Below are 72089 nucleotides of genomic sequence, written 5' to 3'. Positions count from 1 at the left end.
TCCCACAACAGGGCTCGAACCCGTGCCCCCTGCATTGGCAGGCAGATTCTTAACCACTGCACCACCAGGGAAGCCCGATCATATGGGTTTTATTCTTCAATTTGTTAATATGGTGTATCACATTGATTGATTTGCATATATTGAAGAATCCTTGCATCCCTGGGATAAATCCCACTTGATCATGGTGTATGATCCTTTTAATATGTTGCTGGATTCTGTTTGCTAGTATTTTGTTGAGGATTTTTGCATCTGTGTTCATCAGTGATATTGGTCTGTAATTTTCTTTTTTTGTAGTATCTTTGTCTGGTTTGGGTATCAGGGTGATGGTGGCCTCATAGCATGAGTTTGGGAGTGTTTCTTCCTCTGCAATTTTTGGAAGAGTTTGAGAAGGATGGGTGTTAGCTCTTCTCTAAATGTTTGTTAGAATTCACCTGTGAAGCCATCTGGTCCTGGACTTCCATTTTTTGGAAGATTTTTAATCACAGTTTCAATTCCATTACTTGTGATTGGTCTGTTCATATTGTCTATTTCTCCCTGGTTCAGTCTTGGGAGGTTACACCTTTCTAAAAATTTGTCCATTTCTTCCAGGTTGTCCATTTTATTGGCTTAGTGTTGCTTGTAGTAGTCTCTTAGGATGCTTTGTATTTCTGCGGTGTCTGTTGTAACTTCCCCTTTTTCATTTCTAATTTTATTGATTTGAGTCCTCTCCCTCTTTTTCTTGATGAGACTGGCTAATGGTTTATCAATTTTGTTTATCTTCTCAAAGAACCAGCTTTTAGTTTTATTGATCTTTGCTATTGTTTTCTTTGTTTCTATTTCATTTATTTCTGCTCTGATCTTTATGATTTCTTTCCTTCTGCTAACTTTCGCTTTTGTTTGTTCTTCTTTCTCTAGTTCCTTTAGGTGTAAGGTTAGATTGTTTATTTGAGATTTTTCTTGTTTGTTGAGGTAGGCTTGTATAGCTATAAACTTCCCTCTTGGAACTGCTTTTGCTGCATCTCATAGGTTTTGGATCATTGTGTTTTCATTGTCATTTATCTTTAGGTATTTTTTGATTTCCTCTTTGATTTCTTCAGTGATTACTTGGTTATTTAGTAACGTATTGTTTAGCCTCCATGTGTTTTTGTTTTTTACGTTTTTTTCCCTGTAATTGATTTCTAATCTCATAGCGTTGTGGTCAGAAAAGATGCTTGATATGATTTTAATTTTCTTAAATTTACTGATGCTTGATTTGTGACCCAAGATGTGATCTATCCTGGAGAATGTTCCATGCGCACTTGAGAAGAAAGTGTAATCTGCTGTTTTTGGATGGAATGTCCTATAAATATCAACTAAATCTCTCTGGTCTATTGTGTCATTTAAAGCTTGTGTTTCCTTCTTTTATTTTCTGTTTGGATGATCTGTCCATTGGTGTAAGTGAGGTGTTAAAGTCCCCCACTATTATTGTGTCACTGTCGATTTCCTCTTTTATAGCTGCTAGCGGTTGCCTTATGTATTGAGGTGCTCCTATGTTGGGTGCATATATATTTATAATTGTTATATCTTCTTCTTGGATTGATCCCTTCATCAGTATGTACTGTCCTTCCTTGTCTCTTGTAACATTCTTTATTTTAAAGTCTATTTTATCTGATATGAGTGTTGCTACTCCAGCTTTCTCTTTTTTTTTTTTTTTTTTTTTGTGGTACGCGGGCCTCTCACTGTTGTGGCCTCTCCCGTTGCGGAGCACAGGCTCCGGACGCGCAGACTCAGCGGCCATGGCTCACGGGCCCAGCCGCTCCGCAGCATGTGGGATCCTCCCGGACCAGGGCACGAACCCGTGTCCCCTGCATCGGCAGGCGGACTCTTAACCACCGCGCCACCAGGGAAGCCCCTCCAGCTTTCTTTTGATTGCCATTTGCATGGAATATCTTTTTCCATCCCCTCACTTTCAGTCTGTATGTGTCCCTAGGTCTGAAGTGGGTCTCTTGTAGACAGCATATATATATGTGTCTTGTTTTTGTATCCATTCAGCAAGCCTGTGTCTTTTGGTTGGAGCATTTAATCCATTCACGTTTAAGGTAATTATCGATATGTATGTTCCTGTGACCATTTTCTTAATCGTTTTGGGTTTATTTTTGTAGGTCCTTTTCTTCTCTTGTCTCTTGTGTTTCCCACTTAGAGAAGTTCCTTTAGCGTTTGTTGTAGAGCTGGTTTGGTGGTGCTGAATTCTCTTAGCTTTTGCTTATCTGTAAAGCTTCTGATTTCTCCATCAAATCTGAGTGAGATCCTTGCTGGGTAGAGTAATGTTGGTTGTAGGTTTTTCCCTTTCATCACTTTAAGTATATCATGCCACTCCCTTCTGGCTTGTAGAATTTCTGCTGAGAAATCAGCTGTTAACCTTATGGGAGTTCCCTTGTATGTTATTTGTCATTTTCCCTTGCTGCTTTCAATAATTTTTCTTTGTCTTTAATTTTTGCCAATTTGATTGCTATATGTTTCGGTGTGTTTCTCCTTGGGTTTATCCTGTATGGACTCTCTGTGCTTCCTGGACTTGGGTGGCTATTTCCTTTCCCATGTTAGGGAAGTTTTCGATTATAATCTCTTCAAATATTTTCTCGGGTCCTTTCTCTCTCTCTTCTCCTTCTGGGACCCCTATAATGCGAACGTTGTTGCGTTTAATGCTGTCCCAGAGGTCTCTTAGGCTGTCTTCATTTCTTTTCATTCTTTTTTTCTTTATTCTGTTCCTCAGCAGTGAATTCCACCATTCTGTCTTCCAGGTCACTTATCCATTCTTCTGCCTCTGTTATTCTGCTATTGATTCCTTCTAGTGTAGTTTTCATTTCAATTATTATATTGTTCATCTGTTTGTTTGTTCTTTAATTCTTCTAGGTCTTTGTTAAACATTTCTTGCATCTTCTCGATCTTTGCCTCCATTCTTTTTCTGAGGTCCTGGATCATCTTCACTATCATTATTCTGAATTCTTTTTCTGGAAGGTGCCTATCTCCACTTCATTTAGTTGTTTTTCTGGAATTTTATCTTGTTCCTTCATCTGGTATATAGCTCTCTGCCTTTTCATCTTGTCTGTCTTTCTGTGAATGTGGTTTTTGTTCCACAGGCTGCAGGATTGTAGTTCTTCTTGCTTCTGCTGGCTGCCCTGTGGTGGATGCGGCTATCTGAGAGGCTTGTGCACATTTACTGATGGGAGGGACTGGTGGTGGGTAGAGCTGGGTGTTGCTCTGGTGGGCAGAGCTCAGTAAAACTTTAATCCGCTTGTCTGCTGATGGGTGGGGCTGTGTCCCCTCCCTGTTGGTTGTTTGGCCTGAGATGACCCAACACTGAAGCCTACCCAGGCTCTTTGGTGGGGCTAATGGCGGACTCTGGGAGCGCTCACGCCAAGGAGTACTTCCCAGAACTTCTGCTACCAGTGTCCTTGTCCTCACGGTGAGACAGAGCCACCCCCCGCCTCTCCAGGAGACCCCCCCGAACACTAGCAGGTACGTCTGGTTCAGTCTCTATGGGGTCACTGCTCCTTCCCCTGGGTCCCGATGCGCACACTACTTTGTGTGTGCCCTCCAAGAGTGGAGTCTCTGTTTCCCCCAGTCCTGTCAAAGTCCTGCAGTCAAATCCTGCTAGTCTTCAAAGTCTGATTCTCTAGGAACTCTTCCTCCCATTGCCGGACCCCCAGGTTCAGAAGCCTGACATGGGGCTCAGAACCTTCACTCCAGTGGGTGGACTACTGTGGTATAAGTGTCCTCCAGTTTGTGGGTCACCCACCCAGCAGTTATGGGATTAGATTTTATTGTGATTGCGCCCCTCCTACCATCTCACTGTGGCTTCTCCTTTGTCTTTGGATGTGGGGTATCTTTTTTGGTGAGTTCCAGTGTCTTCCTGTCGATGATTGTCCAGCAGTTAGTTGTGATTCCAGTGTTCTCGCAAGAGGGAGTGGATTTCTGCATTTTAACTGTTCCCTGTGTATTCAAAAGGAGGCAAGCAGTGGGTAAGTTTCTGAAATATTTTTCTAGACCCCTCAGTAGTGTCCTCAATCCTTAGCTGAATAAAGAACCATGATTCTGGAAAAGCCACAGCAAACCATGTTTCTTTTTTCTCAGGTATAGGAATTTCTGTTTATCATCTGAGTCTTTTACCCATATTGTAGCAAGAGGCAGAATGCTGGGCTGTGGAGAGTGACATGAATGCAGCTTGGGGATGTATCAAAGTGTGAACACAGGTCTGATCTCAGAAAGGCAGAAGGGAAGCCGCATTATTAATAGTGTTTGGGAACTCTGCCCTAGTCAGACAGTTATAGGGCTCTGTCCTTCAACACGTAAAATGTATTCTTGCACCCTCCAGTGGGTCTGCCGCTCAAACAGACACAGAAGCACAATTTTTATCATGATCTACGACACTCGCCCTCTGGCTCCTGTGAACTTGCTGTTGCTTGTCATTGAGGAGCATGAGGCAGGCTGTTTTATGGAGGCCCCTTGCCCTTTCGTCTCTCCTTCAGGCATGATTCCACTGTATGCTCAGTTGTCAGTCCAGTTGCCAATCCCTGAACATTTCCTGTTTCCGTCCCCGTTTGATATTTTTAGGAAGCCTCATCAGAAGATGGGAAAACACTGGCTGGTCTTTGATTCCATCTGGCACCTCAGAACCTGCATTGATCTCTCTCAATCCCTGTCTTCTTCTTTAGATCCCTGAGCCATTTCTTTTTTTAAAAAAATTTGAAATTTGTTTTTGGCTGTGTTGGATCTTCATTGCTATGCATGGGCTTTTCTCTAGTTGCGGCAAGCGGGGGCTACTCTTTGTTGTGGCGTGTGGGCTTCTCGTTGTGGTGGCTTCTCTTGTTGTGGAGCACAGGCTCTAGGTGCACAGGCTTCAGTAGTTGTGGCGCGCAGGCTTCAGTAGTTGTGGCATGCGGGCTCGGTAGTTGTGGCTCACGGGCTCTAGAGTGCAGCCTCAGTAGTTGTGGCACACGGGCTTAGTTGCTCCGTGGCATGAAGAATCTTCCCAGGCCAGAGCTTGAACCTGTGTCCCCTGCATTGGCAGGTGGATCCTTAACCACTGCGCCACCAGGGGAGCCCTGTAATATTTTTCTGCTACGTGCAAATCACTTCAAGCTATGTAGTGGAGTGATCATCATGGATGTGAGAAAGTATCAACAGAGCCTGACTGATAAGTCTTTCCAGGTTTTTTTTCTGATTTTTGAGGAATGCCACAAACCCATGTCTCAAAGTTACTAGAATTCCATTTTATCCCCATTCTCAATAACAATTGTCACCTCTGGTTTTTTTTGTTTTTTTTTTTTTGTGGTACGTGGGCCTCTCACTGTTGTGGCCTCTCCCGCTGCGGAGCACAGGCTCCGGACGTGCAGGCTCAGCGGCCATGGCTCATGGGCCCAGCCGCTCCGCAGCATGTGGGATCTTCCCGGACCGGGGCATGAACCCGTGTCCCCTGCATTGACAGGCAGACTCTCAACCACTGCGCCACCAGGGAAGCCCTACCTCTGGTCTTTTTAATGAGAGCTATTCAAAGAGGCATGATGTAATTTCTCATTGTGGTTTTTATTATCATTCCTCCTGAAGGCACCTCTGAAGATTGGGAGACTTCCTCCAGTTCAGTCTCAATGCAATTTAAGAAAGAACTGGGGAGTCAAAGGCTAGCACATTGTCATGAACTTTCCTACACTTTTCGGTTTAGTGTTTTCGGGATAGGCAATTGCTTGGGTGGTATGGCTTATTAACTCGTTTTCAGAGTTTTCCCAAAGGCTTGTATGTTTATATATTGTTTTAAACTTGGGTTCCTCATGTGTTAATGAGTGCCTGTTGTTTACTTTTCTGCTATCCGGCTGATATCACTCTTCATTGGTTTCATTTTTCTCCTTGCAAAGCTAATGTTAAGAAATATAATGGTATGATTTCTAGTAATTTGAGAGGTAGGCTAATTTTAATGTTTGATCACATGGAGTGTTAGCATGAACTTTTGATATTCTAAAGCCAATACATTTCTTTGTTTAAAGTATATTTATAGTTAATATTTTAGTAGCATTCTTTCTTGTGTTCACATTCTTAACTAATGTAATCATATCCTTAAAATGCTCAGACTTTGCTGTTAATATAACTGGAGAATATTGCATTTATTAATATTTAATTTTGATTTACAGATGATATAACATTTCAGAATGTTTTCTACTTCAAGGGCACATAGTTTTATAGGAGTTATTTAGAAAAATATTTTCATTATATCATGGACATTTTATAGCAATTACTCTTTTACCACGAAAATAGTGTCAGGGCTCTTTTATGTCAGGCAAATTAGATTTAAAGTTATAGATAAATTTAATATCATATTACATGCTTCATAGATAACCACCATCCACAACCACCATCAGTGAACTTTACGTTAAATTATAGTAATACCAGTCAGGGATTGTTGTGGTCCTCAGGAACTGTAATTTTTCTCCACAAACTCCGTTCATTTTTCACAATTATTCTTCCTTCCTCTGTGTCTTTGCCACTGGATTAGTTTCTGCCCTAGAGCATTGCATGTTTGAGATGTGAGCATGTACTGCTTTTCCCCTTACATACTCTTTTGCCTCAGCAAATTACTTTGCTGATGCCTTCCTGCTGCTGGAACTGTGGGCTTAGTGTAGTGTAAGAGTGTTGGGTGGGAAGGACACAGCCAGTCTCTAAGATGTGTTTTTTATTCTGACATACCATCTCCTAGAACCGCAACATCAATTCAGCCGTGTTTCAATGACAGTGCACACTTGGTGAGCTGAGAATGTTTCTGAAAAACCTTGTTCCCATTTACCAATTCCCACAGACAATTACAAGTTCCTAATGAACGTCACTAGAGTGTAGTAGAGACTTCCCCTTTTTTATGACCCCTGAAGGCAGTCGGGGGTTCACATGGAGGAAACAGAAAACTCCAAGGTCTCACACTGGTTACTGATGTTAAATATATTTTCTTTTTCCTACTTTTATTCTGTATATTGATTTTAGTGCAACATCTCGTACTCTTTTTGCCCATTATCTAATTTTGCAGCCCCGTTCCATCAAGGCAAGCCAAGGGACCAGTTTTGGCAAATAAGCTGTGAGTAGAAGTAATGAATTTCTCATCTGAATCACCGAGTCCGTATTTTTAATAAATCACAATATCACACCTAAGAATTCTGATTTTACAGATATACCCAAAATGTATGTAAACATTTATCCACATTATCGTGCTGTAAAAAATTGTCAATAGAAGCATTTTTTCCTAACAGCCAGAACTTTTAGCTAATTTCTGTACACCTGTAGAGTTCAGATGGAGATCCTTTTTTTCCCCCCACTATAAATATTCTTTTGAGTTGCACCAGTTTTTCAGTTATTCTTTCATTAAATTGTCTTGGTACTTTAGTCTGTTGGGCTGCTTGGGTTGAGGGTCATCTTAAGAATATGTTGTCTCACACTGTAAGTCCAGATGCACATCCTGGTTCTCTCACTAGTTTCTTTGTCTATTGAGTTCATGTACATAATCCTCTGAGTCTACTTCCTTTCCTTGAAAAATCTTGATAATTTTCCTCAAGCCTTTTCAAAGGAATAAGTACTGTTAGATGGCTTTGAATAGTGTATTTTTTATAGTAAAAACTCAAAAGTTATTTTGGCTGAAAAGATATATTATTATTCTGTTATTTTTATTATTTGTCTGCATTATATCTTGTATACCTTACTTTTGCAATTTGTTCCCGACAATATTGTATCTGACCATAATTAAATAAATTTACAAGTTGCTCATTTCATTACATGTATGCCAGAGCCAATGAACTGGATGTTTAAGGTCCCTGCATATGTAGGGAGTTGCTTATTTATTGGCTGTTCATATAAATGGAGAATGTTTCATTTATTGATAATTAATTTATTTAATTTTGATTTCCAGATGGTGATCTTACAGATGTTTTATGCTTCTTCATGGGTACATAGTTTTATAGGAGGTTTTTAGAAATATTTAGTTGTTTTTTTTTTTTTTGTGGTACGCGGGCCTCTCACTGTTGTGGCCTCTCCCGTTGCGGAGCACAGGCTCCGGACGCACAGGCTCAGCGGCCATGGCTCACGGGCCCAGCCGCTCCGCGGCATGTGGGATCTTCCCGGACTGGGGCACGAACCCGCGTCCCCTGCACTGGCAGGCGGACTCTCAACCACTGCGCCACCAGGGAAGCCCCCTATTTAGTTGTTTTAAAAAATGTTTTATTGGGACTTCTCTGGTGTCTAACAGTTAAGACATCTTGTTCCCAATTCGGGGGGCACTGGTTCGATCCCTGGTCGGGGAACTATGATCCCGCATGCCACATGGGCCTGGTCAAAAAAAAATTTTTTTTATCATATTCTTCATTTTTTCTGTTATATTTGTTTCCCAGTTCTAAAGTGGCAGTCATTTAGATTATTCATTAGATAAGCTAGTTTTGGTTTATTTATTGTTACAATATATTTTTGGTTCTTTAGCATTTATTCATGTGTAATAAGTATTCTGAAAATATATATACATATACACACACACACACATACACACGCACGTATATATAGTTTAATATCCTTTTCTTCTCGAGTAAAGATTACCAGTATGTTTACTGATAATTGGTATGTGCTTTGGTTGGCATCATGGGTGAAAACTACACTTTGATAGCTAACAGCAGTTTTTCCAATGTGAGTATTTTTGTCATAGGTTGTTTAAAAGTGTGCCATAAAATTACTGGAATTACTTCTGATGAGACTTTAGCTTTAGTAAAGAATCATTCCTATTGTGTTTCTACAAATTGTAATATCATGGTTGGTGAGGTTCATAACTTTGCTTGATAGAAGTATTATTTGGTTTAGTATGGTTTATTTAACCTGAAACATTTATTCATGAATTGTAATGAATGGGATACTTACGGTTCTTTATATCTTGTAGATATCTCTTACATGCATGTGATCAAGATATTACAACTGAAAGCAAATACTGATAGAGGAGAAGTATTCCAAACAGTGATGTCAGAAAGACATGAAAGGAATGAAATGAAACATTTTTACCTCAGCGATGTTCAAGAAAATATGTATGACTTAGTGTCTCAGAAGAGAGATGAGGAAAGTAATTACAAACAAATACCTATAACCCATAACGAAAATCTCACTGAGAAGGGAGATCAACATGTTAGAAGTGTTGCAGGAATCAAGCCTATTGAAAATAGGCTGGCATTAAGCTTTTGGGTTGAACTGCATATATTTAAAAGTGAAGAGAAGATTGATGAATTTATTCAAGTGGACAAAGATATCAGGAGTAGTGCCTCATTTTCACCACTTGAAGGAACTTCTTCTAGTGTGAAAACCAACATTTCTAATACATATGCGAGTGGTTTTATGCATCCTTCAGTAGTGACACAAGAACAGGAAGCACACAGGGAAAGATCTTACAAATATGATCTGTGTGGCAAAACCTTCCTTCAGGGATCGTACCTCAAAAGACATCAGATCTTCCATACAGGAGGGAAAGTACATAAATGTGATGTATGTGAAAAAGTCTTTACTCACAATTCATACCTTGCAAGTCATCAGAGAACTCATACTGGAGAGGAACCTTACAAATGTAATGTGTGTGGGAAAATCTTTCATTACAGCTCAGAACTTGGAAGACATCAGTTTCTCCGTACAGAAGAGAAATTACATAAATGTGATGTATGTGAAAATGTCTTTATTCGAAATTCATTCCTTGTAAGATATCGGAGAAATCATAATGGGGAGAAACCTTATAAATGTAATGAGTGTGGCAAATTCTTTAATCAAAAGGCATACCTTACAAAGCATCAGAGAGTTCATAATGAAGAGAAGTCTTACAAATGTAATGTGTGTAGCAGGGTCTTCAATCGAAATTCAAATCTTGAAAGTCATCGGAGAATTCATACTGGAGAGAAACCTTACAAATGTAATGACTGTGGCAGGTTCTTTTCTCAAAAGCCAAACCTTGGAAAGCATCAGAGAGTTCATACTGGAGAGAAGCCTTACAAATGTAATGAGTGTGGGAAAATATTTCATTACAGCTCAAAACCTGGCAGACATCAATTTCTCCATACAGAAGAGAAATTACATAAATGTGATGTGTGTGAAAATGTCTTTCCTCAAAATTCATTACTTGCAAGATATCAGAGAAATTATACTGGGGAGAAACCTTATAAATGTATTGAGTGTGGTAAGTTTTTTAGTCGAAAAGCACACCTTAAAAGTCATAAGGGAACTCATACTGGAGAGAAACCTTACAAATGTATTAAGTGTGGCAAGCTCTTTAGTCGAAAAAGTAACCTAACAAGACATCAGAGAATTCATACGGGAGAGAAACCTTACAAGTGTATTGGGTGTGGTAAGTTCTTTAGTCGAAAAGCACACCTTATAAGACACCAGACAATTCATACTGGAGAGAATCCTTACAAACGTAATGAGTGTGCCAAGGTCTTTAGTGAAAAATCACACCTTGTAAGTCATCAAAAAGTTCATACCGAGAGAACTGATACAAATGTAATGAGTTTGGCAAAACCTTTTATCACATCTCAGCCCTCACTCAACACCTGAGAATCCATACAGGACAGAAATTATATTGGGCTGCCCAGAAGGTTCAGTTTTTTCTGTAAGATGGCTCTAGGAGCACTTAGTTGTCTTTAACTTCATTCAAACAATTTTGTTAGATTTTATGTGACAGCTGCGATATCAGCGTGCATTTTTAAAAAAGACATCAAAATTGGTGAATTTTTGTGTAGCCATTTTAATATTGAAGATGGAAGGAAAAAAGCAACATTTTCAGCATATTACTCTTCATTATTTCAAGAAAGGTAAAAATGCACCCGAAACGCAAAAAAAGATTTGTGCAGTGTATGGAGAAGGTGCTGTGACTGATCGAACGTGTCAAAAGTAGTTTGCGAAATTTCGTGCTGGAGATTCCTCACTGGGTGATGCTCCACAGTCAGGTAGACCATTTGAAGTTGATAGCAATCAAATTGAGACATTAATTGAGAACAATCAACGGTATACCATGTGGGAGATAGCCGACATACTCAAAATATCCAAATCAAGTGTTGAAAATCATTTGCACTAGCTTGGTTATGTGAATTGCTTTGATGCTTGGGTTCCACATAAGTTAAGCGAAAAAAAAAACCTTCTTGACCGTATATCTGCATGCGATTCTCTACTTAAACATAATAAAAAGTTCTGTTCTTAAAACAAATTGTGACGGGTGATGAAAAGTGGATACTGTACAATCATGTGGAATGGAAGTGATCATGGAGCATGTGAAGTGCACCACGACCAACCACACGGACGGCTAGTCTTCATGCAAAGAAGGTGATGTTGCGTCTACAGTGGGATTGGAAGTCCTCTATTTTGAGCTCCTTCCAGAAAACCAAACGATTAATTCCAACAAGTACTGCTCCCAGTTAGACCAACTGAAAGCAGCACTCCATGAATAGCATCCAGAATTAGTCAACAGAAAACGCATAATCCATCAGGATAACGCAAGACCACATGTTTCTTTGATGACCAGGCAAAAACTGCTACAGCTTGGCTGGGAAGTTCTAATTCATCCGCCATATTCACCAGACATTGCACCTGTGGATTTCTGTTTATTTTGGTCTTTACAAAATTCTCTTAATGGAAAAAATTTCAATTCCCTGGAAGACTGTAAAAGGCACCTGGCACAGTTCTTTGCTCAAAAAGATGAAAAGCTTTGGGAAGTTGGAATTATGAAGTTTCCTGAAAAATGGCAGAAGGTAGTGGAACAAAAGGGTGAATATGTTGTTTAATAAAGTTCTTGGTGAAAATGAAAAAAATGTGTCTTTTATTTTTTCTTAAAAACAGAAGGCACTTTTTGGCCAACTCAATATAAATGTGATGAATTTGGCAAAGTCTATAGTTGAAATTCAGACCTTGCAATTCATCAGAGAATTCATAATGCAGAAAAATCTTTAAAAGGTAATGAGTGTTGGAAAGCCTTTAGTGAGATCTCAACCCATACTACAAATTAGGTAATAAATACAGAGGGGAAATCATACTAATGTGATATATGTGGAAAGGTCTTCATTCAAAATTGACACTTTAGGGACATCCCTGGCGATCCAGTAGTTAAGACACAAATGTAATGTGTGTGGCAAGGCTTTTACCCAGAGATCACAAGGTGGGACATACTGGAGTGATACCTTATAAATGAAATGAGTGTGACAAAACCTTTTCTTGACTTCAAGTATTAGTTAACAGCAGACAGTCCATTGAAAAGAAACCCTTCAAATGTATGAGCAGAGGCTTTATCCAGGGCTCACAATGCACTGGATTTCTCAATATATATCTTTGAGAGAAACCACACAAAGCAGTATGTGTGCTAAGGCTTGTACCTGGAGATCAATGCTCTGAAACATAGAGAATGTATTTTGAAGAGCAACGTTTCAAATGTCATGAATGTTGTAAAAATTTTCATCAGGTATCCACACCTTTGTTGTAATTAGAGCATTCATACAGGTCAGAAACTATAGATATTTACTGAACATGGAAAGAAATTGACACAACGGTGCATCCTCAGGGTTCACCAAAGAACTCATATTGGGGGAGAATCCTCACGTTAGGTAAATTTTTTGAATTAAGTAAATTTTTTGAGCAATTCTTACAACGTGACATATCAGAGAATCCATACTAGGAATAATGTCTTATTTGTCCAAGGTTAATGTGAGATACTGGATGCTGCAGAATCATTGCAAATGACAATACGTTAAAACGTATGACATGATGTTTATAGTACCAGAAGAAAGACATATGTAGAAGTATGCCAATATCTTCTCTGTATAAGTATGTAATTATTGGAGTTCTTTTGAAAAGACTACATTATATTTATACCTTTCAACCTGAAGTTTGAAGTCTTGATCTTATGCCTGCGTTACAGGTCTTCCATGATAGTCTCTGGGAAGGAATCTATAAAATGAGGGGTCCAATTTGATTAGGTGTGGGTCAGTCACAACCATGTTTCCTGAGAAAATGACCTTGAATGATCAAATTCAATATTGTTTGAATTATCAACAAGGGGGGACAAAAAATAATGTAAAACTGTGACATGATTTATCATGTTAATTCATGTGTCTTTTTTAAAAAAATTAATTAATTAATTTTTGGCTGTGTTAGGTCTTCGTTTCTGTGCAAGGGCTTTCTCCAGTTGCGGCGAGTGGGGGCCACTCTTCATCACGGTGCGCGGACCTCTCACTGTCGCGGCCTCTCCCGTTGCGGAGCACAGGCTCCAGACACGCAGGCTCAGTAGTCGTGGCTCACGGGCTTAGTTGCTCTGTGGCATGTGGGATCTTCCCAGACCAAGGCTCGAACCCGTGTCCCCTGCATTGGCAGGCAGATTCTCAACCACTGCAGTACCACGGAAGCCCCATGTGTCCTTTTGTAGATAGGTCATAGCGGGTTATAGGACAGAATGCTTTACTAACTGACCATGAATAGGTCAGGCAGGACATTAAGGGAATGGGCTTTTCATGGGAGGAGAGTGACAGGTTAACAGGGACTGATTATGTGGTAGGCAAAATGCATGGGAAAATTTGGTCACTTCCTCCATTGCATGGGAATAGCTGTTGTATAGATCTATGATTAATGAAAAACTAGTCTTATTCTTCGAAATTAAAGGGAGAGCAGTTATCACAAGAGGAAAATTTAATCAAAAGTCCCAGAATTCTAGGGCTTCCCTGGTGGCACAATGGTTAAGAATCTACCTGCCAATGCAGGGGACACGGGTTCGAGCCCTGGAGTGGGAAGATCTCACATGCCGCGGAGCAACTAAGCCTGTGCGCCACAACTACTGAGCCTGCGCTCTAGAGCCCGGGAGCCACAACTACTGAGGCCATGTGCTACAACTACTGAAGCTCGCATGCCTAGAGCTTGTGCTCTGCAACAAGAGAAGCCACCGCAATGAGAAGCCTGCACACTGCAACAAGGAGTGGCCCCCGCTTGCTGCAACTAGAGAAAAGCCCGCGTGCAGCAATGAAGACCCGACATAGCCAAAGATAAATAAATAAATAAATGTACAAAAAAGCGCCCCAGAATTCTATGTGTATATGTATGTTTGACATTTAACTGCTGTCGTTGCCTTTTGATACTGTTTTATTAAGAATGTATCACAGGTCTCTTGTTTTAATTAATAAAGTTTAATTATTTTTCATGATCCTAATGAATCATGTTCCTTTCACCACCACAGTTTTCTTCCACCTAGGTACTTTATACCAGAAGGTAACAGTGCATCTGTAGGTTCTCGGCCTTTAGAGAATCTAACAATTTCTTTCCATGATGGGTTCGAAAAACTTATAAGTAGATTATTTATCCTTGTGTTGTTGTCTCCAGACTTTTCTCCAGAATATTTTTGTGGCTATAATGAAATGCAGTTCTATGGCAGTTTCTGATTCTCATGTCATTCTGATGAATTTCTGTCTTTATGATTATAAAATAGATTTCCTTATTCTTGACACATCATTTACTCTTTAATTTACTTTGTATTATGTTAGCCACTCTATTTTGAATGGTGTTGAAATGGTGTATTTTTTCATGCTTTTTTACTGTGTATATTTTAATTTTTGGAGTGTATTTCTTGTGGGAGACATATTGTTGTCTGTGTTCAAAAAAGTCCAGTTGAAAATATTTGCTTTTCAATTGGAATCTTTAGGTCACTTTGTTTTAAAGAGTTTATTGTTTAGGTATTTTAAATTCTTACCTTGCTTTTGGTTTTATATTGTCTCCTTTGTTTTTTCTACTGTTTTCCTATTTTTCCCTGTTCTTTAGAGTAAATAATTATTTATGATTTTTTTTATAGTGAAAACTTTTATATGTGAAACTGTCCAGCTGGACTCAGTTTAGATGATCCCAGTTTTGCTGGCAACATCCAAAGCATCATAATCAGTAGGCAGTTAAACATAGGCCTTCTTCTCTCCATCAGGCCTGATCATGGTGTTTACCTTAGCCACGTCAGTGTCATAGAGCTTCTTCACAGCCTGTTTAGTCTGGTGCTTGTTGGTGGTGATATCCACAATGAACACAGGTGTGTTTTTGTCTTCTGCTTTCTTCATGGCTGACTTGGTGGTGAGGGGGGTCTTGATGATGGCATAGTGTTCAAGTTGTTTCTCCCAGGGTGCTCTTCTGAGGATATTTGAGCTGTCTCCTGAGCTGCAGTGTTTCAGGCAGTTGGAAGGTGGGTGACATCTGGATACTTTTTTTTTTTTTTTTTTTTGGTGGCTCTGGACACCTTTCAACATTGCTTTCTTGACGTTCAGGTTGTGAGTGCTGTCTTTCCACTACTTCATTATCCCACCTCACCTTCACGTCCTCTTGGTAGTAGTGAGGATGCCATGACGAGACACATCTGTGCATTCTCCAAACAGGTCTTCGTGGTTTGGAATCTTATTACTTACACTGTAAGGCCTCTAGGTAAACAATTGTTTTTAAAAAGAAGAATCAACATGCAAAAGATACACAGCCATTTTATGTTTATCCTTTAAGTTTGCATTTTAAATCCTCAACAACAAAAAATTCTAATTAATAGAAGTTCACAATTCTAATTGTCTCCAATAGAAATTTAATAGCACACTTCACCAAGCCACATACCAGTTGTGGCTAGTCCTTAATCTTGTAAATATGTTCCAATTTTGGAAATTTTCTCCTACTTTTTTCCACCAAGTTGCCCTTCCTGGTCTGTATTTTCATGACGAACTCAATTAATTAATGATATTATGCAAATATCCCTTATATGGGCATTTCCTGAACACACTGTTTAAATTAGAATGACCTGTCACTCTATCATTGTACATATGAACTTCACTGTACTAAACACCATCATAATCTTATTTAATTTTTACTGACTTCCCCTTTTAGAATATAAGCTACTTGAAGGCAGGATATTGATTTCATTTCCTGCTAGCTATTCAGTGATTGGAATCATTTCTGAATGATAGATGCATGAATGCGCTTTATCAGTGCAAAGGAGGTTGCTGTAATGCATGATTTAATGGATCAGTAGGTCAGATTTTCAAGTAAACATGTAATTATATTTGTGGCCCCAATTTCCTTGTTACCATACTTTACAGCCTAATGTTCTGAATATTTGTTATAAATTCTCCCAGTATAATTTGTTCACACACTGAATTTTCTACAACGTAGGCTGAACAGATCTAACTCATCCGTGAAGGGATGTCTTCATGACTTTTTTTCAAGCCACAACATTTAAAATTCAAGATTCGATCGGAAATACTCCATTCTACACCCATGAAAAATAATAATCCTATTTCTTGGGTAGGACAGTTTTTATTTCTGAGTGATAGGCTGCCTGGAAAACAGTGACTGAAAAAAGTAGGAGGTTTATCGTTCCCACCTAACATGAAGTCCAGAAGGTGCAGGGGTGGGTGTGATGGATCCGCTGCTCCTTCTTCCCCCTTGACCACTTGATCTTCAGTGTCCTCAAAGCAACTTTCGTATTGTGCATTTTTTTTTAGTCAATACTCTCATAAAAAGAAAAAATTTTTTTGATTTCTCTTTTTATGGTATCTATATGAGACGATGGATCCTTACTAAATTTATTGCACTATCTCAATATATAAGTCAGAACATTATGCTGTACACCTTAACCTCATAACGTCATGTTTGTCAAGTACATCTCAATAAAACTGAGGGGGAAAGGCAAATAAAACACTTCAGGCAAAAGGAAAGAATGAACAATGCAGTTTATAGGAATTAAAAGCAATGTATTGCTCTTTATAAAGCAATGGTGAGGGAAATTATCAAACGGCTTAGCCTTTCAGCCTCAAACCCCAGGTTTTGTCCCCGTCTCTGGAACTGACAGCGTGTTGAGCTGGCCTGGCTGAATGAGAAATAGAAAGGAAAACTCTTTGGTAGGGTGTCAGGGTGAAATGGGCCAGCCTACGTGGGGGGAGTTTTGTATTTCTTATTCTAGTTCGTAATACAGTGGCAAGTCCAGGTCTTGTTTGCTTAAACCGCTTAATTCTAATTGCAAACATGTTCCCGGATCCAACTAGCGCCCCACAGCTACCACTTGGAGACCCAAGTTCCCAACCACTGACTTGGCTTGAGCTGCAGGAGCGGGACGCGGGAGAAACCAGCTGGCAAATATGAGCTTTTTATTGAAACCGTTTTCAACTTGTTAGGAGGAAACATCTTACTTTCAGACAGAAGTAGTCCACACAATTGCAAGCGTTTACCTTAAACTGTTTCAGACAGGAGCGTAAAATGAGAAGAATTCATGGTACTGGAAGGCACCAACCTAAGCCCCGCCTGCCGGCGTTCCATGAGAAGATCTGGGCTCTCCTCGCCCCGCCCCTCGCCAGTAGCGCTCCGCCCAGGCCCCGCCCCGTGAACTCCGCCTCTAAACTGCGCTTGCGCATTTTTTTAATGGAAACGGAAGCGTGGAGCTCGGAGCACAGGTCACACTGGAAAGTGTTAAGTTTCTCCTTTCTAAGTCAGTGCTGCGTGGTCCACCTTTCTCCACCTTCTGGTGTGGACGTCACTACGAACCTTAAATCCCAGCAGCCGGCCCTCCGCCCCACGTAAATCCAGACGTCGCCGTTACAGGTAGGTATGGTTTCCTTGAGTTTGAAATCGCTGAGGCCGGTCCACGTGTCCTTGGCTTTTCTACCTTCGGTCCAGGTAGACACCTCCATTCGCGACATTTTTCTGCTTAAAACCCTTTACTACCTCCGCCTTCCCATTTAAAATCTTTTTCGCCGAGTTGTATTCGCGCCCCGCAGCCTCGCCCTCTCGGCCCCTGGAGGGCAGCGCCGGCCACCCCGCTCCCGGAGAGGCCGCGTCCTCCCCCCGGTCCTGGGGTTCTGGAGAGCCCGCCCCTCTCCGGAGACCCCCTCCCTCCCTCCCAGCCCCCTTGTCCTCGCGTCTCCTCAGGCCGGTCCTTCTGCTCCTCTGGCCTCCCCTTCCTGGTCAGCCCTTCCCTTCACTCCGCGAAGGGGGACTTGACCTGGGCCAGCCTTGTGACACCAGGTGGTCTTCGGTATCAAATTCACCTCCATTGGAAAGTTGGCGGGCATCTTATTCCGCCGCCATCTTTCTGAGTATGTGCGGGAGGGGAATCAGGGGAAGCTGAGACAGAGCGACTGCGGGAAAGGAAAGAATGTGTGCTAACCGATGGGAACGTAGAGGATGGCTGAGGGAGCTGTAAAGAGACAGTAAAATGAAAGCGATTATGCCTCGAAAGGAGCTGGTGAATACAATAGAGGAGTAATTAAAAAGGCCGGATCTCCAGGGATTGGAGAGCAACATAGAGGGGCTCTAGATCAGCGGTAGGGGGCGGCTAACAGCGGTGAGGCCCTTCACCCAGAGAGTCCAGGATAGGATGAAAGGTGGAGCAATGGCCTTCAGAGCATCATGGTTCTGGAAGAGAAATGGAGGACGAACGGTGACAGGAAGAGCAGAGGAAGCAAAAAGAGAAGGCTTTTTGCTTTTTCCCCGTTGTCTCATGTTCGCCTGGAGGAGAGATAGCGAAATGGGCAAATTGGAGGGGAGCCTGTAGGGGTCTGCAGCAGGGACATGGCAGCCAGTGTGGGCTTCAAGATGAGCCCCATGAATGGTGTGTGCACCTCTCTTGTGGGCTCAAGGGGTGTCAGGAACTGCTGCAGGTTATGTCTCAGTTCTGGCTGGAGCACCTGGAATTGGTAGTTGTGGGGTGTATTATGGTTTGAGGTGCCAGAATGTCTTAGCTCAGGTTCCCTGGGACCTAGCTGCTGAGACTGAGGTTTCCATTCATTGGTTTAATCTGGTATTTCATGGCCATACATGAGGAGGAATGAAGGCAGTGGATTTAGGCAGAGAAAAACATTTTCCTCCAATATGAGAAGTGTTGGGTTAACTAAGCCCACAGTGGTCATTGGGTGCAGTAGGATGGGTGACTTGTCCTCAGGGGATGGAGCTACAGGGTGCCCCACGGCATCCACTCCACAAGTGACTTGCGTTGGCCTTTTGGAAGGTCAGGAGTCATTGTGCAGTTTTTAGAGTAATACAGGGAAAATTTCAGAGATCATTTTGTGGGTTACCTTTGGTTTTTTTTTTTTTTTTTTTTTTTTAGTATTTTGGCTTGCAAATGGAGAAAGTTTTAGATGTACTATGATAGTTACAAAAGAGAATTTGGTGTTTCCTTGGGAGGTGTTGGGGCCCCCCTGGGGCATGTGCATCATTGGAAACATCTCTTTATTTATTTATTTATTTTTGCGTTACGCGGGCCTCTCACTGTTGTGGCCTCTCCCGTTGCGGAGCACAGGCTCCAGACGTGCAGGCTCAGTGGCCGTGGCTCACGGGCCCAGCTGCTCCGCGGCATGTGGGATCTTCCCGGACTGGGGCACGAACCCGTGTCCCCTGCATGTGCAGGCGGGCTCTCAACCACTGCGCCACCAGGAAAGCCCTGGAAACATCTTTTATATGTAGTTTTCAGAGATGACAGTGTTTGGTCTGTGTTCACCACGGTGAATGAAAATATGGTGTTTTGCTTCTAGTGGTCCCTTGGGTGTCTTCGTATGTAGTTGTCCCTCAGGCATGATTTATTTGGGTTGGAATGTTTTCTGATATTTTATAGCAGCATTAGTGGACCATTATGGATTTTTTTCGAGACTGTGTTGGACCCTATGAGAGTTTTCAGAAGGGAAATTATGAGTACTAAGCTTCAAATGGCAGATGATTTTTATGAGCGAGATTCTGCTAGGTGTGTTTCTGTGAACAGAACTTGAGAGGGGCCACTAAGTTCTTTGATGTAGGGAAAGATTGTACCACGAAAGAGAGGCCCAGCAGCACCACAGTGATCTGTAGTCCAGACGCTCATCCTTGGCAAGCTGTAGCTGCTACTTGCTGTCAGCCAGGCCGGTTGGTTCTTCTACTGTCCTCTCCCTACCTGTCTCAAACACACAGATACACACACACACGCACAATATAGAGAACACAGAACTCTTGTGCTTTGTTGGTGGGATTTAAAATAATGTAGCTCTTATTGAAGATAATGTGGAGGTTCCTCAATAAATTAAACATAGGACAGGCACACAATCTGTGAAACCCACCTCTGGCTAGATATGCAAAGGAAATGAAATCATTATACTGAGGGAAATATATGCACTCCAGTGAGCATTAGTGCATTGTTCGCAGCAGCCAAGATGTAGAAAGAACCAAAATGTTTGTTGACAAGTGAATGGATTTAGAAAATTCATGTCAGCCATAAATGATGACATTATTATGACAGAAAAAGATAGACATTTTATGTGGAAAGTAGAAATGTCAAACTCATAGAACCGTAGAGTATAGAGGTTGCTAGGAAAGGTTGGGTGGTGGGGTAAATGGGGAGATGTTGGTCAAAGGTTACAAATGTTCAGTTGTAAAATCAATAAGTACAACACGTACGCCTAATGTCTGTTGTGCTATCGTTAATGATAGTGTGTTTCTATACTTGGAATGTGCTGAGAGAACATCACTTAAGTGTTCTTTTATTTATGCATTTATTTATTCATTTATTTTGGCTGTCTGTGGGATCTTAGTTCCCCAACCAGGGATCGAACCCAGGCCCACAGCAGTGAAAGCACTAAGTCTAACTACTGGAACGCCAGGGAATTCCCTCACTTAAGTGTTCTAAACACACAGAAATAAAATGATAACTGTGAGTTGATAGACATGTAAATTCCTTTATTTTGATCATTTTTACACATCTGTCAAATAATCGCCTTGTATGCCTCATATGTTCACCATTGTTATTCATCAGTTATAGCTCTGTAAAGCTGGCAGAGAAGAAGAAAATGGCTGTGCTGAGTTTCCCACCTCTGAGTGGTGCTCAGCCCAGGCTTCCCATTAGATCAGTGAGGCATTCTGCATATACATATTTTGTGCCCTCTGACCACAGATTCCTTTTCATAATGTCAGTGTGGAATCCAACCTCAATCGTATTTTAACCTCAGGTGATTCCAATCTGGATCCATCACTGAGCATCAGGACTCTGGGTCCCCCATTCCCGAGGGCTGAGATCTGGGCTGAGGCTGAGGGCTCTGCTCTGCGTGGGGATGGATCAGGGCTGGTCTGTGACCTGAAGGGGATCGTCGGGTCCAGCTGAGGTGCCCGCTGCAGCTGGGTACGTGGGGGCCTCGCCAGGAGGGGAGCGTGATCTGAAGAAAGTGTGGGAAACTCACCTGTTGGTCTCTATGTGGGAGTTTACTGTACTTAGCCCCTCCTGGGACAGTGGGCAGCAGAGGACTGTCTGTTCCACATGCTGAGGGCTTCCCTGTATGTGTGGTGGTGACTCAGGAAGGGGGTGTGTTGATTCCAAGCATTAAACAGCATCTTTTCCAACTTTCAGGATCGACCTCTAATCATTCATGTTGTCTAAGGAAGAAGCCCTTAAGCGGTGAAAGAGGAAAGAACTGGAGTCTGCAATGGCTCTTTCTCAGGTAAAGTCATATTCTCAGTTGATTTCTCTGTCTCTCCTTCCTATAATGTCCTTCTTTGGACTCCCTAATCTTCTCTGACTCTGCAGTATCCTGCTTGACAGGTATTAATGAAAGTCAAGTATTAATATACACAATACCTGGGTAAAATCTGGAAGTCAGACTAATTAGGGCAATTTGTTCTGACCTTTTTTTTTTTTTGGCTGCACTGCATGGCTTCTGGGACCTTAGTCCCCGACCAGGGATGGAACCCGTGCCCCCTGCAGTGGAAGCGCAGAGTCTTAACCACTGGACTGCCAGTGAAGTCCCAAGGGTGTTTTATTCAGTCATGAAATTTAAAGTTTGAAGTCAACCGAAATCTCTGGCAGTTGGAAATTCTTTTTTTTTTTTTTTTTTTTTGCCTTACGCGGGCCTCTCACTGCTGTGGCCTCTCCCGTTGCGGAGCACAGGCTCCGGACACGCAGGCTCAGCGGCCATGGCTCACAGGCCCAGCCGCTCCACGGCATGTGGGATCCTCCCGGACCGGGACACGAACCTGCGTCCCCTGCATCGGCAGGTGGACTCTCAACCACTGCGCCACCAGGGAAGCCCTGGAAATTCTTTAAATCACTTTCATCACCTCCGTTCCTCAGAGGTTTTCTTTTCATTTTGTTGGTTTTATCCTTTGCAACACAGAGGTTTTTACCTTTGATGCACGTGAGGTTCCAGCTTCATTCCTTTGCTAGTAAGGTATCTAGTTTCTCAGCAACATTTGTTACTGAGACTGTCCTTTCCTCTTTGTATAGTTTTGGCAACCCTTATCATTACATTTTCCATATATTCCAAGGATTATTTGGAATCTGATTTCTAATCTGATCCATTGGCTTATGTATGTGTGTTTATGCCAGTACTACATCATCTTGATTACTTTGTAATACATTTTGAAATCTAAAAATGTCAGCCTCCAATTCCTTTTTGAAGACCATTTTGGCTATTTGGGGTCTCTTGAGATTCTATAGAAATTTTCACAAGATTTTTTTCTATTACTGCAAAAAATGCCACTGAAATTTTAATAGGGATTCCATTGCATCTATAGAACATATTGGGTAATATGGTCATTTTAAGAATCCTAAGTCTTTCAATCCATGAGTACAGGGTGTCTTTTAATTTATTTGTGTCTCCATGGACTTCTTTTAATAACATTTAGTAGTGTTCAGAGTACAAGTCTTTCACCTTCTTCACTAGTATTTCCTAAGTATTCTGTCCCTTTTGATGGTATAGTAAATAGTATTGTTCTCTAATTTTCTGTTTTTTTTTTTAGCAGAAAAAATTTATAAAAATATAACACTCTTTAACGTTGGAGTGAGAAACACCTTTCTAAACATGATATCAGGCCACCAGAAACCATAAAAAGGACTGACAGATTTGACTACATTTTTTTAAACATAAAATTCTATATGGCAAAAAGTACTAATACAACACTAAAAACTAATAACAAATTGCACAGTTACGTGATAGGCAAAAGTATAATCATACATACACAAACATACATCTACATGTATATATACACCACATATATATGATATATATGTATATGTATCAAGGTGTACATACCAACATAAAGATCTCACAAGCCAAAAACAAAAAGATAATCACCCCAGAAGAAAAATATGCAAAAGACAAAAATAGGCTTTTATAAATGAGAAATAACAAATGTCAAGTATTATAAGATACCCTACACTTCACAGACAATAAAAGAAATCCAACTTAAAGTAAGACAATTTTTTACAGATCATAAATCACATTGGCAAAATGCTGACAATGCCTGCATTTGTGAAGGTTTGGAGAAGGGGCATTTCTATGTGCTGTTGGTAGAAACTGAGTACAGCCTTATCAGAGGGCAAGCTTTATCAATATTTAAAATGTGTACTACATCATAATTTTATAATTAAAATGTCATAAAAAGACATTTCCATTTTGATAATTAAAAACAAAAGGAAAGGAAGAAAGCTCAGTTTTGTGTTAAGTGAGTTCATCCATCCTGTGCCATGTTCTATACACAATGAATGTATAGAAATGTGTATAGAAATGCAACTGGTTTTTGCGTGCTCATTTTTTTCTGCTGCAACTTTTCTAAAGTTGTTTTTTGAAGTAATAGTTTACTCGTGGAATTGTTTTGCTTTGTACATATAAAAAACCTTGTCACCTACAAAAAAGATAATTTTATTTTATATTTTGATTTGGAGAACTTTTTTTTCCTGTCTAATGCCTCTTCTGCTTTTTATTTCTACTTTCATTTCATTGTGGTTAGACAAGATACTTTTCATGATCTTAATCTTAAATTGTTAAGATTTGTTTTGTGGGGCTTCCCTGGTGGCACAGTGGTTGAGAATCTGCCTGCCAATGCAGGGGACATGGGTTCGAGCCCTGGTCCGGGAAGATCCCGCATGCCGCGGAGCAACTAAGCCCGTGCGCCACAACTACTGAGCTTGCGCTCTAGAGCCTGCGAGCTAGAACTACTGAGCCCGCATGCTGCAACTACTGAAGCCCATGCTCCTAGAACCCGTGTTCCACAACAAGAGAAGCCACCGCAATGAGAAGCCAGTGCACCACAACAAAGAGTAGCCCCCGCTCGCCGCCACTAGAGAAAGCCCTCACACAGCAACGAAGACCCAATGCAGCCAAAAATAAATTAATGTAAAAAAAAAAGATTTGTTTTGTGGCCTAAGATGTGGTCTGTCATAGAGAATGTTTCACATGTGCTTGAGAGGAATTGTTTTGTTACTGTTGGGTGGAGTGTTCTGTCCATGTCTGTTAGGTACAATTGTTCTACAGTGTTGTCCAAGTCCTCTGTGTCCTTATTCATCTTTTTGTTTGCATGCTAGGGTAAACCTAGAGTATTGAATTCTCATACTAGTATTGTGATGTTATTTATTTCTGTATTTCTGGTATGACTTGCCTCATATTTTTGGGAGTTCTGATGTTAGAAGTACACGTTTTTTAATTGTTATATTTTCTTGGCAATTTACCCTTTTATCATTACATAATGTTTTTGTTTTTGGTTTATTTTGTCTGCTGTAATGTAGCCTCATTTGCTCTCTTTAAGATGGAATATCTTTTCCATACTTTCACTTGTCTCCTTTCCGTGTCCTTAGATTTGCGAACATTAGAAGTTCCAATTCTCTGACACACTCTTTCTTTGTCTCCTGCTGTCGCCCTCTCTTTTTCCTCCTGTTACTTTCTCTGCTGCTCCCCGCTAAGGCACACTGTGCAGTGCTAAAAGACAGGAGCCCTGGGCAGCTCCCTTTACTCCACTGTTGTAATTTCAGAGGGAATGCATTGAGTGTTTCCTTCTGATCATGACGTTTGGTGAAATGTTCTTCCTTAATGACCATATATTTTTTTCCATATTGTGTTTTCTCATGATTTTTAATTCTATAAGAAGTTTTAAATTTTATTAGTATGATAATTCTTTTAAGACATGGAAGTAATGTATAATACTAATACCTTTTGTTATTTTGAATCAATATTTCATTAGTGGGAAAAACAAAGAAACTATGGCTTTTGTTACTGCATATCTGTGTACACCAAAATCTATTAAATTGTATTTATATTTTTGAATACAATTATTAAGATTGGAGTAAAAGTATTTTTATCATGTCAGTACCATTTAGTACTGTTGATACTTTTAAATTGTCCACAGAATGCTTATTTACATGAATAAAAATGAAAAAAATCATGTAAAAACATTTCTTGAGACAATTCCTGTATTTCAGTAAATTGTGTGTTTACACGTGTATTGTAGAGTTCATAGAAGTTCAAGGCTGTGGCTTTGATAACAGACATCACAATTTCATAACTATGTTTTACATCTCTTTGCAGTTGAAAGTATATCATAAATATATTTCCTGGCCTTGAGTTTTTTCTACAATATTCTTTTAATGTTTTAAATAGTAGTAAGATTCCTAACATTTTATGTGCATGTGTTTGTGTGCCCACATGTGTAATGACCATTTATGCTCTTCCATCTTATTCACCTTGAACTTCATTCAAGTTTTCTCAGGGAACCCTCTGTCAGTGTACCTTCAATGGTCTGTTACTTAACTTTCTGCTTTTTTAGCTTTCATTCCACAGCTCAGACACGTTAGTTCAAGTGCTTTGCTATGTCGCTTCTTAGCTTCTTGACCTAAGTTGAGTTTCTCAGAGTGTCTCTGACAGTGTTCTCCTCTGAAAGATGGGAACAGATCTTTCTAATGAGCTATGATGTTTACAAAAAGTTTTTACCAATGAAGCATTTAGAGTAATGCTTAATATATAGGAAATACTCCCATACCTTAAGTCATCGCTATCCTTATTCATTGTCATTTAATATTTTCACTTTTAAAAAAATCCACTGTGGGCTTTGTCATCTCTCTTTTTTTTTTTTTTTAACTGTTGACTGTGCCTCGCGGCATGCGGGTTCTTAGTTCCCCAACCAGGACTGAACCTGTGCTCCCTATAGTGGAAGTGTGGAGTCTTAACCACTGGACTACCAGGGACGTCCCAACTTTGTCATCTCTCGAGATGGCAGTCATACTCTAAGTCATGTAGATATAGAATATATCTCAGTGTGTAAAACACAATATGTAACACTTCTGCATAGCCAAGCCATTGTTGAATTTTATTTGTATTTTATGTATTGTCCACAAATATGAAAAGTCCACATTAATTGGAGGATATCATAATTTTATGAAAAAGCATAAGGAATTAAAATTAGAGACCCATAATTTGCTCCAAATACACTTAAGTGGATCTGTCAGGGTATATACGTTAAATGAATTGATCCTTACCCCTCTCTCCTCTTCTCATTTTTTTGTGAAAATAAGAACTCTCCTCACGGCCCCTTTGTGAAATGTGTTTTCCTTTCAGGAACAGTTGACATTCAAGGATGTGGCCATAGAATTCACTCAGGAGAAGTGGGAATGCCTGGACTCTCCTCAGAGGGCCTTGTACAGGGACGTGATGTTGGAGACCAGCAGGAACCTGCTCTCCCTGGGTGAGGATAACTTCCCTCTAGAAGCTGGGATCTGCTCTTGGGTATCTTTGCATTTTTTCTGTGTGCCTCTTGGGAGCCCCTGTTTTGCTTGACTGATCTGAAATCCCTGTTGACTTGGACATGAAAAGCTCCAGCTTGTGGCATCAGAGGTTTAAAATTACTTTTTCCTTTGATGATCTGCCCATTTTGTGATCCATGAGGGGTCGTTCTGGAACTTAATGTATTTATAATTCCCAATGGCAAACTCTTAATATACTCAGTTTCCTGTTTTCTACCCAGGTGCTTTCGATTTAGGAGTTCTAGGAAGTGAGCTTCATTTCTGCATATTATACTGTTCCTTGTATATTCAGAAGGAGGCAAGCAGTGGGTGAATTTTTGAATTATTTTTCTAGACCCATCAGTAATGTCCTCAATCCTTAGCTGAACAAAGAACTAGGCTTCTAGAAAAGTCACAGCAAATTATGTTTCCTTCCTATATGGCAGAATTTCTAGTTCTCATCTGAATGTTTTACCCATTTTGTAGCAAGAGAAAGAGTGCTGTGTTGTGGAGAGTGATGTGGATGTGCTTGAGGATGTATCAAAACGTGAACACAAGTCATAGCTAAGAGGGGCAGAGGGGAAGCCTGGGTAGTCATAGTGTTTGTGAAACTCCCCTCAGTGGATTGATCTATGGAAATACAGAAACGTACGTCTTGTTGTGACTGCTGAGTGTAAAGTTTTCTTCTGTGTGATTTATCACTCTGTCCTTCAACGTGTGAAATGTGTTGCTTCATCCTCCACTGGTACTGCACCTCCTACAGAGAGAAAGGCAAAGTCTTTATCATGGTCTGGAACACTGCCCTCTGGCTCCTGTGAACCCCTTGGTGCCTGAATTTGAGGAGCATGAGGTGGGCTATTTTATCAGGGTCTCTTTCCCCTTCATCTGTCCTTCAGGGCGTGATTCCATTGGATGCTCTGTTTTCCGTCCATATAGAGAAGAGCTGATGCCTCAAGACTCTAAATCCCTAGACCTTTCCCATTTCTATCCCCATTTGATATTCTTAGAAGACCCAAAGAGAAGATGGGAAAACGCTAGCTGCTCTTTGATTCCATCTGGCACCTCTGAACCTGCATGGAGCTGTTTCAAGCCCTCTCTGGTTATGTAGATCCCTCAGACGTTTCTTCTGTTCTGCTTTTGCCACGTACTTCAACGCTACGTCAGGCTGATTGGATCTTCTGTGATTGTATTTTTTTGTTTTGTTTTATTTTTGCGGTATGCGGGCCTCTCACCGTTGTGGCCTCTCCTGTTGCGGAGCACAGGCTCCGGACGCACAGGCTCAGCGGCCATGGCTCACGGGCCCAGCTGCTCCGCGGCACATGGGATCCTCCCAGACCGGGGTACAAACCCACGTCCCCTTCATCAGCAGGCGGACTCTCAACCACTGCGCCACCAGGGAAGCCCTGTGATTTTATTTTTTAAATTAATTAATACATTTTTTTGCTGAGTTGGGTTTTTGTTGCTGCATGTGGGCTTTCTCTAGTTGCGGTGAGCGGGGGCTACTCTTTGTTGCAGTGCGCGGGCTTCCCATTACAGTGGCTTCTCTTGTTGCGGAGCACGAGCTCTTGGCACGTGGGCTTTGGTAGTTGTGGCATGCGGTCTTCAGTAGTTGTGGCTTGCAGGCTCTAGAGCACAGGCTCAGTAGTTGTGGTGCATGGATTTAGTTGCTCTACGGCATGTGAGATCTTCCTGGACCAGGGCTCGAACCCATGTCTCCTGCGTTGGCAGGCAGATTCTTAACCACTGTGCCACCAGGGGAGTCCCAAACTGCATATTTTTAAAGTGAAGAGAAAATTGATGAATTTAATCAAGCTGGCAAGAGTATTAACTATAGTTCCTCATTTTCACCACTTCAAGGAGTTTCTTTTAGTGTCCAAACCAGCATTTTAATATATAGTGGAGTGATTTTAAGCACGCTTCAATAATGACACAAGGCCAGAAAGCACACAGGGAAAGACCTTTCAAATGTAATAAGTGCGGGAAAACCTTTCTTCAGATATCATACCTCAATAGACATCAGACCATCCATACAGCAGAGAAATCACATAAATGTGATGTTTATGGAAAAGCCTTTATTCGAAAATCATACCTTACAACTCATCAGAGAATCCATACTGGAGAGAAACTATACAGATGTAATGAGTGTTGGAAAACCTTTTCTTGTGTCTCTCACCGCACAGAACATCAGAGAATCCATACAGGTGCAAAACCATATCAATGTGATGTATGTGGGAAATGCTTTCATCGAAGTTCACACCTTTCATGTCATCAGAGAATTCATACAGCAGAGAAACCTTACAAATGTAATGAGTGTGGAAAAACCTTTAGTTAAAGCTCACTTCTCAGGATTCATCAGATAATCCATACAAAAGAGACATTACATAAATGGGACGTATGTGTAAGGTCTTCAGTACAGATTAACAACTTGTAGTTCATAAGAGAATTCATACTGGAGAGAAACCTTACAAATGTAATGAGTGTGGGAAAACCTTTCTTTGGCACTCATATCTCAGCAGTCCTGCAATAATCCATACAGGAGACAGTCTATATAAATGTGATGTATGTGGCAATGTGTTCCATCAGAATTCAAATCTGGTAAGACATCGGAGAATTCATACTGGAGAGAAACCTTACAAATGTAATGAGTGCGGGAAAACCTTTCTTTGGCGCTCATATCTCAGGGGTCATGCGATAATCCATAAAGGAGGCAGTCTATATAAATGTGATGATGTATGTGGCAATGTGTTCCGTCAGAATTCAAATCTGGTAAGATATCGGAGAATTCATACTGGAGAGAAACCTTACCAATGTAATGAGTGTGGCAAGTTCTTTTGTGAAAAAGCACACCTTACAAGTCATCATCAGAGAATTCATTCTTGAGAGACAGCCTACAAATGTAATGAATGTGGCAAGGTCTTTAGTCAAAATGCAATCCTTGCAAGTCATCAGAAAATTCATACTGGAGAGAGACCTTATGAGTGTTAAAAACTGAAAAGACCTTACTCACATCTGGATGATTACTATACATGAGGTAATAAATACAGAAGGGAAACCATATTAATGTGATATGTGTGGGAAGGTGTTCGTTCACAATTAACACTTTAAATTCATGGGAGATTCATAGTGGGAGAAAACTTGCACAGTTATGAGTGTGGTAAAGCCTCACTTACCAGATTATCCATACTGGACAGAAATCGTAGAAATGTAATGAATGTCTCAAAGTTTTTAGTTGGAATTCATACCACAGCTGAAACATTATCCAGGCCTCACAGTGCACTAGACTTCAGAATATAAAATTTGGAGGGAATCCACACCAAGCAATATATGTGGTAAGGCTTGTACCTGAAGATCAAAAATGTGGAACATAGAGGATTCATGTTGGAGAACAGGCTGTCAGATGTAATGCATGCTGTACATTTTTTCATCAAGTATCTACACCTTTGGTGTAATGAGAGAATTCCTACATGTATACTGTCCATATAAACACTGTTAAGAAACACTGCGTCCTCAGGGGTCACCAAAGAACTCATATTTGGGAGAATCCTTACAAATGTAATGAATTTGGTGAATTTTGTGAGCAATACTTACAAGAGACCACACATCAGGGAATGCATACTAGGAATAAATACGTCTTTAGTTCTCTGAGATAGTAAATACTGCAGAATCATTACAAGTCACAACACGTTAAAAACTTAGGACATGATGTTTATATGAGAGGTCGAAGGAGATATGTTCATACAGTTATCTTCATTGTGTGAATTGTCAATTATTGAGTTTTCTTGATAAGGGTACATTACTTCTAATGCCTTTCAACCTGAAATTTGAAATCTGTTGATCTTATGCCTTCACTATAGGCCTTTCACAGTCATTTCTGGAAAGGAGTCAGTAAGATGAAGGGGCCCACTTCATTCTGTGTGGTTCCTTCACTTCCATGTTGCCTGGAAAAACAAGGACCCTGAATTACCAAATTCAATAGTGTGTGAATTAGCGTCAGGGAGCGGCAGAGAATAACGTAAAACCAGGACATGACTCGTACTCACTACGTTCAGGGTGCCCTTCCATAGATGGGCCCCAGTGGGTTATAGGACAGAATGCTCTACCAACTGACCTTGAACAGAGCAGGCAGGACATTAAGGGACTGGGCTTTTCATGGCAGGAGAGTGACAGGTTAACAGGGACTGATTATCAGGTAGATGTGATGTGGAGGAAAAGATGGTCACTTTCTCCATGGGGTGGCAATAGCAATTGTATAGATCTATGTTTCAAGGAAAATTAGTCTTATTTTTGGAAGATGGAGACAGCAGTATTCTTAGAGGAACCTTTAATCCGAATAACGTGTGTGAGTGTATTATTCACATTTAACTACTGCCGTTACATTTTGCTACTGTTTTATTCCAAATGTACCATAGGTCTCCTGTTTGAAGTAATAAAATTTAATCGATTTTGTCATAACACTGGATGAATCCTGTTTCTTCCACTAAGACAATTTTAACCTTGTCTTGGTACTTTGTAACAGAAGCTAAAAATGCACCATTTGGCTATCAGGGTTGACCGAATCTGTAACAATTTCTTTCCAGTAAGGAACCAAACAACATAAAATTTGGGGATTATATACTCATAATTTGCACTTGAGTTATTCCCTCCAGACTCTATCCAGAATATTCAGATGCCTATCATGCAAACAGCATAGCAGTTCATTTCAGACTCTGACTTCGATTAGTGTGAAAAATTTGAACACAGTAAAATCTGATTTGTTTCATTGAATGACTCATGAATTGCACAATATTTCAGCTAGTAAACAAAGAGGTGCTAAAAGGTACTGTACAAATTGAAAGCTTTTCACAGCCAGCAACTTGGTGGGATAAGAAAGTTATTAGTAAAAGAAGAGCTTCTTTCGTGCTTCCCTGGTGGCGCAGTGGTTGGGAGTCCACCTACCGATGCAGGGGACATGGGTTCGTGCTCCGGTCTGGGAGGATCCCATGTGCCACGGAGTGGCTGGGCCCGTGAGCCATGGCCGCTGGGCCTGCGCATTTGGAGCCTGTGCGCAGCAACGGGAGAGGCCCGTGTACCGAAAAAAAAAAAAAAAAATCATTATGTCATGGATGTTTTATAGCATCTTCTCTGTTCCCCTGAGAATAGTGTCAGGGTTCTTTTATGTCACGCAGATCAGAGTTAAAACCATATATATATTTAATATCAGATTAAATGCTACACAGATAAAACATCAACAACCACCGTCAGTGAGCATTACATTAAGTTATGTTAGTAGCAGTCAGGGACTAGAGTGGCTTTTAGGACCTGAAGATTATCTCCAAAACTCAGCTCCTTTCTCAGGAATTATTACTTGTAAGTTTGTGTCTGTGCCCCTGGAAAAGTTATTAACCTAGAGAAATCCCTGTTTGAGATGTGAGCATTACTCCTTTTCCCCATACAGACTGCCTCTTAGTCTGAAATAGCAAAATACTCAACTGATTCCTTCCTGCTGCCAGACTGTAGGCACCGTGTGGTGTATGAATGTTGGTGAGTGAGAGATCCAGCCGGTCCCTGAGATATGTTTGTGATTCTGAAATTCCCTCTCCTAGTACTGCAACATCAATTCCACTGTTGTACAATGATAGTGCAGACTTGGTGAGCTTAGAATGTTTCTGAAAAACCTTGTTCCCAGTTTCCAGTTCCCACAGATAATTACAGGTTCCTAATAAACATCACCAGAGTGTAGTAGCTCTTTTACCATGACCTCTGATGGCAGACATGGAGGAATCGGAAAATGCGGAGGTGTCACAACTGCTGGATGCCGATGTTGAAAATAGTTTCCTTTTCCTACTTTTTCTCTGTGTATCTGCTTCAGGGAACTGTCCTTTGTTCTTTTTGCCCACTTGCTTTTTTTTTTTTTTTTTTTTGGATTGTGCTGTACTGCGTGGCTTGCAGAATCTCAGTTCCCCTACCAGGGCTGAACCTGGGCTATGGCAGTGAAAGCCCAGAATCCTAACCACTAGGTCACCAGGGAACGCCCCTCTTTTTGCCCGTTTTCTAATTAGATTTTTTTTGTAATGTCATGGATTTAGAATTCCTTGTATATTGTACATATATTCCCCTTGGCAGATATGTGGTATGCAAAATATTCAACATTATTTTATAGTTTTTCTTTTTGTCCTCTTAACATGGTTTTTCATGGATCAAACCTTTTTAAATTTAGTTGTAGTCCAGTAAATCCTGTTTTGTTTTGTTTTTTTGCGGTACGCGGGCCTCTCACTGCTGTGGTCTCTCCCGTTGCAGAGCACAGGCTCAGCGGCCATGGCTCACGGGCCCAGCCGCTCCGCGGCATATGGGATCTTCCCGGACCAGGGCACGAACCTGTGTCCCCTGCATCGGCAGGCGGATTCTCAACCACTGTGCCACCAGGGAAGCCCCAGTAAATCCATTTAAAAAAAAATGGGTCATGCTCTTTTGTGATGTCTAGGAACCCTACCCAAGTTTGAGATACTGAAGATTTTATTCTGCAATGTTTTTCCTAAATCTCTTATAAAACTTTTATAATTTTACATTAGTTTAACTTTGATCTAATATTTGTATAGGTATGAAGTTTAAATGCAGGTTTTTTTCCCCTGCTAGGATGATTTTCTTGATAAGCACTAGCGTTTGAAAATCCTCCCTTCATTGAATTTCCTTGTTACCTTAGTCAAAACTCAGTTGGGGGCTTCCCTGGTGGCACAGTGGTTAAGAATCCGCCTGCCAATGCAGGGGACAGGGGTTCGAGCCCTGGTCCGGGAAGATCCCACATGCTGTAGAGCAACTAAGCCCGTGTGCCCCAACTACTGAGCCTGCGCCCTAGAGCCCATGAGCCACAATTACTGAAGCCCGAGTGCCCCAAGCCTGTGCCCCACGATGGGAGGGGCCACCGCAGTGAGACGCCCCGCACCCCAAAGAAGAATAGCCCCTGCTCGCTGCAACTAGAGAAAGCCCGTGGGCAGCAAGAAGACCCAACGCAGCCAAAGATAAACAAATTTATTAAAAAAAAAAAAAAGATGTCACCAATGGTGCTGTCAACTCCTTTTACTCACGTACTAGTTCTTGTTTATCGGAATCATGTAGGTGGTAGTTCACCTAAAAGGCTGGTTGGTTATAGAGTATTCAATAATAAAGCTGTTTGCTTTCCATTCTGCCTACGTGGAGGAAATTTCTGGGTCAGGAGATTCCGGTTTTGTTTGTAATTCTATTTCCCCAATGCTGTTGATGTGGAAAAAAGATTGTTTTTTGGATTATTTCTTGGATGATTGAGCTCGATTATTGTTTGACACTTTAGATTCACTACATTCTCAACAGGTCCTCAGACATTACCTGAAGACATTCCAGCGGGTAGGTCTGCACTGGAAGCGTTTTAATGTAATACCCAGTTCATCCTCATGTGTGTTCTGTCTACATGCGCATGTGAAGAGAACACGCACAGTTCTCTTTCCCAGGTCACAGGAAATGCAAGACCCTTCATCACTTCGATCAAGAGCAGCTTACTTCTCATCAGCTTATTTCTTTGATGATGTGATAAACTTCACATGCCTTAGTCCTCCAGTCTCAGACCCCAGGTGTTGTCCGTGAGTCTGTGGACCTGAGCAGAGTGTTGCATTTGGCCTCCGGCTTGAATGAGGAATAGAAACGGAAAAGCTATTCTTTAGGGTGTGAGTATGAAATAGCCCCTACTATTCAGGAAGAGTTTTGTAACTGTCGTCCAAGTTCGTAAGAGTCACGTGCAGTTCTTATTTCCTTAAACTGCTTAAATTAATCCTTACAAGGAAATGTTCCTGGATCCAACCACCACCCCACATCAATGCACCCTGCACACCCCTCCAGCCTGACCCCTGGACCTACCCCTACCTCCCTCCATATAAGGGACAAACTTGCCCCCCGACCCTTGGGAGAGAGCAAGGGATCCTTTTACTTGTTGCTGCATGAGTCCCAATAAAGCCTTGCCTGAATTTCTTGTCTGGACTCTTAGCAATTTCTATTGATAAAAGAGCCCCAGAATCCTGATCTGTAACAAGAACAGCAGCAGAGTAGAGGGGAAGAAAAACAGAGACAAAATAGAAAAAGGGAGAAAGATAAAGAGAATGAAATGGAAACGCACAGTAGTGCAGGTAGTGTTGGGGAAACTGGATCCAGATGGATTGTGAATTGTGTCGATATGGATGATTAAGTTGTGATATGCTGATTTATGGCTTTAGAATATAGTAAATGTAAAATTTGTTTGCTTAGGTTTACAGATGAGGATGACAGTTGCAAAACTGTTTATAAGATTTGTGCATTTAGTAATTATTTGTATCAGAAGATAACTTCATTATTTATTCATTTATTTATTTTTGGCTGCGTTGGGTCTTCATTGCTGCTCGCGGGCTTTCTCTAGTTGTGGTGAGTGGGCTTCTCATTGCGGTGGCTTCTCTTGTTGTGGAGCATGGGCTCTAGGCACACGGGCTTCAGTAGTTGTGGCACGCAGGCTCAGTAGTTGTGGCTCCAGGCTCCAGAGCACAGGCTCAGTAGTTGTGGCGAATGGGCTTAGTTGTTCTGCGGCATGTGGGATCTTCCCGTACCAGGGCTGGAATCCGTGTCCCCTGCATTGGCAGGCGGATTCTTAACCACTGCACCACCAGGGAAGTCCCTAACTTCATTTTCATGTGGTGTATCACACTTACTGATGTGCAGGTATTGAAAAATCCTTGCATCCCTGGGTTAAATCCCACTTGATCATGGTGTATGATCCTTTTAATGTATTGTTGGATTCGGTTTGCTAGTATTTTGTGGAGGATTTTTGCGTCTATGTTCATCAGTGATATTGGCTTGTAATTTTCTTTTTTTGGTGGCATCTTTGTCTGGTTTTGGTATCAGGGTGATGGTGGCCTCATAGAATGAGTTTGGGAGTGTTCCTTCCTCTGCAATTTTTTGGAATAGTTTCAGAAGGATAGGTGTTAACTCTTCTCTAAGTGTTTGATAGAATTTGCCTGTGAAGCCATCGGGTCCTGGACTTTTGTTTGTTGGAAGTTTTTAAATCACAGTTTCAATTTCAGTACTTGTGATTGGTGTCTTCATATTTACGATTTCTTCCTGGTTCAGACTGGGAAGATTGTACCTTTCTAGGAATTTGTCCATTGGCATATAGTTGCTTGTAGTAGTCTCTTATGATCCTTTGTATTTCTGAGATTATTTCTGATAATCTCTGTATTTTTAGAGATTATCATACTAAGTGAAGTAAGTCAGAGAAAGACATATATCATTTGACTTATCATTTGTCATATCATATGACAAATATATCACTTTTATGTGGAATCTAAAAAAATGATACAAATGAACTTATTTACAAGACAGAAACAAGCTCACAGACTTAGAAAACAAATTTATGGTTACCAAAGGGAAAAGGTTGGGTGTGGAGGGATATATTAGGAGTTTGGGATTAACATATATACACTGATATATATAAAATAATTGGGGACTTCCCTGGTGGCGCAGTGCTTAAGAATCCGCCTGACAATGCAGGGGACACAGGTTGGAGCGCTGGTCCGGGAAGATCCCACGTGCCGCGGAGCAACTAAGCCCGTGTGCCACAACTACTGAGCTGCGCTCTAGAGCCCGCGAGCCACAACTACTGAAGCCTGCGCACCTAGAGCCCGTGCTCCGCAACAAGAGAAGCCGCCGCAGTGAGAAGCCCGCGCACCGCAACGAAGAGTAGCCTCCGCGCGCGGCAGCTAGAGAAAGCCCGCACACAGCAACGAAGACCCAATGCAGCCAAAAAAAAAAAAAAAATATATATATATATATATATATATATATATATAAAATAATCAACAAGGACCTACTATATAGCACAGGGAACTTCTACTCAGTATTCTCTAATAACCTATATGGGAAAAGAATCTGAAGTAGAATGGATATATGTATATGTATAACTGAATCACTTTGGTGTACACCTGAAAGTAACACAACATGGTAAATCAACTATACTCCAATATACGATAAACATTAAATTTTTTAAAAAAGAAGGTAACATCGTTTTGTAATTGCTGTTCATCCAGGGAGGAGTGACTTCACTCAGACATTTGTGGATCACTCCCTTCCCTTTTCCTGGCTTGGGGTAGAGGAGAAGTTGGGCAAGAAATGACTGTCACCACCTGGTGCCTCTTTAAATGAATATTAAAAGTGTTGTTTTTTTGTACAGGCTTTACTTTTTCTACCTCATTTGTTTATATTTAATTATTTAGAGCTTGAAATAAGTCAGTATATTCAATGTCTACTTTTCTATAAATAATTATTAACTTCTGAAATAAGCTCTGGTGCCTTCTATAATCTACTCATGTTATTCTTTTCTAAATATGTTATATTCTCAAGTATTTAAAACTTTGACACCAGAATCTTTAGATTAAAAATAATTCACAAGTTATTTCCCTTTAAATTTTTTCTGAGGTTTATTCGGTGTCTGTGTGCTTCTTCCTCTTTATCTTATCTCTTGGAAAAGTTCTTTGGTAAATAGTAAATAATTGTCTATTTTGATGTGTACTCGGCAAAGATGTCAATGATTTTTTTTTTTTTTTTTTTTTTGTGGTACGCGGGCCTCTCACTGTTGTGGTCTCTTCCGTTGCGGAGCACACACTCCGGACGCACAGGCTCAGCGGCCACGGCTCACGGGCCCAGCCGCTCCGCGTCATGTGGGATCCTCCCAGACTGGGGCATGAACCCATGTCCCCTGCATCGGCAGGCGGACTCTCAACCACTGTGCCACCAGGGAAGCCCCAGTGATGTTTTATATTAACATTCAAAATCAAGTTTAGCCAGTTAGCCTTATATTTTGTTTTCTTCCTTTTTCTGTGACATGTTAAAATGGCTGTGAGATGATAGGAAGATTTTTCCCTCAGGTCCCTCTTAACTGTTCTGTACAAATGATGAAGGACGGACTAGATTGACTTGGAAGCTTCCAACAGAGCCTCTCTATTCATGATGAGGAAGTTTGCTGAGAGGTTATTTCTAAGCTGACCCCTTACAATGTTTTCTGCACCAACAGCTATGCTTTTGCAGTGGCCACGCTGCACAGCTTTCAGGATCTCCGTTCCTTGACCAGGGATTGAACCCGAGCCAGGGCAGTGAAGGCCCAGAATCCTAACCACTAGGCCAACTGGAAACTCCCTGTATTTGTTATTTTAATGTGATTTTTCTGGAAAAGAAGAATTAAATGGTTGGTACCAGTGTGATCTGACCTTGAAAGAGAAGTTTCCATTGCTCAGACTCACGATAGATGGTGTTTTAAATAGGATGAGCAATAAGGACAAACTCCGCCCACTTAACCCTTCGGGTGACCTTTTTAGGATTCATTTACGCCTGATTGTGTTCACTCAACTCAGACTTTCTCGTAACTGCCTCAGAGAGCCCACTCGTAACATGGAGGTGATCAACTCCACCAGACGTTCTTCATTTGAGCAACAGAGACCCTTGAAATGATTGGCCCAGTTGGGCGTGAGTTTGTGTGTGGCAGTCTCCGGTTGAATTTAGAGTTTTAATTTTAACTTATTTTATTTTATTTATTTATTTATGGCTGTGTTGGGTCTTCGTTGCTGCGTGCGGGCTTTCTCTAGTTGTGGTGAGCGGGGGCTACTCTTAGTTGCAGTGCACAGGCTTCTCGTTTTGGTGGCTTCTCTTGTTGTGGAGCACAGGCTTTAGGCGCATGGGCTTCAGAAGTTGTGGCATGTGGGCTCAGTAGTTGTGGCACATAGGCTTAGTTGCTCGGCAGCATGTGGAATCTTCCTGGACCAGGGCTCGAACCCGTGTCTCCTGCATTGTCAGGCGGATTCTTAACCACTGCGCCACCAGGGAAGCCCCTAATTTTAATTTTCAGTTCTTACACTCAGACCTCCACTGGCTACCGTTTGTCCGCTGGACAAAATCCTGACTCCTCACTGTGGGTACACAGCCCTGTGTCATCCTCAGGGCCCTGCCGGGGTCTCCAGCCTCATCCTGGGAGCTTAACCTTTTCTCATGGTTCACCCTGTCCCAGTCACATTCACCTTTTCTTTGTCCCCAAACACCAAAACCTTCTCTGTCTCAGATCTTAGTTCCTTTCTTACTTTCTCCCTTTAAGTCACCATGGCTCAGGCCCTTTGTCCCCCTTCAGGTCTAGGCTCAGGGAAGTCTCCCCACCCGCTCCTGACAATCTCTTGTCACACTAATGGTTTTATTGTCCTTACATCAATCACCCTCATGAGAAGTGCCCTTCTCCATTGATTATTTGGAGTCTTTCCCATTTTCGCTTCACTGAAGAGCACAAGTTTTCCTCTTCTTCTGAGGATGGCTGCAACATCTCACTCTGGGGATGTGTTTAGAAGCTAGGACTGTGGGATGGGCTGAGTAATCTCCCCTAAGGAGAGACCAGGTGAACAGGGTCGGTGATGAGGATGGTTCCCATATTTGTTCTAGACATTTCGACTTTAATAGATCTTTACCCCATGTGGCTACTTAATTACTCAAAAGCAAAAAGATGTAGGGAGCTGTAAAAAGCCCTACAAATCTGATGTCCTCATGCAGTGTCCTGAGGTGTCCCCGTGTTTAGTCTCCCGTGTCACTGCTCCCCTGTAGCCCCCAGGTATTCCAGTCTCTGCACATCCAGTGGCCAGTCGCCACCTTGGACAGGAGCTTTGCCTTCAAGCATTTCATCTACTTAGAGTCCAGGATAGTGATTTCACTGTGCTAAGGGGGGGCATAAATCCAGAACCTAAGGGGAATGAAGGAAGTCCCTGTCAAAGAACTAGGGTTAATTAATCTTTTAATTACCTGTGAGTTGGGAGAACAGGAGACAAGAGACCTGGGGACCCTCTCTCTTTGAGACTTCCTCACTGAATTCAAATGCCTTTGTAACTGAAGTCCATAACATCCCCAGTTGCTGGTAAATTTTCCCAGGAGGGTCAACTTCTTGACCTTCATACTGAACGCCCAGTGTCCTTTGGATGGTTTCTTGTGAATATTCCTGTTGTGATGCCTTTGCAGACAGACACTTGTGCCTTTTAGCCCTCTTTGCCCGTGTTTGCATGAGGAGAGGTAGAAAAATGGGGAAATTGAAGGGGGCCCTGTAGGGTTCTATCCCAGGCTGGATATGGCAGCAAGGGCGAGCATCAAGATGAGCCCCACGAATGGTGTGTTCAGCTGTCCCTTTGGTCTCAAGGGGTTTGTGGCAAGGGATGTGTCAGTTCTGGCTGGAGCACCTGGTATTGGGTTTATAGGTAGTTGTGGGTGCATTGCATGGTTTGAGGTGCCATAGTGTCTTAGCTCAGGTTCCCTGGGACATAGCTGCTGAGACTGAGGTTTCCATGCATTGGTTTATTTGGGTATTTCATGGTTATACCTGGGGACGAATGAAGGCAGTGGATTTAGGCAGAGAAAAACATTTTTCTCCAGTGTTGTGAGAAGTATGGCCTGAGCTGAGCCCACAGGGATCTTTGGGTGCATGAGGATGGGTACCTTGTCCTCAGGCTATTCATTTAGAGGGTGCCCTACAGCCTCCACACCACAGGTGACTTCTGTTGGGTCTTTTGGATGGTGTAGAATCATTGTGCAATTGTTAGAGTAATACAGGGAAAATTTCAGTGATTGTGTTGTGAGTTATCTTTGATATTTTTTAGTATTTTGGGTCCCAAATGAAGAAAGTTTTAGGTGCACTGTGAAAGATACAAAAGAGAATTTGGAGTGTTTCTGTGGGAGATTTGGGGGCATCACTGGGGCATGTGCACCATTGAAACATCTTTTTTTTTTTTTGCGGTACGCGGGCCTCTCACTCTTGTGGCCTCTCCCGTTGCGGAGCACAGGCTCCGGAGGCGCAGGCCCAGCGGCCATGGCTCACGGGCCTATCCGCTCCGCGGCATGTGGGATCTTCCCGGACTGGGGCACGAACCCATGTCCCCTGCATCAGCAGGCGGACTCTCAACCACTGTGCCACCAGGGAAGCCCTGCAGAAGCTCTTTATCGGAGGTTTGTGCTTTGAAACAACTGATGAGTGTCTGAGGAGGCATTCTGAGCAGCAGGGAATGCTCACAGATTGTGTGGCAATGAGGGATCCAAACACCAAGCGCTGCAGAGGCTTCGGGGTTGTCACATATGCCACTGTGGAGGAGGTGGATGCGGCCATGAATGCAAGGCCACACAGGGTGGATGGAAGAGTTGTGGAACCAAAGAGGCCCGTCTCAAGAGAAGATTCTCAAAGACCTGGTGCCCACTTAACTGTGAAAAAGATTTGTGTTGGTGGCATTAAAGAAGACACTGAAGAACATCATCTAAGAGATTATTTTGAACAGTATGGGAAAACTGAAGTGACTGAAATCATGACTGACCAAGGTAGTGGCAAAAAGAGAGGCTTTGCTTTCATAACCTTTGATGACCATAACTCTGTAGACAAGACTGTCAGTCAGAAATACCACACGGTGAATGGCCACAACTGTGAAGTAAGGAAAGCCCTCTCTAAGCAGGAGATGGCTAGTGCTTCATCCAGCCAAAGAGGTCGAAGTGGTTCTGGAAACTTTGGTGGTGGTCGTGGAGGGGGTTTTGGTGGGAATGACAGCTTTGGTCGTGGAGGAGACTTCAGTGGTCGAGGTGCCTTTGGTGGCAGCCACGGTGGCGGGGGATATGGTGGCAGTGGAAATGGCTATAATGGATTCGGTAATGATGATGGAAGCCATTTTGGAGGTGGTGGAAGGTACAATGATTCTGGCAATTACAACAACCAATCTGCAGATTTTGGACCCATGAAAGGAGGAAACTTTGGAGGCAGAAGTGCTGGCCCCTGTGGTGGTGGAGACCAATACTTTGCCAAACCACAAAACCAAGGTGGCTATGGTGGTTCCAGCAGCAGCAGTAGCTATGGCAGTGGCAGAAGGTTTTAACTACTGCCGGGAAACAAAGCTTATCAGGAGAGGAGAGCCAGAGAAGTGACGGGGAAGCTCCAGGTTACAAAAGATTTGTGAACTTAGCCAAGCACAGTGGTGGCAGGGCCTGGCTGCTACAAAGAAGACATGTTTTAGATAGTACTCATGTGTACGGGGAAAAAAACTCAAGGACTGTATTTGTGACTAATTGTATAACAGGTTATTTTAGTTTCTGTTCTGTGGAAAGTGTAAAGCATTCCAACAAAGGGTTTTAATGTAGATTGGTTTTTTTTGCACCCATGCTGTTGATTGCTTAATGTAATAGTCTGATCATGACGCTGAATAAATGTGTTTTTTTTTTTTTAAAATGTGCTGTGTAGTTAGTCTACTCTGAAGCCATTTTGGTAAACTACCCCAACAGTGTGACGTTAGAATTCCTTCAGGGTGATGCCAGGTTCCATTCAAAGTTTATTTTCAACCTGCTTTGGTGGAGAAGCTATTGTCTTCAGAAACCTTGGTGTAGTTGAACTGACAGTTACTGTGTTGTGACCTAGAGTTCACTGTTAAAAGGGTCACCCAAGCAAAGTCATGGAGTTTTTTGGTTATTCATATGATTGTTGGCACATCCTGTGCAATATATCTAAATTGAATTATGGTACCAGATAAAGTTATAGATGGGAATGAAGCTTGTGTATCATCCATTATCATGTGTAATCAACAAATGATTTAATACACTCTTAAAAAGAAATTCACCCTTTTAATGGTTATATGATCAATTGTTATCTATAGTTTTACAGTGGCTGTTGAATGACTCTGTAGCTATTTTGTGAAAAAGCAGGGAAGAATGATGAAATCCTTTATGCGCAAGGATTGGTAGTATTATCAGGGAAAATATGAAAAGGCAGGGAATGAGAGTGAGGATATGTTGCTCCAAACCTTAACGTCTCTGGCTGAGCTAGCCCCATTTTTGTGGGGCTCATGAAAATCCCTGGAAAGGAGACAGAGCTCTTTCCCGCAAGGTCTTACAAATAACCCGAAGACTGCTGTCAGACCTCCACAGACGGGGACTCAACACAGAGGAACCTGCCCCACCCAGGACCGAAAAACAGACTTTCCTCAAACGCCTTGAACTGCAAGAAGTTTCAGATAACCTGCTAGTGTTTGTGTGGACACTTTTTCAGAATGGGTGGAAGCATTTCCCACAGACAGAATTTCTCTGAAGTGGTTAAAGCCCTTCTAAGGGATATTATCCCCTGATTTGGAAGAAGGCATTAAAACTGCATTCATCCTGGAGACCACAATCAACAGGAAAAACCAAGAAAATGAATCATACATTAAAAAGGAACATCGCTAAAACATGGCAAGAGACACTGAACTTGGGATAAGGCCTTGCCAGTTGCTCTGCTATGGATCAGTGGCTCCCAGAAGCAGGCTTAAATGAAGCCCCTTTAGAATACTCTATGGCAGGCCACTGCAGGTGTGTGCCCAGGCAGGAGAATCTATAAATGCTAAAGACCTAGCGGTGGCCAATCACATTAAAACTTTGGGCGCTATTTATTCATGAGTTTACCTCCAACAGGTCTGCCCATCCAACCGAAGTAGATGGGAATTCCATCTCCATTGCCCATTGGAGAAGGGGCAACCGATTTGTTTAACTGTGTCCAAAGAAATAGCACCAGAATTTAGTATATGTATTGAACTGGAACCAAAACCCCAAGTTCAGTTATGAATTAGACAAGAAACTGCTAAGAGGTTTCATCAGGTTTAAATAGTTGTAGATAAAAAGGACTAAAGATTCTAAGAAATATTCCTCACCTCTGTTCAGCAGAAGGGTCTTCATTCCTTTTCCCACAAGATTGTGGGATGGAAATTGACAGTGGGGAATTGTAATAGGGAAGAACACTTTGTATTCTATTACAAGTTCGTCACTGAAGGGATGTTGCCTAGAAGCTTACATTATACATAATGGCCCATCTCTGGGAACCCTGCCTCCCAGGTCATGAGCCTTAAGCTAAAATACCTTTGTTTAGCTCAAAGGAAACCTCCTGACCAGGCCCACCTGTGAATGACTGCAGGGAGGAAGAAATTGACACATCTCCCTCTGGAGGCTGATGGGAACCAGGAAGTGTTTGGCTTTACTGCCTCCCCTTTTAGTATAAAAGGAGCCTGAATTCTAACTCAGGCAAGATGGCTCTTTGGGGTCATGAGCCCGCCGTCTTCTTGGTTTGCTGGCTTTCTGAATAAAGTCGTTACTCCTTGTCCCAACGACTCATCTTTTGATCATTGGCCTGTCATGTGGCGAGCAGTAGGGGCTTAGACTCAGTAACAAAAGAACAATGTAATTTATATCAGTTTTTAAAAATGTATTGCTCTTTTTAAAGCAATGGTTAGTAAAAATGTTTTTAATTTAAAAATTTTAAAAGAAGAAAAATTTTTAAAAGAGAGTAATCATTACTGACAGAAGTTATCACATACCTTAGTCCTCCAGTCTCAGGCCCTGGTTTTTTTTTTTTTTTTTTTTTTTTGCGGTACGCGGGCCTCTCACCACTGCAGCCTTTCCCGTTGCGCAGCACAGGCTCTGGACGCACAGGCTCAGCAGCCATGGCTCACGGGCCCAGCCGCTCCGCGGCATGTGGGATCTTCCTGGACCGGGGCACGAACCCATGTCCCCTGCGTCAGCAGGCGGACTCTCAACCACTGCACCACCAGGGAAGCCCAGACCCTGGGTTTTGTCCCTGAGTCTCTGGAACTGAGCAGTGTTGAGTTGGCCTCCTGGCTGAATAAGGAACAGAAAGGACAAGTTGTTCTGCAGGGTGTCAGTATGAAATGGCCCATTCTTCCCAGGGAGAGTTTTGCATTTATTTATTTATTTTTGGGTGTGTCGGGTCTTCCTTGCTGCGTGCAGGCTTTCTCTAGTTGTGGCGAGTGGGAGCTGCTCTTTATTGTGGTGTGCAGGCTTCTCATTGTGGTGGCTCCTCTTGCTTCAGAGCACAGGCTCTAGGAGCGTGGGCTTCAGTAGTTGTGGCATGCAGGCTTCAGTAGTTGTGGCACGTAGGCTGTAGGAGCACGGGCTTCAGTAGTTGTGGCATGTGGGCTTCAGTAGTTGCAGCCTGTGGGCTCTAGACCACAGGCTCAGTAGTGGTTCATGGGCTTAGTTGCTCCCGTGGCATGTGGTATCTTCCTGGACCAGGGCTCGAACCCGTGTCCTCTGCATTGGCAGGCGGATTCTTAACCACTGCGCCAGCAGGGAAGTCCCAGAGTTTTGTATTTTTTATTCTAGTTTGTAATACAGAGACAAGTCAAGCTCTTGTTTCCTTAAACTGCTTAAATTAATACTAATTGCAGGAAATGTTCCACATCCAATGACTGACCCACAGCTACCACTTGGAGACCCAAGTTCCCAACCACTGAATTGCTTGAGCCTCAGGAGCAGGACTTGTGAGCAACATGCTGGCAAAAACAATTTTTTATTAAAATCATTTTCTACTTGTTAGGAGGAAACATCCTAGTTTCCAACATAAGTGGTCCCCAAAGCTGTAAGCTTTTACCTGAAAATTGTAACAGCCGGGGTTTCAAAGTACTGGGAAGCACCATTCCCTGACTGCCCGCTAGCCCCTGTCCCGCCTTTCGGGCTCTGGAGCTCAGAACTGGACTCTCCTCGCCCCGCCCCTCACCTTCAGCGCTCCGCCCAAGTCCCGCCTAGAAGCCTCGCCTCTGAAGTACGCGCCGCGTGCGCAGTTTATTACGGAAGCGGAAGCGGAGACCTGAGGGTGAAGGTCGTACAGCGGAGCTTAAGTTTTTCCTTCTAGTGTTAAGTCTGTGCTGCGCGGTCCCCCTTACTCCATCTTTAGGGTCTCCGAGGTTCTGCGGGCGTAATAGCCCAGCGCCCGCCGTCCGCCCCAAGTAAATCCAGAAGTCGCCGTTACAGGTCGAGTATTAATTTCCTTTGGGCTTGAAATCGCTGTGAGGTTGGTCCTTGCCCTTTGCTTTTCGGCCTTCCGTCCACTGAGACACCGCCTTTCGCGACATTTTCCTGCTTACAGTCCTTTATTACTTCCGCCTGCGCCTTGTAAAGTCCCCTTCTGCGAGGTGGATTCGCGCGCCCGCAGCTTCGCTGTCTCTCCCACCTCAGAGGGCAGCGCCGGCCGCCGCGCTCCCGGACAGGCCGCGTCCTCTCCCCGGTCCCGGGATTCTGCAGAGCCCGCCCCTCTCCTGCGACCCCCTCCCTCCCCGCCCCCCCGTTCTCGCGTCTCCTCAGGCCGGTCCTTGTGATCCGCAAGCCTCCTCTTCCTAGTCAGCTCTTCCGCTCACCCTGTGTAGGGGGAGGTGAGCTGGGCCGACCGTGTGACACCCAGTATTCTTCCGTCACAAGTTCATCTCGCTGGAAATTGTTCTCAAAGGGATAGTAAAATGAAACAGATTTAGCTCTTAAAGTAGCGGGTGGATAAAATAGAGAAGTGAATAAAGGAGTGTGATCTCCTGGGATTGGAGAGCAACATGGGGACACGGGCCCTGCGTCAGCTGTAGCAGGAGGGACAGCAGTGGTGAGAGCACTTCACAGAGAGTGCGGGGAGAGGATAAAAGAGTTAGAAGTAAGGCCTTCGGAGCGTCGTGGTCCTGGGAGAGACACGGAGGACAGGTGTTGACTAGAAGAGCAGAGGAAGACACAGCAGGAAGGAAGCATAGCCGTGCGGGGTGCCACAGAGCGGGAGTGTAACCGGAGTAGAAGGAATGTCACCTGGAGGGCAGAGAGGGGGCAGAGATGGAGGAAGAAAGAGGCAGAAATACACGGAGGTTTAGGACAGTCAGAAAAGGTGGGCGTAAAGAGCCGCAGGAGGGGGAACGAGTTGCAGAGTGGTGGGGCAGGACAGGTGTGAGAAAGTAAATAGGGCAGGAACCGCAGGCGAGCGGAGGGGAGCAAGGAGGGGAACAGGGAGACGGATAAAGAATGAAACAGAAACACGTAGTCGTCAGGTAGAGGGGGAAGCTGGATACAGATGGGGGTGAGTTCTTTGCACATGGATGATTAAGTTGTGATATATATTTTCATTTTATTTATTTATTTTTTTTTGCGGTACGCGGGCCTCTCACTGTTGTGGCCTCTCCCGGTGCGGAGCACAGGCTCCGGACGCGCAGGCTCAGCGGCCATGGCTCACGGGCCCAGCCGCTCCGTGGCACGTGGGATCTTCCCAGACCGGGGCACGAACCCGTGTCCCCTGCATCGGCAGGCGGACTCTCAACCACTGCGCCACCAGGGCAGCCCTAAGTTGTGATATTTTAATTTGTTGCTTTAGAATGTAAAACATTTACTTATGTTATCCACCTCTGGCTAGATACCCAAGGGAAATGAAATCATTATAGCGAGGGAAATATTTGCACTGCAATGAACATTACTGTATTATTCACAACAGCCAAGATGTAGAAAGAACTAAAATGTCTGACAAATGAATGGATATAGAACATTTATTTCAGCCTTAAATTATGACATTATTATGACAGAAAAAGACAGATATTATATGTGGAAAGTAGAAATGTCTTACTCATAGGGCTGTAGAGTATAAAGGGTATTAGGAGGGGTTGGATGGTGGGGTAAATGGGGAGATGTTGGTCAGAGGTTACAAACGTTCAGTTGTAAAATGAAAAAGTACCACATGTATATCTAATGTACAGCATGCAGACTCTAGTTAATCACACTGTGTTTCTATATACTTGGAGTTTGCTCTGAGCGTAGCACTCAAGTGTTCTCACTACACAGAAATAAAATGGTAATTGTAAGTTGATGGAAATGTAAACTACTTTATTGTGATAATTATTACACAGTGAATATACATCTATCAAATAATCACATTGTATGCCTCACATGTACATGGTTGTTACTCATCAATTACCTCAGTTAAGCTGGGAAAGAAAAAGAAAGTGAGGGGTGTGCTGGCCTTGCCACTGCTGAGTGCTGCTCAATCCAGGCTTCATATTAGATCGATGAGGCATTTTGCACATACATGTTTTGTACCCTCTAATGAGGGATTCTTCTTCAGATCGTCCGTGTGAGGCCAAAGCTCAATAATATTTAAAGTGCCCCCAATTCTAATTTGGATCCGTCACTGAGTATCGTGACTCTGAGTCCCACATTCCCGAGGGCTGAGATCTGGGCTGAGGGTGAGGGCTCTGCTCTGCATAGGGATGGATCAGGGCTGGTCTGTGACCTGAACGGGATTGTCGGGTCCAGCTGAGGTGCCCGCTGCAGCTGGGGACGTGAGGGCCTCACCAGGAGGGGAGCGAGATCTAAAGAAAGTGTGGGGAAACTCACATGTTGGTCTTTTACGAGTTTACTGTCCTGAGCCCCTCCTGGGATAGTCGGCAGCAGAGGACTGTCTGTCCCACATGCTGAGGGCTTCCCTGTGTGTGTGGCTGTGACTCAGGAAGGGGGTGTGTCGATTCTAAGCATTAAACAGCCTGTTTTCAACTTTCAAGGTCAACCTCTAAAGACTCAACGTTGCCTGAGGAAGAAACTCAGAAGAGGAGGGAGAGGAAAGAGAAGGAGTCAGGAATGGCTCTTTCTCAGGTAAAGTCATTTTCTCAGTTGTTTCTTCTATCTGTCCTTCCCGACATGCCCTTCTTTGGACTCGCTGATCTCTGAATCTGAAGTATCCCACCTGACACCTGTACATTCACACTCACCTGGGTCCTTCCCTCAGGGCCTGTCACGTCCACTTAGATCCCATCTCCCCATGACCCAGTGACCTGGAACTTGTGAAAAGGCTCCACTGGGCGCAGTCCTGGGCAGGGCTTCACACCCACAGATTCAGGCAGAGTGTCAGTGCTGTTGGGTGGGAGGGGTTGTTTAGGGCCCCATCTGGATGGACTGTCTGCTCTCTGTAAACCAGGATAAAGAAACTGCACACGAAAGTCAGTTATTAGGTGCACAATATCTGGTAAAATCTGGGAGTAGACCAACAAGGGGAAATTTGTTCTGACTTTTTCTAAGGCAATTGAAGCTAAATAAGTGAGTCACTGACTCAGAATCTTAATGATTGGGAACGGAATGAAAAATTCAGAACTAGACATCAGTGATAGAGGGTGTTTTATTCCATCATCTATTTCAAACTATGAAATCAGTCTAAATGTCTGAGAGGTGGAAATTCCTTAAATCACTTTCATCACCTTCATTCTTCAGATTTTGTGTTTTCACTATGCTGGTTTTGTTCTTTGGCACAGAGAAATTTTTACGTTTGATGAAGGTAAGGTTTCCTCTTCATTGTTTATCACATAGGTATCCAGTTTCCCAGCACCATTTGTTTTGTTTTGCTGTAAATTTTATTTATTTATTTATTTATTTATGGTTGCGTTGGATCTTCATTGCTGCATTCAGGTTCTCCCTAGCTGTGGCGAGCGGAGGCTACGCTTGGTTGCGGTGCGCGGGCTTCTGTTGTTGTGGAGCATGGGCTCTAGGCATGTGGCACGCCAGTTCAGTAGTTGTGGCTCGTGGGCTCTAGAGCACAGGCTCAGTAGTTGTGGCACATGGGCTTAGTTTCTCTGCAGCATGTGGGATCTTCCTGGACCAGGGCTCAAACTCATGTCCCCTGCATTGGCAGGCAGGTTCTTAACCACTGTGCCACCAGGGAAGCCCTCCCAGCACCATTTGTTAATGGCAGCTGTCTTTTTTCCACTGTGTAGTCTTAGCATCCTTAGTATCAGTAGATTTTAAATATATACAAAGGATCATTTCTGAGCATTCTCTTCTGTTCCATTGGTTTATATATATGTGTTTATGCCAGTACCACACCATCTTGATTACTTTATAATATGTTTTGAAAATTAAAGGGTAGCCTCCATCTTTCTTCTTATTCAAGAGTGTTTTGGCAGTTTGTGGTCCCTTGAGTCTCTATGATGTCTGGCCTGTGTTTTTTCTATTTCTGCAAAAATTGCCATTGTAATTTTGATAATGGTTGCATTAAATATGTAGAACAGTTTGGGTAGTTTGTTTGGACATTTCAAGAGTTTTGAGACTTCCAGTCCATGAGTATAGATTTATTTGTATCTTTGGATTTCTTTTTTTTTTTTTTTAGTCTGAGGCAACTATTTTCTCTTTTATTCTTTAACAGACATGTTCAACATTATGGGCAACATTCTTAAAACCTTAAGCTTCACAGACTTTCAGACATTCAAATACTATGGTCTCCTTTTCTTTGATGTGAAGGATTATTCAGCTAGAAAAATAAAAGCATGGTAGACAATACATTTTCACCACATTCAAAGTAGTACAAAAATTAAGACTACAGAACTACACATCGTACCTAATGTGTCATTAAAAATAGAAGACAGCATTTTCTTCAGCAAATAAAACAGCATATTGGTATGCTGTTAATGCATAAACCTTTTAATGTATACTGTCATTCACAAATTATTTACAACTTCCACTGTGTGAAGAGAACTAAAATGTAGATTTTCTGCAAAACTGGAAAAAAGCAATACAAAATTTGTGAAAGCCTGTGTTTCATATTATACAAAAGCAAGTTTTTCTCTTCAAATACCAGATATTGTACACAGTGATATTTTGGACATATTATAGTAATTCTTGAGGATGTTTTAATGCTGGAGGTAAGTTTACAGGCCTTGACTCTTCATCGAGGAGTACTAAGTCTTCTGTTTCACTGCCTCTGTATTTCCTTTTACATATTTTTACCACCATTTTTTCTTCAGAAATAACTTCCAGGCTTCACTTGATGCAACTGCTTTTGCGTTTTCTTTGCTTTTTCCCCGGCCAGTGCCCAAATACACAGGCTTACATCTCAATTCACAAACAATACTTTCTTGAGAGCTCTTATTTTGAGGCAGATCTGCCAGTTCTATTAGCGGGACAAGAGACACATCCAGTGTTGATTTCAGAGCCTTGATAGCTGCGTTTAGGAGCTCTCCATGATTCATGCTGGGATGGAAGTCACCAACGGCCACCAGCTTCCATGCCACCATTTTGTACAGTCTATTGACAGAAGGCTGCTTCTGTTTCACATCTTCATTGGTTAACTTGCAACAAGAGAATCTGACAGAACTCTCGCTCGATTGCGAAGTACTTTCAGAAGGCAGCTGTGACGTGCTGGTCTGAGAACTACTCTTAGAAGCCAGCTGGGACACACTTGCTATGGAAGTGCTTTTGGAAACCAGAGAGCCACTGGTCTGGGAGCTGTTCTTGGAAGCTAACGGTGATGCAGCTACCTGGGAAGTGCTTTTGGAAGTCAGCGTCGTGTTTGCTGAGGTGGTGCTTTTGAGGGTTAGTAAAGATGTGCCTGATGAGGAACTGTTTTTAGAAACGGATGACGAAACACTTGCCTCTGAACTAGTTTTGGAAGTTAACCACTTGAAGCTGTCTCTGAACTAGGTTTAGAAGACAACAGTGGCAACTCTATTTCTGAGCTTCCTGGGGAGCCCAACAAGGGCACCTCAATCTCTGAGATGCTTTGAGAGGCTGAGACTGAAGAGCCTTCCAGAGCACTCTTTTTTCGGGGATCCACTTTGTTCTCTGGAATCAGTGGATTGGGTCACATGACTATTCACACTGGATTTCAACAACGAAGAAACAAAGGACACTGAATCATGTTTATCTGGAGCTTCTGGTTCAGAAACTGTTCCAGACCCTACCGTTGTTACCTGAGAGGGAATGCTGCTTCTGCTTTGGCTGGAAACAGATTGCTCTCCATCACTTGTGGAGCTGTTCTGACTCAGGGCACCAGAGCTCCATATCATTTCTTTTTAGATTCCACATATAAGTGATATCATACGATATTTCTTTTTCTGTCTGACTTACTTCAGTTAGTATGACAATCTCTAGGTCCATCCATGTTGCTGCAAATGTCATTAATTCATTCTTTTTAATGGCTGAGTAATATTCCATTGTATGTATGTACCACATCTTCTTTATTTTAATTTTATTTTATTATTTATTTTTGGCCACCTTGTCTTTGTTGCTGCACGTGGGCTTTCTCTAGTTGCGGTGAGTGGGGACTACTCTTCATTGCAGTGCGTGGGCTTCTCATTGCGGTGGCTTCTCTTGTTGCGGAGCATGGGCTCTAGGCGCACGGGCTTCAGTAGTTGTGGCATGTGAGCTCAGTAGTTGTGGCTCGCGGGTTCTAGAGTGCAGCCTCAGTAGTTGTGGCGCATGGGCTTAGTTGCCCCGTGGCATGTGGGATCTTCCTGGACCAGGGCTCGAACCCATGTCCCCTGCATTGGCAGGCGGATTCTTAACCATTGCGCCACCAGGGAAGCCCCGTACCACCTCTTCTTTGTCCATTATTCTGTTGATATTTAGGTTGCTTCCATGCCTTGGCTCTTATAAACAGTGCTGCAGTGAACACTGGGGTGCATGTATTCTTTCGGACCATGTTTTTCTCTAGATATATACCCAGGAGTGGACTTGCAGTGTCATATGATAGCTCTATTTTTGTTTTTTTTTAAGGGACCTCCATAGTCTTCTCCATAGTGGCTCTACCAATTTACATTCCCACCAGCAGTTCAGGAGGGTCCCTTTCTCTCCACACCCTCTCCAGCATTTATTGTTTGTGGGTTTTTTGATGGTAGCCATTTTGACTGGTGTGAGGTGATAGCTCATTGTAGTTTTGATTTGCATTTCTTTAATAATTAGTGATGTCGAACGACTTAGCAATTTTTTACTGAAGTATTTTTTTAACATCTTTATTGGAGTATAATTGCTTTACAATGGTGTGTTAGTTTCTGCTTTATAACAAAGTGAATTATCTATACATATACATATATCCCTATATGAAGTATTGTTGATTTACAGTGTTTGGTTAGTTTTGGGTGTACAACAAAATGACTCAATTTTATATACTTCTTCAGATCCTTTCCCTTTATAGGTTATTACAAAATACTGAGTATGGTTCCCTGTGCTATATAGTAGGTCCTTGTTGGTTATCTATTTATACAAAATAGTGTGTATATGTTAATACCAAATCCTAATTTATGCCCCTCCCTTCTGCTTTGGTCACCCCTAACTTTCTTTACTATGTCTGTGGGTCTATTTCTGTTTCATATGTAAGTTCAGTTGTATCTTCTTTCCTTCAGTTTCACATATAAGTGATATATTTGTCTTTCTCTGTCTGGCTTACTTCACTTAGTATGATAATCTCTAGGTCCATCCATTTTGCTGCAAATGGCATTATTTCATTTGTTTTTATGGCTGAGTAATATTCCATTGTGTGTGTGTATATATATGTATATGTGTGTGTGTGTATATATATATATATATATATATATATATATATACACACACATACATACACCACATCTTCTTTATCCATTCATCTGTTAGTGGACATTTAGGTTGCTTACATGTCTTGGGTATTGTAAATAGTGCTGCAGTGAACATTGGGGTGCATGTATCTTTTCGAATTATGGTTTTCTCCAAATATATGCCTTGGAGTGGGTTTGCAGGATCTGAATCTTTCTTATTTAACTCTTTTGTTCTGCCAAAGTTGGATTCAGTTTGTTCTCTTTCTGCTTCATTGAGATGTAAAAAATTCTTGAGTGGAGATCTTTTCCCTTTTTGTTGTAACCATTTAGCCGTGTAGATTTCTCTTTTATTATAGCCTTCAAGTAAAATGGGGTTATTGAAGTGTCATATTGTTACTGTGCTGCTGTTTCCCTCTTTTTTTTTAAATTAATTAATTTATTTTTGGCTGTGTTGGGTCTTCGTTGCTGCACGTGGGCTTTCTCTAGTTGTGGCAAGCAGGGGCTTCTCTTCATTGTGGTGCATGGGCTTCTCACTGCGGTGGCTTCTCTTGTTGCGGAGCATGGGCTCTAGGCGTGCGGGCTTCAGTTGTGGCACACGGGCTCAGTAGTTGTGGCTTGCAGGCTCTAGATCACAGGCTCAGTAGTTGTGGCACACGGGCTTAGTTACTCTGCGGCATGTAGGATCTTCCCGGACCAGGGCTTGAACCCGTGTCCCCTGCATTGGCAGGTGGATTCTTAACCACTGCGCCACCAGGGAAGTCCCTATTTTCCTCTTGATTTCTGTTAACGTTTGCTTCATTTGGGGGGAAGCTGTAATGTATGTATATATTTATAACTGTTGTATCTTCTTGGGGAATTGACTCGTTTAAGATTGTATAATATCATTTGTGCCTTCTGTCAGTTTTTGCCTTTGTTTTATGTGATATAATATACTCAGCCCTGCTCTCTTTAGCATGGAATATCTTTTTCCTTTCTTTCACCTTTAGCTTTTCCGTCTCATTTGATGTATGAATGTTCACGTTTCCAGCTGTCTGACACACTCTCTCTGTGTCTCTTACACTTGGTCTTCGTTTTTCCTCCTGTTACTTCCTCTGGTGGTCCCTGCTCAGGCACACTGAGCAGTGGTGAAAGGCTGGTGCCCTGGCCAGCCCCCTTCATTTCACTGTAATTACAGAGGATACGTATGAAGTGTTTACTTTTCATGACGTTTGGTGAAATGTTCTTGCTTAATAACAATATATTTTTTCCATACGCTTTTTTGGTCATGATTTTTAATTCTCCAAGAAGTTTTTAACTTTACCACTGTGATAATTTTCTTAATCTGTGAAAATAGTGTATAACACTGAACTTCTCTAATTTTGTGTCAATGTTTTATTAGTGGAAAACAAAAAAACCGATGATAAAAAAAATTGTCCTGAAATATGTAGAGATAAGTCTTCTCATTCCAGTTGATTTTGTGTTGACGTGTGTGATGGGTGCCATGGATGTGCAAGCCATTCATTTAGATAAAAGACATGATTTCAAAGTATATATCTTTTTGCAGTTGAAATTATATCTTCAGTATATTCCGTGGCCTTGGTGGTGGGATGAATTGGGTGATTGGGATTGATATATATACACTAATATGTATAGAATGGATAACTAATTTTAAAAAAGACCTATTTAAGTAATAGAAGACATGAAGAGATGAAACAGATTTGAATCCTTGTTTTAATGATTTAAGGTACATATACATAAGCAAGTGTCTGCAATCCAAAGTAAAAGTAATAAATGCCCTAAGCAAGGTATAAATATATATATATATATTCCTTGGCCTTGAATTTTTTCTGCAGCATCATGTTAATGGTTTAAATAGTAGTAAGATTACTAACGTTTTATGTGTATGTATATGTGCTTGTGTGCCCACATCTATAATGACCTTTCATGCTATTCCATGTCATTCACCTTGGATGTCTTTCAAGCTTTTCTCAGGGATCCCTCTGTTAATGTACTTTTTTTTTTTTTAGACATCTTTATTGGAGTATAATTGCTTTACAGTGGTGTGTTAGTTTCTGCTTTATAACAAAGTGTCAGTGAACTTTTAATGCTCTCCTTTACTTAACTGATTTTTAAGCTTCAATTCCAGGGCTCAACCACCTGAGTTCAGGTGCTTGCTGGGTCATTACTTAGCTTCTTGACTTGGTTTGAGTTTCTCTTGGTGTCTCTGACACAGTTTTCTGCTCTATAAGATGGGAACATATCTTTCTCGAATGAGCTGTTATATTGATAAGAAGTTCGTGTTTGTAAAGTACTTATTTTGAGTAATGTTTTGTCTATAGGAAGTATTCGAACACTTTTAATCATTGCTTCAATCATAATTGAAGATTTTGAGTTTTCTTTAAAGCCATTGTGGACTTTGTCATCTCTGAAGCCGCCACTCATAGTGTAACTTATTTAAATATTGAATATCACTCAATGTTTAGAACATAGTATCTGACACTTCTGCATAGACAACCCGTTGTTTAGTATTATTTATGTATGTTTTATGGATTCCCCACAAAGACGACAAATCCATATTTATTGGATGATATGATAATCTCTTACGAAAAGGCATAAGAATTTAAAATAAGGGATACAGTATTTGCTCCAAATACCTTAACACAGATCTTTCAGAACATGTACTTGAACCAAATCGATCCTTACCCCTCTCTCATCTTTACATTTTGTATGAAGATAACTCTTCCCCTGACCCGTTGTTGAAATGTATTTTCATTTCAGGAACGGTTGACCTCCAAGGATGTGGCCATAGAATTCTCTCAGGAGGAGTGGGAATGCCTGGACCTTGGTCAGAGGGCCTTGTACAGGGACGTGATGTTGGAGACCTGCAGGAACCTGATCTCTGTGGGTGAGGATAACTTCCCTCTAGAAGTTGGGATCTCCCCTTGGGTGTTTTGCATTTTTCCCTGTGTGCTTCTTGGGAGGCCCTGTTTTCGTCATATGATCTGAAAGCCCTGTTGACACAGACATGATGCAGCATCACGAGTTTAAACTGACCCTTTCTTCAGATGATCTGCCTGTTTCACGTTACGTTAGGGGTTGTTCAAGAGCTTAATTATGTATAAAGCTCAATGGCACACTTTTAAAAGATATCCAATTTCTTGTCTTCTGCCCTGTGGCTTTGACTGACTATTTCTTTTTTTTTTTTTTTTTTTTTTTATAAATTTATTTATTTATTTATTTTTGGCTGTGTTGGGTCTTCGTTTCTGTGCGAGGGCTTTCTCTAGTTGTGGCAAGCGGGGGCCACTCTTCATCGCGGTGCGCGGGCCTCTCACTGTCACGGCCTCTCCCGTTGCGGAGCATAGGCTCCAGATGCGCAGGCTCAGTAGTTGTGGCTCACGGGCCCAGTCGCTCCGTGGCATGTGGGATCTTCCCAGACCAGGGCTCGAACCCGTGTCCCCTGCATCGGCAGGCAGACTCCCAACCACCGCGCCACCAGGGAAGCCCCTGACTGACTATTTCTTGGAAGAGTGTTAGATACATGTATTACACTGTTCCCGATACATTTAGAAGGAGGAGGTGGATGAATCTGAAATATTTTTCCTGACCCACCTGTAATGTCCTCACTCCTCAGCTGAACAAAGAGCTGTGGTTTTGGAAAAACCACAGCACTTCACATTTCTTTGTTCTGATAAGCAGAAATTTCTTTTTCTGATCTGAACATTATCTCCATTTTTGGAACAAGAGGAAGAGCCCAGGACTCTGGTGAGTGGTGTGAAAATAGCAAAAAAACCAAACGGGTGCGAATGTATCAAAAGTGTGAACACAGGTGGGATCTCAGGGCAGAGAGGAAGCCACAACATTAATAGTGTTTGGGAAACTCTTCTCATGGTGGAGAGTTCTTCGGGAAAACTGAAGTTTCTTTTTTTTTTTTTTTTTGCGGTATGTGGGCCTCTCACTGTTGTGGCCTCTCCCGTTGCGGAGCACAGGCTCTGGACGCACAGGCCCAGCGGCCATGGCTCACGGGCCCAGCCGCTCCGCAGAATGTGGGATCTTCCCAGACTGGGGCACGAACCCATTTCCCCTGCATCGGCAGGCGGACTCTCAACCACTGCGCCACCAGGGAAGCCCCTGAAGTTTCTTTATTAAACTCTCAGAGGAGACTTTTCTTCTACCCGAGTTATCACTCTATCCTTCCAAATGTAAAATGTATTCTTTCACCCTGCAGTGGTGCTGCAGCTCCTACAGAGACAAAGGCAAGGTCTTTATCAAGATCCACAACACTCCTCATCTGGCTGCTGTGAACTGGCTGTTGCTTGACTTTGAGGAGCATGAGGCGGGCTGTGTTATTGCGTTGTCTTGCCCCCTCTTCTCTCTTTATGGACTTGATTCTATTGGATGCTCAGTTTTTAGTCCATATAGATCAAAGCTGATGCCTCTAGTGTCTAACCCCTGACCCTGTCCTGGTTTCATGTCTGTTGTATTTGGAAGATATAATCAGAAGATGGAAAATACCGGCTGCTATTTAATTTTTATTAATTCAAAAAAATTTTTATATTATTTATTTATTTATTAATTATTTTTTTGGTTGCATTGGGTCTTCGTCGCTGTGCGGGGCCTTTCTCTAGTTCTGGCAAGCGGGGGCTACTCTCTTGTGGTGCGTAGGCTTCTCATTGCGGTGGCTTCTCTCGTTATGGAGCACGGGCTCTAGGTGCATGGGCTTCAGTAGCTGTGGCATGTGGGCTCAGTAGTTGTGGTGCATGGACTTAGTTGCTCCACGGCATGGGGGATCTTCCTGGCCCAAGGCTCGAACCCGTGTCCCCTGCATTGGCAGGCAGATTCTTAACCACTGGGCCACCAGGGAAGTCCCTGCTATTTGGTTTTACCTGGCACCTCAGAATGTGTATGGAGCTGTCTCAGTCCCTATCTTCCTGTTTAGATCTGTCAGCCATTTCTTCTTTTCTGCTTTTGCCACACATTTCAGGGGTGTGTGGAATAGCCAGGTGCATTGGATCTTCTGTGATTGTTACTTAGGAAAACTGTAAGGACAGTGGACAGAGAGATCCTTTTTTTTTTTTTTTTTTGCGGTATGCGGGCCTCTCACTGTTGTGGCCTCTCCCGTTGCGGAGCACAGGCTCCGGGCGCGCAGGCTCAGTGGCCATGGCTCACGGGCCCAGCCGCCCCGCGGCATGTGGGATCTTCCCAGACTGGGGCACAAACCTGTGTCCCCTGCATTGGCAGGCGGACTCTCAGCCACTGCGCCACCAGGGAAGCCCGAGATCCTCTTTTTGATCCTAAATCCAGCAAGGGGAACATAACATGAATCTTTCAGGCTCTTAGCTTGGCATCCCTGGGTCGAGCAAATGGTCCCATCTCAGGATGTTGTAATATCCGACTCCCATATCTTGTCTTTTTTCGCTCCTGTACTGCTCTATCTAGTCTGGGAATGTAGACTCTTCCTCACTTTACTTTCTCCTTAGTTTGTATAAGTTTTCCTCTTAAGCTTGATCTTGAAGTATGTAGTCCTAGAGTCTGAAATTGTATCCAGTTTCTTTGCTGTGGTAATCCACCTATGTTTAATGGGCAGCTTCTAGTGGACTCTGTAGAGTGGGTTTACTGGGTAACAGAAAATTTTTGAAGGAGAATACTTTCCCTCATATGCTGTACTATTTTCCCGTTACATACAAAATCACCGCTTGAAGCTATTTAGTAGAGTGGTCAGCATGTTCTGAGATAAAAGACAGAAAGTGTCTGAAGACCTTGACCTGTAAGTCTTTCCAGTTTCTTTTTCTGGCTTTGACCAATGTCACAAAAGCCTGTGTGAAGGGCACTGTGACAGTGTTGTTCACATGTACTAATGTCCATCCCCTTTGAGCCTCAGTAAGTGGTACAGCAGTTCCTCCGAGCAACAGTGCTGTCTGAGTTCACATCCTTATATGTGTGAGGCTGCTGACTGCACTGTTGTTCATGCCGTGCCACATGCTCCATCACCTGTGTGCCGTTGTGCTTTCTGGCTTCACACATAATTTTGAAGCAACTTAATGAGAGACCTTATGAAGTAGAGTGATACTTTCAGTGATAAACCATCATTTGTTTTGTTCAAGGCACTGCAACTTTCATTTTGTATATTTTTATGCATTATAAATGACTGTCTTTTATTTTTATCATTAGGTTTGTGTTTTTTGTTTCTCTTCGTTTTGGTTTTTTATTTGCAATGTGTGGGATGGTTGGTTTAGAAAGCCCCCCACCCCATGGTGCAGTAAGTGATCAGTTCCTTTTAGAGTTCTTTATGTAGTCTTTTTTTTTTTTTTTTTAATTATTTATTTTTGGCTACGTTGGGTCTTCATTGCTGTGCACGGGCTTTCTCTAGTTGTGGTGAGTGGGGGCTACTCTTCATTGCGGTGTGCAGGCTTCTCATTGCAGTGGCTTCTCTTGTTGCAGAGCATGGGCTCTAGGCATGCAGGCTTCAGCAGTTGTGGCGCATGGGCTTAGTTGCTCTGCGGCATGTGGGATCTTAGTTCCCGGACCAGGGCTCGAACTGGTGTCCCCTACATTGGTAGGCAGATTCTTTTTTTTTTTGCAGTACGTGGGCCTCTCACTGTTGTGGCCTCTCCCGCTGTGGAGCACAGGCTCCGGACGTGCAGGCCCAGTGGCCATGGCTCTCGGGCCCAGCTGCTCCGCGGCATGTGGGATCTTCCTGGACCGGGGCATGAACCCGTGTCCCCTGCATCAGCAGGTGGACTCTCAACCACTGCACCAGCAGAGAAGCCTGGCAGGTGGATTCTTAACCACTGTGCCACAAGGGAAGTCCCAAGATCACTTATCAAAGAAAAATATATTATTTTTGGTTGAGAACAAATTCTAAATGGAGAATATAGGGTGTCAGTTGTGAGGTTGGAAGTAGCACAAATCTTATTTTCTCTGCAAGATACTTTGGCTCTGAATGTCACTACATCACTGGAAAATGGCAGGATAGCTTCCAGGCATTTGGCAATGGAGAGTCTCTCCTTGTCACAAACTATAGTTGGAATTTTGGGGTCTTTCTTTTAAAAAAAAAAATTTTTTTTTATTTATTAAATAAATATTCTTGATGTTAAACTATTATTGAATATATGACTTACAAATATTTTGTATTATACCATACATTGTTTTTTCACTCTGCTGAGTATGGTTTAGTGCACAGTAGTTAATAGTTATGATGTAGTCCAATTTATCTGTTCTTAGTTTGTTGGCCTGAGCTCTTGCTGTTATATTTGATAGATCATTGGTAAATCCAATGTTAAGAATCTTTTTTTGTAAATTTACTTATAGGAGTTTTATTCACTAGGGACTTAGGTTTAGATCTTAGAAGCATTTTGAATTAATACAATAATGGTCCAACTAAATTCTTTTGCATGTGGATATCCAGTTTTCTCAACACCTTTTGTTCCATAGACTGCCCTTCCCCCATTATGTGGTCTTGACAACCTTGCGGAACATCATTTGACCTTATACACGGAAGTTTTTTTCTGAATCTCTTGTGTTCCACAGGTCTCTCTGTCTTTATGCCAATACCATACTGCTTTGATTAGTGTAGCTTTGGAAAAAGTTTTGAAATAAAGAAATGTGAATTGTCTGACTTTGTTTTCAAGCTTGTTTTTTGCTATTCATTGTCTCCTGAAATTCCACAGGAATTGTAGGATTGATCCATCTGTTTCTTCAGCAAAGCAGTATTGGGATTTGGGATTACACTAGGGATTATTTTGAATATCCTGATAACTTTGGCTAGTATTGACATCTTGACAATATCAACTTCAAATCCATGAACTTGGGGTATCATTGGATTTATTTGTGTCTTCTCTAATATGTTTCAGAAGTCTTTATTTTGCAGTAGTTACAAATCCTTCCCTTCTTGTATAATGTTACGTTTAACTATACTTTTTTTTGATTCTATTATAAATTGAATTGCTTTGATTGTTCATTTTTAATGTTTAGAAACCCAGTTGGTTTTTGCATGTTGATATTGTATCTAGTAATTTTTTTGAAGTCTTTCATTATTTCTGTAAGGTTTTTTTTTACTTATTAATGTTGCAGAATGCCTGTCATGGGTATGTCATTTTGTAGAAGATATTTAGAAAAATGTTTTGTTTTCATAAAAACTATCCCGTTGAATTCCTTTTTCTCTATGGTATATATGTTTTATAATTCTAAACAGTGACATATTATTAGATAAGCTTCTTTTGGATTTTTTAGCATTACAGTATATTGTGTGTTCATTAACATTTATTTATGTACACCAGGTATGCAGAATATATCTATAGTATTATGTATTTTTCTCGGAGACAACAGTATGTTTACTGTTAGTTGGTACGTGCTTTGGAGTCATGGTGGAAAAATTGCATTCTTTTGAGAGCTGACGTCAGTTTTTCCTGTATGAGTGTTTTTGTCATAGAGGGTTTGCAAGTAGTCTCCTCTAAAATCAATTTGAATTATATTTTATAACTTTTTTTAGTAAACAATTCTATTGCTTTAGTGTTTCTAATAATTTTAAGATCATAGTTGGGAAATTTCAAAATTTTTAAAAAATGAAAAAAAATTTAAAAAATACATAGTTGGGAAGTTTTACAACTGTATTTGGTATAAGTATGACTTTTGGTGTAATATCATATATTCAACCCGAAACAGTTAATTTTGAATTTATCCCTATGGCTGTTTATGTCTTGTAGATATCTGTCCAATACATGTGGTCAAGCAATTACAACCCAAAGGGAACAGTGATCCAGGAGAAGTATTTCAGAGAGTGATCTTGGGAAGATCTAAAAGTCGTGAAATCAAACATTTTTCCCTCCCGGAAATCCAGAAAAATATGTATGACTTTGAGTGTCATTGGAGAGATGATGAAAGAAATTACAAAGGAATGCCTATAACCCATAATGGAAATCTCACTGATAGAAGAGATCCACATGGTAGAAGGGATACAGGAATCAAGCCCATTGGAAATAGGCTTGGATTAAACTTTCAGGGTAAACTGCAGGTATTTCAAACTGACGGGTTAATTTCTGAATGTAATGAAGTTGAGAGGTCCATCAACAATAGTTTCTCATTTTCACCACTTCAAAGAATTCCTCCTCGTGTCCAAAGTAACGTTTCTAATGTATATGGGAATGATGTTATGCATCCTTTAGTACTGACACGAGATCAGAAAACACACAAGGAACGAGATTTTAAATGTACTGAGTGTGGGAAAACCTTTAGTCATGGCTCAGTTGTCAGGAATCATCAGATAATCTATTCAGAAGAGATATTACATAAATGTGATGTATGTGTCAAGGGCTTTAGTACAAATTCACACCTTGCAGTTCATGAGAGCATTCATATGGGAAAGAAACCTTACAAGTGTAGTGAGTGCAGCAAGGTATTCAGTCAAAAAACAACCCTTGCAAATCATCAGAGAATTCATACTGGGGAGAAACCTTTCAAATGCAACGAGTGTGGCAAAACCTTTAATCGCTACTCAAACCTCAGTAGACATAAGATAATTCATACAGGAAAGAAATTATATAAATGTGATGTATGTGGCAGTGTCTTTAGTCGAAAATCAAACCTTGCAGATCATCAGAGAGTTCATACTGGAGAGAAACCTTATAAATGTAATGAGTGTGGCAAGCTGTTTAGTTACAGTTCACACCTTTCAACTCATCAGAGAATTCATACTGGAGAAAAACCTTACAAATGTAACGAGTGCGGCAAGGTCTTTAGTGAAAAGGCAACTCTTGGAAAGCATCAGAGAATTCATACTGGAGAGAAACCTTACACATGTAATGAGTGTAGAAAGGCCTTTAGTCAAAAAGCACATCTTCAACTTCATTGGAGAGTTCATACCGGAGAGAAACCTTTCAAATGTGATGAGTGTGGCAAGGTCTTCAGTCGAAATTCACACCTTACAAGTCATCAGAGAGTACATATTGTAGAGAGACCTTTCAAATGTTTTGAGTGTGGAAGAGCCTTTACTGAGGTCTCCACCCTCACTAAACATCAGAAAATCCATACCTGAGAGAAATTGTGTAAGTGTGATATATGTGGGATGGTCTTTAAATCTCAAAGTAGAAAAGAAACTATACAAATATCATGAGTGTGGCAAAGCTTTTATGTGTGTAAGCCTCACTTATGATCAGATAATTCATACTGGAGTGTTATATTACAAATGCAATGAGTGTCTCCAAGTGTTTAGTCAAAGTGCTTACCTTATGATCCATGACAGAATTCATATTGGAAGGAACTTTGAGAAATGCAATGAGTGTGGTAAGTTCTTAAGTGTGCCTTCAGGCCTAACTTGCCATCAGCTGATGTATACAGGTGAGATCCCTTAAAAATATAATGAAGGTTGTAATGCTTTTAGCAGCTGTTCACATCTTAGGCTTCCTGAGAATATTCATACTGGATAGAGCCCGGGTACATGTATTTAATGTGGTCAGGCCGTTGATAATGCATTCTGGAAAGAATCCTCACCAGTGCCATGAATGTGAGAAATCTGTTCTCGTGGCTCACATCACACCAATAATCAGGTAGTCTGCACTGGACAGAATGTTACAAATGTACTGAATTTTTCAAAGCTTTTAGGTTGTGCCTTAAACTCAGGGATCATCAAATACTTCATTCTTTAAAATGCAATGAATATGTCAAAATTTAATATATTGCTTACTCGTACTTAAATACCAGAATATTTATCGTGGAGAGAAACCGCACGAATGTAATGTGTTTGGCAGGGATTTTACCCAAACATCACAGTATGTTTTACCCAGCGTACTGGAGCGATAACTCCCAAATGCAATGGGTGTGGCAAAACCTTTACGTTGAGTTCACGTATTAGGGAGCAGCAGAGAGTCCATGTTGAAGAGAAGCCATGGAAATGGGAATGGAGGCTTTATCCAGGCCTCCCCATGCACTGGACTTTAGAATACACATCTTTAAGAGAAACCACACAAAACAGTGTGCATGCTAAGGCTTGTAACTGAAAAACAAAACTGTGGAACACAGGATTTATGTTGGAGAACAGGATTTCAAATGTCATGAATGTTGTAAATACGGATACATCCAGTAAGTTTGGTGTCGTGAGAGAATTCATACGGGTTATAAAGTGTATACGTGGAAACTTCATGAATCAGTGCATTCTCAGCGTTTAACAAAAAACCTCATGTTTGGGGGAATTCTTACAAATGTAATGAATTTGTTGAGTTTTTTCAGCAGTTTTTTCAACAGACCACACATCAGAGAATGCATACTCGGAATAAACAAGTCTTTAGTTCTTTGAGGTTAACCTGAGATATTATATACTGCAGAATCATTACAAGTCACAGTGTGTTAAAAGATGATGTGTAGGGCTTCCCTGGTGGTGCAGTGGTTGGGAGTCCGCCTGCCGATGCAGGGGACGCAGGTTCGTGCCCCGGTCCGGGAGGATCCCGCGTGCCGTGGAGCGGCCGGGCCCGTGAGCCATGGCCGCTGGGCCTGCGCGTCCAGATCCTGTGCTCCGTGGCGGGAGAGGCCGCGGCGGTGAGAGGCCCGCGTACCGCAAAAAAAAAAAAAAAAAAAAAAAAATGATGTGTATGTGAGAGGGAGAAGGGCATGTGTTGAAATGGCCTGTTGTCTTCAGTGTATAAATAGTTATTCGGGTTTTCTTGAAAAGGCTACATTCATATTTACGCCTTTCAAGCTGGAGTTTGAAGTAACACGGAAGAACAAATCTGAGTCCATATCGGACCTGTTTCTTTTACTTTAACCTTTGTATTCTGTTGCTTTTGGTAGAAGTGAATCAGTAAAGGGATGTTGCCTGTAAGCTTAAATTATACATCGTGGGCCATCTCTGGGAACCCTGACTTCCTTGTAATGAGCATTAAAGTAAAATACCTTTTTTAGCTCCCAGGAAACATCCTGACCAGGCCCTCCTGTGAATGGCTTCAGGAAGGAAGAAATTAACACAACCCCTCTGCAAGGTCAACAAAAAATCAATCAGTCAAGGGGGCCTCTCACTGCTGTGGCCTCTCCCGTTGCGGAGCACAGGCTCCGGACGCGCAGGCTCAGCGGCCATGGCTCACGGGCCCAGCTGCTCCACGGCATGTGGGATCCTCCTGGACCGGGGCACGAACCCGTGTCCCCTGCATCGGCAGGCGGACCCTCAACCACTGCACCACCAGGGAAGCCCAGAAATGGAAAATTTTATTCAAGCCAAATTTGAGGATGATAACCTGGGAAGAGTGTCTGAGAAAGCTCAGAACAGAACTATTCTGCCCATTAGAAATCAAGGCACAGGGCTTCTCTGGTGGTGCAGTGGTTAAGAATCCGCCTGCCAATGCAGGGGACACGGGTTCAAGCCCTGGTCCAGGAAGATACCACATGCCGCGGAGCAACTAAGCCCGTGGGCCACAACTACTGAGCCTGTGAGCCACAACTACTGAGCTCGTATGCCACAACTACTGAAGCCCGCGCACTGCAACAAGAGAAGCCACCGCATTGAGAAGCCCACGCACCTCAATGGAGACCCAGTGCAGCCAAAAATAAAAAATTAAAAAAAAAAATCAAGGCGCAGTTATATAAGTTTTCTAAGACAGCGTTACAACACATGACATATTATTGACAGTTTACATAATCCAGATCTAAGTATCATCGCAGTGGGTCGTGTGACCCTTACAAGATCAAGAAGGAATGCTATCTTTTAAGGAGTTTTCCTGTTGATGCTAGGAGAATGTTGCTCTTTATGGTTGAGTATGTATTCATCAGGTTTACTTGATGCATAATGCAAATACACAGTTCACAGTGGGAGGAGAGAGGAGGCCAAAGGGCCGAGAGGAGTTAATGTTTAAATATTCCTGTCTTGCCGTAATAGTTGAATTTTATTTCAGAGGAGTCTGACCTGAACCAGGACTTTACTCCCTCTCCTTTTACTATAAAGAGCCTGATTTCTAACTCAGGACATGTGATTCTTTGCATTGCTAGTCCCCCATTTTCTCGGTCTGCTGGCTTTCAGAATAACGTCACTATTCCTTGCCCCCAAAAGTAGTCTCTCTATTTTTTGGCCTGTTCAGCGAGCTGAGCTGTAAGAGCTTGGCCTTGGTGACAAGATAATCTTATCTCTTCATTACAGGCCTTTGTTGATGGTCTCTGGGGAGAATCAATAACATGAGGGGGCCAACTTCATTAAGTGTGGTTCATGCACATCCATGTTCCCTGGAAAAACATGAATCCTGAATTATCAAATTCAATACCATGTGGATTAGCAACAGGGAGGGGCAGAGATTAGTGTAAAACTGTGACTTGACTCATCATGGTTATGTTCAGGGTGCCCTTCCATAGATAAGCCAGTGTGGGTAGAGTGCAGAATGCTCTACCAGCTGACCGTGAACAAAGCAGGAAGGCCATGCAGGGACTGGGCTTTTTGTGGGAGGATAGTGACAGGTTATTAGGGACTGATTATGTGGTAGGAACAATGCACAAGAAAACTTAAATCACTTTATCCGTTGCACGAGCGTATGTATTGTCTACGTCTCTGACCAAGAAAGAAATTGTCTAATTTTTGGATATTGAAGAGAGCAGTTATCTTCAGAGTAAAATTTAATCAGAAGCACCAGAAGTATGTGTATGTTTATGATTCACATTTTAATTGCTTCCATTACATTTTGCTACTGTTTTATTGAGAATGTACCATAGGTCTGCTGTTTTAAGTAATAAAATTTAATCATCTTTTAAATCCTGGATGCATTATGTTCCTTTTACCAATACAGTTTTATCCTGCCTCAGTACTTTATAACAGAAGCTAGGAGTGCACCATTAGGTTCTCAGTGTTGAAAGAATCTATAACAATTTCTTCCCAATATGGGATCAAATATATACAAGTTGGAGATTATAAACTCATAAATTGTACTTGAGTTATTCTCTCCACTCTGTTGCAAAATATTCAGATGGCTGTAGTGCAAATAGCATAGCAGTGAATTTCATATTCTGACTTCCATTAATGTACAAAAATTGAATCAAATAAATTTAAAGATCTAATTGGCTTTATTGAATGATTCATTCATTGGGCAGCATCCCATCTAGTAAATAAAGAGGTGCTCCAAGGAGCTGTACAAAGTGGAAAAGCCCATGATGAGCATCTTTTCATGTGCTTTTTGAATGTGTATTATAGATATTTGGTTTGTGGTTACTATGAAGTTTTTATGTGGATATGGGACTCTTTGCACTTCCTGGACTTGTGTGATTTCCACGCTCTGTCTTCCAGCTCACTGATCCATTCTTCTGCCTCATTTAGCCTATTATTGATTTCCTCTATTGTCTTTTTCATTTCAGTATTTCTTCAGTTCTGTTTGGGGGTTACTACAGTTTCTACCCCCTTCCCTTTACCTGGTGTGGATTAGAGCTTAGAGCTCAGGGGAGAGAAGTGGAGCAAGAAAAGACTGGCTCCGTCACTACATGGTGTCTTTTAAAGGAACATTGAAAGTGTGTTTTGTAATGGATTTACTTCTTTTCTTTTTTTTTTTTTTTTTTTTTGTGGTACGTGGGCCTCTCACTGCTGTGGCCTCTCCCGTTGCGGAGCACAGGCTCAACGGCCATGGCTCACGGGCCCAGCCGCTCCATGGCATGTGGGATCCTCGTGGACCGGGGCACGAACCCATGTACCGCACATCGGCAGGTGTACTCACAACCACTGCGCCACCAGGGAAGCCCTCTTTTTGTTTCTTTACATTTGATTCTTTTATAGCTTGAAATAAATCTTGGTTCATTCAATTTCTTTGTTCCTCTGAATAATTTTTAACTTCTGAAAGAAGCTTTGCTGGCCTCCAGTATTCTATACATGTCATTCATTGCATCTTTAAGAAGGAGCTATGTAATTCCGCATTTAGGGGCTTTTCCTGTTTTCCTTATGCTTTCTGTTTGTAGTTTTATTTCATTGTGGATTTTTTTTTTTTTTGGTCTGGTCGGATCATAGTTCCCTGACCAGGGGTCGAACCTGTGCCCTTGGCAGTGATCGTGTGGAGTCCTAACCACTGGACCTACCACCAGGGAATTACCATAGCCTCAGTTTTGTTTTTTTCAAAACTTTGACACCGGTCTTTTAAATTAAAAACAATAAACAAATTATTGCTTTTAAAAATTTGTTTCAAATTTATCCCTGGCCTGAGTGACTTAGTGACTCTGAGTCCCCCGATTCCCGAGGGCTGAGATCTGGGCTGAGGGTGAGGGCTCTGCTCTGTGGGGATGGATCAGGGCTGGTCTGTGACCTGCAGGGGATCGTCGGGTCCAGCTGAGGTGCCCGCTGCTGTTGTGTACGTGAGGGCCTCACCAGGAGGGGAGAGTGACTTGTTTTTTTGTTTGTTTTATTTTTGTTTGTTTTTGGCCTTGCCACACGGTTTTTGGGATCTCAGTTCTGTGACCAAAGATTGAACCTGGGCCACAGCAGTGAGAGCCCAGAATCCTAACCACTAGGCCACCAGGGAAGTCCCAGGGAAGCAAGATCTGAAGGAAAGTGTGGGAAACTTCACCTATTGGTCTCTGTGTGGGAGTTACTGTCCTGAGCCCCTCCTGGAACAGTGGGCAGCAGAGGACTGTCTGTTCCACATGCTGAGGGCTTCCCTGTGTGTGTGGTTGTGACTCAAGAAGGGGGTGTGTTGATTCTAAGCATTAAACAGTATCTTTCAAACTTTCAAGATTGACTGCTAAAGAATCATGTTGCCTAAGGCATATCCCTGGAAGAGGAGGGAGAGGAAAGAAGGAGGAGTCAGGAATGGCTCTTTGTCAGGTGAAGTCATTTTCTCAGTTGATTATTTCATCTTATTTCTTGAAATGCCATTTTTTGGACTCACTAATCTCTGACTCTGAAGTATCCTGCCTGACACCTGTACATCACAGTCACCCAGGGCCTTCCCTCAGGGCCTGTCATCTCCACTTGGATTCCATCTCCACACAGTCCTGTGACCTGGATCTGGAACTTGTGAAGTTTCTCTGCTGGGCATAGTCCTGGGCAGGGCTTCACACCCATGGATGGGTCGGTGCTGTTGGGCACCAGGGATTGTAGAGGGGCCCCATCTGAATGCACTGTCCTCTCTTTACAAAACAGAATGAAGAAGCTACACGTGGGAGGCAGGCATTAGTAAGTTCTGGAAGAGACCAGTAAGGAGAAATTTGTTCTGAGTTTTTATAATACATTCTCAGCTAAATGACTGTCACTGATTTCAACATCTTCATGATTGGGAATGGAATGGAAAGTTCAGAAATAGACGTCAGTGATAAGAGGGTGTTTTATTCCATTATCCATTTTAAACTATGAAATCAACCTAAATTGTTGAGATTTGGAAGTTCTTGGAATCAGTTTCGATACCTCCATTATTCAGTTTTTTGTCTTTTCACTGTGTTGGTTGTGTCCTTTGACACATAGAAGGTTTTACCTTTGATGTAGGTAAGGTTTCAGCTTCATTCTTTTGCAGGGAGGTATCCAGTTTCCCAGCAGCATTTGTTATTGAGAGTGTCTTATTTTCATTTTGTAGTCTTAGCACCTTTATGAATACATTTTAGATATATGCAAAGGATTATTTCTGAGCATTCTCTTGTGTTCATTTGGTTTATGTATCTGTGTTTATACCAATACCACACAATCTCGATTGCTTTGTGATATGTTTTGAAATCTAAAAAAGGGAGGTCTCCATCTTTCTTCTTATACAAGAGACTTTTGGCTATTTGTGTTTTTTTAAAATTCTCTATGACTTTTAGCATGACTTTTTCTGTTTCTTCAAAAATTGCCGTGGGAATTTTGATAATCATTCCATTGAATCCGTAGCACACTTTGGGTAGCTGGGATACTTTAAGAGTATTAAGTCTTATAGTCCATGAATATGGGATGACTTTCTATTTATTTGTATCTTTTTAAATTTCTTTTAACACTGTTAAGTAGTTTTCAGTGCACACTTCTTTCACCTTGGTGAATTTATTCCTAAATATTGATATTTCATTTGTTCTTAATGCTATAATAAATAAGATTGTTTTCTAATTTTCCTTTGATACTGTTCATTGTGTATAGAAATGCAACTGAAAGTTTTTGCATGTTGATTTTGTATCCTCCAATTTTTCAAAAAATGTATTTTGATGTAGCAGTTTTCTTGTCAAAAGGTTATGGCTTCTTCGTATCAAACTTTGTCTAGGAAAGAAGATAATTTTACTTTTTCAATTTGGATTACTTTGATTTCGTTTTCTTGTCTAATTGCTCTGGCTAGGGGTTTCAGTACTTTGTTGAAGAGTAGTGCAGATTGTATGCATCCTTGCCTTCCTCTTAATATCAGAGGAAAAGCTTTCAGTCTTTCACGTTTGAGTATGACTTTAGCTGTGCTCTTTTCATAAATGGTGTTTATTATGTTGAGATAATTACTGTTTCTAGTTTGTTGAGTGTTTGTCTCTCTCTTTTTTAAAAAAAATTTACGTTTATTTATTTATTTGGCTGCACTGGGTCTTAGTGGCAGATCCCGATCTTCCATCTTCATTGTGGCATGGGGGATCTAGTTCCCTGACCAGGGATTGAACCCTGGCCCCCTGTATTGGGAGCGCAGAGTTGTAGCCACTGGACTCGGACCACCAGGGAAGTCCCAAGTGTTTATATCTTGAAAGTTTGTTGCGTTTTGTTAAATGCTTCTTTCTGCAGTAATTGAGATGATCCTTTGTGACATTTTTTCCTTTATTTCGTTAATGTGGTGTACCACATAATTGATTTTTGTATGTTGAGTCCTCCTTACCCCTTATAGTGATATAAATAAAATCCACTTGATCATGATGTCAGATCTTTTTAATGTGGTGTTGAATTTGGTTTGCTGGTGTTTTGTTAAAGACTTTGTATCAATATTCATTGGGGATATTGATTTCTAGTTTTCCTTTCTTCTGTTTTTGTCTGGGTTTGGTATCAGAATCATGCTGGCTCCATACGTTGAGTTTGTGAGTATTCCCTCTTCAACTCTAACATTTTTAGCAAGATTAGTGGTAATTCTTTTGTAAATGGTTGGTAGAATTGGGTCCTGGGTTTTTTTGTTTGTTTGAAGTTTTTGATTACTGCTTGAATGTCTTTAGTTATAATCGGGTTCAAATTTTTTTTATTTCTTAAGGATTAAGATTTAGTAGGTTATATGTTTCTAAGAATTTACCTGTATCTTCTCCATTCTATAATTTGTAGGCATTATTGTTCATAGTACCCTTATAATCTTTTAAAAAATTTCTTTGACATTATTTGCAATCTCTCCACTTTAGTATCTGTTTTCAGTTATTTGAATCTTTTTTCTTAGTCCAGCTAAGTGTTTTTCCATTGAATGTTTCAAAATGCCAATGCTACTTTGCTTTTATATTTTTCTGCTTTGTATTTTGTTTACCTCTGGTCTAATCTTTATGATTCAGCTCTTTCCTTTTGCTAAATTTGGGTTCAGTTTGGTTTTTTTCCCCCTACTTCATAGAGGTATAAAAATAGATTTCTGGTTTGAGATCTTTTCTTTTTCTTATTTTAAGCATTTAGATTTCCTTTTTAGTACTGCCTTTACTGTGTGTTAAAAATTTTGGTATGTTGTATTTTCATTTTCAGCCCAATATTTAAAAATTCCCTTGTGATTTGTTACTTGACCCATTGGTGCTTTAAGAATGAGTTGTTCAGGGGATTCCCTGGCAATGCAGTGGTTAGTGCTCCACACTTTCACTGCTTAGGGCCTGGGTTTGATCCCTGGTTGGGGAACTAAGATCTCACAAGTGGCGTGGTGTAGCCAAAAAGGAAAGAACGAACGAATGAATGAATGAATGAATAAAATATTTCAACTTAAAAAAAAGAATGAGTTGTTTAATTTCCACAATTTGGGGAATTTTCTTTTTTCCTCTGCTGTTTATTTTTAGTTTTATTTTATTATGATAGAGAACGTACTTTTTATGATCTCAGTCTCTTAACATTATTAAGATTTGCTTTTTGGCCTAACACATGGTCTGTCGTGGAGAATGTTCCATGTGTGCTTGAGAAGCATGTTTCTGCTGCTCTTGTTGGGTGGAGTGATCTGTACGTGTCTGTTATGTCCACTTGGTCTGCAGTGTTGTTCAAGTCCTGTTTCCTTGTTGATATTCTCTTTGGTTCCATCCATAAGTAAACATGAGCCATTGAAGTCTCATACTATTCTTGTGCTGTTTCTCTTTTCATTTCCGTTAATGTTTGCTTCCATTTTCTTGGAGATCTAATGTTATATTCGTATATTGTTTTTGTTTTATGTTTTTGATAAATTGACCGTTTTATCATTATATAATGTTTTTTGTCTTTTTATTTTTTCTGGTATTATGGAGTCACCCCTGCTCTCTTTAGGAAGGAATATCTTTCCCGTCCTTTCACTTTTCACCTTTCCGTGTCTTTAGATGTGTAAATGTTCACAGTTTTAACTCTCTGATATGCTCTCTCTGTGGCTCTCGCTCTCTGTTTTCCTCCTGTTACTTCCTCTAGTGGTCCCAGCTCAGGAAACCTGTACAGTGGTAAA

General features: G+C 41.7%; 1 protein-coding gene and 1 pseudogene across 2 annotated transcripts; one reads left to right on the top strand and one right to left on the bottom strand.

The window, feature by feature from the left end:
* Positions 1-40461: 40461 nt before the first annotated feature.
* On the top strand, positions 40462-41385 carry LOC307066279 (heterogeneous nuclear ribonucleoprotein A1-like; the record flags this gene model as incomplete). The annotated part of the gene is made up of 1 exon (XM_079723388.1): positions 40462-41385. The coding sequence occupies exon 1, from the start codon at positions 40534-40536 to the stop codon at positions 41383-41385; it is 852 nt and encodes a 283-aa protein (XP_079579514.1). The 5' UTR covers positions 40462-40533.
* Positions 41386-49930: 8545 nt separating this feature from the next.
* On the bottom strand, positions 49931-51108 carry LOC307066923 (CDKN2A-interacting protein-like; annotated as a pseudogene). Its single transcript has one exon. The product of its transcript is annotated as a CDKN2A-interacting protein-like (transcript).
* Between the last annotated feature and the right edge of the window lie 20981 nt (positions 51109-72089).

This window comes from Hyperoodon ampullatus, assembly GCF_949752795.1.
Source record: "Hyperoodon ampullatus genome assembly, chromosome: 18".
NCBI classification, from domain to species: Eukaryota; Metazoa; Chordata; class Mammalia; order Artiodactyla; family Ziphiidae; genus Hyperoodon; species Hyperoodon ampullatus.
The sequence above is the reverse complement of the archived record's forward strand: the minus strand, read 5'-3'. Positions and strand labels throughout refer to the sequence as shown.